The sequence below is a fragment of the Chrysemys picta genome, chromosome 22 (genome assembly GCF_011386835.1).
Source record: "Chrysemys picta bellii isolate R12L10 chromosome 22, ASM1138683v2, whole genome shotgun sequence".
NCBI classification, from domain to species: domain Eukaryota; kingdom Metazoa; phylum Chordata; order Testudines; family Emydidae; genus Chrysemys; species Chrysemys picta.
In genome coordinates this window covers 8,221,731-8,291,701 of record NC_088812.1, presented here as the reverse complement: position 1 = coordinate 8,291,701, position 69,971 = coordinate 8,221,731, and the positions used below count along the sequence as shown (strand labels likewise).

At 54.2% G+C, this 69,971-nt stretch overlaps 1 protein-coding gene and 1 pseudogene across 2 annotated transcripts; one reads left to right on the top strand and one right to left on the bottom strand.

The window, feature by feature from the left end:
* Nucleotides 1-15,903: 15,903 nt before the first annotated feature.
* LOC101943008 (proto-oncogene vav-like) lies at nt 15,904-40,293 on the bottom strand. 2 transcript variants are annotated; one of them, XM_065576571.1, is made up of 9 exons: nt 40,121-40,293; nt 38,752-38,880; nt 38,474-38,572; nt 32,761-32,819; nt 31,689-31,754; nt 29,681-29,789; nt 29,106-29,198; nt 24,516-24,632; nt 15,904-16,710 (listed from the first exon to the last, which is right to left on the bottom strand). In XM_065576571.1, the coding sequence occupies exons 2-9, from the start codon at nt 38,812-38,814 to the stop codon at nt 16,669-16,671; spliced, it is 648 nt and encodes a 215-aa protein (XP_065432643.1). In that variant the 5' UTR covers nt 38,815-38,880; nt 40,121-40,293; the 3' UTR covers nt 15,904-16,668. The 2 variants fall into 2 exon arrangements, with proteins under 2 accessions (XP_065432643.1, XP_065432642.1); XM_065576570.1 differs by having other exon boundaries at nt 15,917-16,710; nt 29,106-29,201.
* Nucleotides 40,294-48,295: 8,002 nt separating this feature from the next.
* Nucleotides 48,296-62,844, top strand: LOC101942732 (cAMP-dependent protein kinase catalytic subunit alpha-like; annotated as a pseudogene).
* Nucleotides 62,845-69,971: the final 7,127 nt, after the last annotated feature.

The window sequence follows — 69,971 nt, the reverse complement described above, 5'->3', positions numbered from 1 at the left end:
TCTGACCTCATATGGAAGCTGTTCCAGCTCCCTAATCATTTTCATTGCCCTTCTCTGCATCTTTTCCAATTCTAATATATCCTTTTAGAGATTGGGCACCCAGAATTGCATGCCGTATTCAAGGTGCGGCCATACCCTGGCTCTATAGAGAGGCATAATGATATTTTCTGTTTCATTATCTAGCTCTTTCCTAGTGGTTTCTAACACTCTATTGGCTTTTTCGACAGCCGCTGCACGTTGAGCGGATGTTTTCAGAGAATTCTCCACCATGACTCCAAGATCCCTTTCTTGTGTAGTAACAGCTAGCTTAGACCCCACCAGTTTGTGTGTGTAGCTGGGATTATGTTTGCCAATGTGCATTACTCTGCACTTGTCACCACTGAATGTCATCTGCCATCTTGTTGCCCAGTCACCCAGTTTCCTGAGATCCTTTTGTATCTCTTTGCAGTCAGCTTTGGCCTTAACTATCTTGAGTAGTTTTGTATTGTCTTCAAATTTTGTCACCTCACTGTTCACCCCCTATTCGCACACCAGGAAATACTCTGTGATGCTGCCAGCTGGGAGTCACTTCCCTCGGGGCAGACTGGGAGCTGCATGGCTAGGGACATTTACCTAACCCCTATGGCCAGACCCTGTCTCCCTGCAGTGGTGGGACCCCAGAGAGATGTTTATGAGCCTGCTACTGTGGTGGCTCTTTTAGCTCAGGTGGTAGCAGCTCATCCCAGAGGTCCAGGGTTCAATCCCTGATCCCGACAACCGACCCGGTTATGCTATAGTTAAAACTAGCCTACGGAGAACAATCCTGCTCTGGGACAATGGACCAGATGGATCTAGCAGGGCTGTTCCCTCTTTGACACTGTGACTCATTCAGGGTCACCACTGCCCAGCGCAGGAGGCAGGGTGATGGGGCAGTGCCCTGACATTGCCCACGCAGGCTGCACCACGGGAGCACCTGAGTCACTGCGTGTATAAGACACCCCCTTATGGGGCAGGAAGCCCAGCGGGCGCTAACAACAGAGCACACGGGGCACCCACCCAGCCCACTACCCTTGGCCCCAGAGAGGGAGACGCCTGCATGACTGAGACATCCGAGGGGATCCAGAGCACATGCCTAACCTGCCTGGAGAACCTCAGCGGGACGAGGAGGACCCAGGAACACAGGCTGGGGTCTGTCCACTCCCCGCGGTGAGACAAGTCAGCTCCTTTGCTGGTTGATGAGGAACCTGCTGCTCCGTGTGTTGCTCATTCTCTGGGGGTGGCAGTCGGGTTCCTTCCCTTTTTGCTCCTTCGTGGTGCTGGGGGAAAGCTCAAAAAGCAGTTTTGTTTTTCCTCTTTTCAAAAACAGATCAGAAATGGGGGTCTCACCTACCCTGCCATCCCTGGAAGCCTGGGGGGACTGGGGAGCTGGCAGGACTGACAGCATCACACCCTGTGCAGGGGAAACCTCACTGCCTGGCAGGGGACATGATTATTTGCTGACAAAGTTTTAGAACCTATTTGATCCAATATCTGCTCCCAGTTACACCCGTGTAAATCCTGAGTCACACTATTGCCTTCACTCTAGATTTACACGGGTGTAACTGGGAGCAGAGTTTGGCCCTTTAGCTTCATCCTTTTCATTTTTGCGGATGCCCATTTAACTCAAATGCCTGAGACACAGCGGGGAGAAAAACTCTTTTAGCTAAAGATGCTACACACAGATCCCTGCCCCTTTAATTATTGTCAGGCTTGATCCAAAGTGCGTCCTGCTCAGTGCTGGGGGAGGGTAAGAGCCAGGGTGTGGCCAGGACAGGGTTATCAGAGCTATTTCCCTCCTTTCCAGATCCCCCCTCTCATGAACTGGCCACCTGTGAGCCCCCGGTGATAAAGCCACCAAATTGCACCTGACAGTCCTGGGCCTCCTCATCCGGGAGGGTCCAGCATGGGCTAGGAGCCCTGGTGAAGGGCTGGAGATGTTGTTAGACCAGGCCGCCTTTGCAACGTGCTCTGAAGAGCTTGAGATTATTACACGGGTGCAGGGATCTGAGGTGACATCCCCTCCTCTCCACATCCCGTTCTTTCCTGCCCCAAGGAGGCAAGACCCCCATCCCTTGTCTAGAGCCCAGATGGGCCATGGAGAGCCCCCCCTCCCCACACACACTGGGATTCCTGCTCCAATTCAACTACAGCAACAACAATAATGGACCAGACCGAGGCGCTGCCAACCCACCGGCTTGTCGAAGCGTGTCACATCAGCAGTGACGTCCCTGAGGCTGACACTGGGGGTCTGCTCACTTACACCGGTGGTCCCCAGCTCCACACCCGAGAGGAGCCTAATGGGTAAGATCAGGGCCGGGCAGGAAGGGAGGGGTAAGTGGGACCAGATCTTCTCTGAAAAATTAGACCTCGCTACATAGAATCATAGAATATCAGAGTTGGAAGGGACCTCAAGAGGTCATCTAGTCCAACCCCCTGCTCAAAGCAGGACCAATTCCCAGCTAAATCATCCCAGCCAGGGCTTTGTCAAGCCGGGCCTTAAAAACCTCCAAGGAAGGAGACTCCACCACCTCCCTAGGTAACGCATTCCAGTGTTTCACCACCCTCCTAGTGAAATAGTTTTTCCTGATATCCAACCTGGACCTCCCCCACTGCAACTTGAGACCATTGCTCCTTGTTCTGTCGTCTGCCACCACTGAGAACAGCCGAGCTCCATCCTCTTTGGAACCCCCCTTCAGGTAGTTGAAGGCTGCTATCAAATCCCCCCTCATTCTTCTCTTCTGGAGACTAAACAATCCCAGTTCCCTCAGCCTCTCCTCATAAGTCATGTGCTCCAGACCCCTAATCATTTTTGTTGCCCTCCGCTGGACTCTTTCCAATTTTTGCACATCCCTTCTTGTAGTGTGGGGCCCAAAACTGGACACAGTATTCCAGATGAGGCCTCACCAATGTCGAATAAAGGGGAACGATCACGTCCCTCGATCTGCTGGCAATGCCCCTACTTATACATCTCCACTTGTCCCCCCTGAGCGCTGCAGTTAGGTCAAGCTGACCCCCAAGGAGATGTTCTCTGGGCTCTTATTGTCCGTTCTGTGTCTTCCTCTCCTTAATGTCCCAGGCTGAGAACAGGGACAGAGCCCCCACGGGTGTGGGCAGGGGCTGAGCACCCAGCTGGGAGGGGGTGCTGCAGGATACCCCTCTGGTTTAGGGGTGCAGGGCTCTGGGGGAGGATCAGGCTGTAGATGAGACATGGGATTAGGGAGCAGGAGAGTCTGGCTCTGGGTTCAGCAGTGCAGGGAGCTATCCCAGCCCACAGGCAGCCAGGGACTCATGGGCAGAGCCAGGGTGGTCAGGAACCAGAGGCGGGAGTCAGAGCTGGAGTCAGTAGCCAGAGGATGTAAAACAAGGCGGGAGGGGAGGGACCGGACCGAGGCAGGTACTGGTACACCACTGCAAGTAGCCAGATTCACTGATACGCTCCCACAACTTCCCGGGCCGCCTCCTTCTTGCTTAAATAGCGCCTCGGAGCCAATGGGAGAGGCCGGACGCCACCTCCAATGGGGAGCCCCGTGGGCGGGGCCTCGGGCGCGCGAGGGTCCCGGCGGCGGCCCAAAGAGCCAGAGCCGTAGCAGGGGCGCGGGGGGCGAGTGCACGGGGAGGGCGCGCGCGCGCGCGGGATTGGCGGGAAACACGGCTCGGGGCCTGCTCCCCCTCCCCCCCGCTACAAACAGGCGAAGGGTCCCGTCTCCTCTCCTGCCCCGCCCCCCACGCAAGCCCCGTCAACGTGATCCCCCCCGGGCGGCCAGAAGCCGTTGGGGAGAGCGGGGCGCGTGCATGGGGCGGGGCGGGAAACAGGCGCTTGGGGCTGGCTGAGGAAGCGGCTGGGCGGGATCGGAGCTGCTCCCCCTCCCCCCCGCTACAAACAGGCGAAGCCGCCCCAGCCGGTCCCGTCTCCTCTCCTGCCCCGCCCCCCACGCAAGCCCCGTCACGTGATCCCCCCGGGCGGCCAGAAGCCGTTGGGAGAGCGGGGGCGCGTGCATGGGGCGGGGCGGGGAAACAGGCGCTTGGGGCTGGCTGAGGAAGCGGCTGGGCGGGATCGGAGCTGCTCCCCCTCCCCCCGCTACAAACAGGCGAAGCCGCCCCAGCCGGTCCCGTCTCCTCTCCTGCCCCGCCCCCCACGCAAGCCCCGTCACGTGACTCCCCCCGGGCGGCAAGAAGCCGTTGGGAGAGCGGGGCGCGGGGGCGCGTGGCGGGCTCGCCTCTGCCGCGCCCGGAGCTCCGGGGCCGGGCTGCGGGAGCCACGCTCGGCCGGGGTCCCGGTTCGCGGGGCACGTCCGCGGGTCGCTGGTTCCGGCTTCGCCCGGCCCCCGGGGCGGTGCTCGGCCTTGGCCCATAACCCGGCCCGGGCGGTGCCGCGGCCGCGGTTAGGGAGCGGGGGCTGCTGCTGCGGGGCTCGGCGCCCCTGCTCAGGGACCCCCGCGGGCCCTGCCGCTGAGGCGGGAAGAGACGATGAGCCTGGGGGAGGCCGCTACCTGGGGCTCCCCGCTCACTTCACAACGCCGGTGGCCAGCGATGTCTGCGGGGGAGCTGGGAGCTTGCGGGGGGCGCCCAGCCCCACTCATCTCCGCCTGGGCTACTTCAGATGCCCGAGGGCAGGTTACATGTTGATGCTGCTGGTTGGGATGTCAGAGGAGGGAGCGGCTCACAGGGCGTCTGCACAATCTGCAGGGAGTGACAGCCCAGATTGGTGCCACTTCTAGTGATGGCTTTTAAGAAAACACCCCCACTTCTTCCCTCGCTCAAAGCGGGGTGGGGGGTGGCAATCCACACTCATAGTGTAGCCTTGCAGCAGTGGGGAAATGGGGGACTCCCCATCTCCTGTGTTTGCATTGTCTCCTAGTGTGATGGGTCCCCCAGGGTGCAACCTGGAACTGGGACTGCTATGTCCTCTTAACTCGCCAGCCTGGGCTGTCTGTCACGATGCTTGACTAGTGACAGCAGCAAGCCTCACTCAGCCACCAGCACGCAAGATACAACCAGATACGTTATATGAATGCGGTGCAAGTCACTCATGAACTATACAGAGAGAAATACCAGCAAATGCCCCCACATCTTGCAGTCCAGAAATGTACCATTTTACACGGCTCAAGACTGTCTCAGTAATTAGTTCACCAATTCAGCAAAGGATAGTGGACATGCACCAGCTAATGTAATCTGAACAGATTCCTCAACCACTGTAGGCAAACTCACTGGTAAAGATAAAACATTCAAATAAGTTTATCCGCTACAGAAAGATAGACTTTAAATGATTCTACGTGGTAGGCATATAGGACAAAGATGGTAACAGAAGAAATAAAAGCAAAAATTCAGTCTGAATTCTAAACTTCATCAGACTAAACAAGATTTGAATCAAACAACTTTTCTCACCACATTGGATGGTGCAGTCATATAGTTCTTAATACACAGGATGAATTTCCTTCTCAGCCTGGGACCAATCTCCTTAGTTTGAAGTCTTTGTCTTTCCAGCGATCTTGTTGTTGGTCAGTTGCTCACAGTGGTCACTTAATGCCTCTTTGGGTATGGGTCACCTCTTTTGTTGTCACTGGCGAGCAAGCAGTCAGCATCTCCCAAACTCTCAATATATTTCAACAACAACAATATAGCAAAATCTCATAACTTCATTCACAATAACATACATCATTTGACAGAACAATGAATTTCAGCAGATCATGACCTTTCATATGGACCCTTACAAGGCATGCCTTGTATGGAATCTCATACCCATATACACTTGATGACTATGGGGGTTACAGTGCGCTACTTTGAGGTACAGTGCATCACACCTAGCTTCTTGGAGAAGGTAGCTGTGGTGGCTCAGGCCCTTCTTTTCTTCCCAGCTGGCCATAGTGGTAGGGACAGCAGCGGTTGGGGTAGTAACTGACAATAATATGACCTGGTCTGCTCTGGTGGTGGATGTTGGTATGTGTGCAGCATTTTGGAGCAAGCAGGAGCGAGGCTCCCAGCCCAGAATGATACACTCGGGCAAGCAGGACTGATGGTTCTGCTCTAGAAATAGCTGTATAGACAACACTGTAAAACAAACTGTTACTTTCTCCATACAATGATTTACTCTGAGTTAATACAATCAAATCACTTCCACACCCACCAGTTGCAGCAAACTGCTTGGAAAAACTACCATGAAGATTTTTCTCTTCAGGCGAAGCCCTTCTAAGCAACAATCCATCTTTTTCTTGCTTTACAGAAGCATTGCTCTGTGGAGCCACAACAAACTCCCTCTGTGTTTTACTTACATCCAGAATCATCTCTGGCACGTTAAGAGGATTTTCACATAACCCTCTTTAAGGCAAGCTGCTAACCTCCATGTGTGACGGGTTCGGTCACAGAAACCCCCTTAAGACTGTCACTAGATGTGCTGGGATACCAGCGAGAACAAACCCCCCTGCCAGAGAACGCTTCCCTCCACGCTTGTCTTGCTGAGTAAGACTGACTCCAGTCAATTACAGTCTTGCTGACTCCAGTCAATTACAGCACAGACCAAACGGTTGGGCCACGCCCCCCTGCAGTGCACAGAAACTGAGATCCACTCAGCTCAGGGGCTTCTTAGTTAACAGAGACTTTCCCAGCACCCAGTATTCAGCCTTTCTGGGAGCCTAAACCCCAAATGAATTCATTTTACTCTGTATAAAGCTTATACAGGGTAAACTCATAAATTGTCCGCCCTCTATTACACCGATAGAGAGATGTGCATAGCGGTTTGCTCCCCCAGGTGTTAGTCACTAACTCTGGGTTCAAGAATAAGCAAAAAATGATTTATTAAGTATAAAAAGTAGGATTTAAGTGGTTCCAAGTAATAACAGACAGAACAAAGTCAGTTACTGAGCAAAATGAAACAAAACATGCAAGTCTAAGCCTAATACATTAAGAAACTGCATACAGGCAAATCTCACTCTTAGAGATGTCCAATAAGCTTCTTTCACAGACTGGACTCCTTCCTAGTCTGGGTCCAGCAAATCACTCACACCCCGGTAGTTCCTGTCCTTTGTTCCAGTCCCTTTCAGGCATCACTTAGGGGTGGAGAGGCCATCTCTTAAGCCAGCTGAAGACAAAATGGAGAGGCTTCCAGGGCCTTTTATTCTTTCTTGTGGGCAGAAACCCCTTTGTTCTCCTGTGCAAAGTCGCAGCAACAAGATGGAGTTTGTAGCCAGCTGGACAAGTCATACATCCATGAATGATTCAGCTTTTTGCAGGCTGACGCCATTGTTTACATGCTAGTTTGAATGTTCCCAGGAAAGCTCAGATGTGGATTAGCGTCTCCCAAAGTCCATTGTCAGTTAAGTGTTTCTTGATTGGGCAATTACTGAGAATAGTCCTTTTTCAAGAAGCTGACCAAATGCTTCACTGAGGCTACTTAGAATCAAACATATTGAGATACAAGTACATAGCCAATATTCATAACTTCAAAACAAAAATGACAGACAGCATAATCATAACTAGCAAACTACAACCTTTCCATAGACACCCCACTTGACCTCCTCTGTACAAAACCTGGTGCAATCATAGGACCCTGGTTGCAACAATGATCTATACAGTCACAGTTCATGTCAATAATGTCACACCATGGTTAAAGGGTTAGAAGCACTTTCTCTCTGCAGGGTTCCTCACTGGCAATATGCAGGTTACCACACACAAGAACCACCTGTGGGACCACTGACACATCCTGATCCAGCTTGAGCTGAGAGGCACCTTCTGTTTGCTCCACAGACAAAGGACTCGAGGTGTACACTCCTTCTCCAGCAGGAACGCTGCTATTTGCAACAGGCAAACAATTTGAGATTTTCTTTCCCTTCTCCCAGCACACATGGCTGTTCATAGACAAATACTGGGAGAGTGGGGCTGCTTCCTTAACAGGCAGGTTGCCATTCCCCACAGGTGAACAACTGGAGACATTTTCTCCCTCAACAGATACACTGCTGGTTTCCACAAGCTGTGGTCATCACACTAAGCTACTTTAAGCAAAAAATTTCTACTTTTTGTTCAGGCTCACTTTTACAAACTTCACTTGCCAGCAATCCATCCCCCACCAAAAATCTACCCTTCCCTTCCTCAGTTAGGGCTTTAACCTGGTTAAACACAGAAAAGTGCTTAGTGTCACCCCTCCCCCCCCCCTTCACAAATCTCCCAGTTAGTTACAGATAACAGAAGATTCACATTCACACTCTCTCTGGGACTGGGTTATGACATTACCCTGATTAATAATGACATGACAAATATGTGTAAACAACATTGTTATGAATGGAACAGAATCGATCTTCTCTCTGCTGTAGAGAGGAGCTGGGCTTCTAGGCTTACACAGTTTCTGCTGTTCTTTCATCATTTTGATTTGCAGTTTAAATCTGGCAAGTTCTGTCTCAGCTTGCAGCAGCTCCCTTCACCTCCTGTGAGATTCTTTGTCTCTCTCTTTAGTTCGCTTGGTTCTCTCCTCAGCTTCTTTTTCTAGCTGGGCCAAAACTTGCTTCTCTTGCATTCGAAGTTCTGTCAAACTCTCACACTGATGACACTGGCTCTCTCTCAGGGCTTTGCCTTTTTGATTGGGGATCACAGTCATTGTGACTAACTTTAACCTTTAACACAGTCAGGATCAAATTTCAAATTTGGAATAGCATGGGGTTCTAATCCAAACCTGAACGATCTGCTTCTGTGGATGCTGCCCAAACTATGCCATTGTGATCCCTAGTGCCAGGGGGGAGCTCTCACTTGAAATGCCAATGTCAGGGCAGGCTGCAAAAGGGAGAGCAGATTCTCCCAAAGACTGGTGGTTAACACTGATGTTAAACTCTCCAACCAGTCACAAACTGTGCTTCTGATTCCCCATACTGGGTATGAAAAGAAACAAAAAAGGGAAAGAAAGAAAGAAATCACACAGCCACCATTATTGCATTCCAGTTCTCTGGTTCCCGATCAGCATCTAGGCCCAGTACAGTCAGAAGTGAATTAAAAAACTCTGCTCACATATACAAAATGTTCTTCTGACCCCAAGGGGTCAGCCATGTTACCAGGTCAGTATAGGTTTGGATCCTACCCAAAAGACCACGCTGCCAGCCAATCCTTTAGCATCTAAAAGTAAAGGTTTATTATAAAGAACAAAGAAAGAACGAGAAGAGGGATGTTAAATGGTAAAGCCGTCACATACATAAATAGACTTCAAAGTCCATAGATCAGGTTCCTAGCAGTATTGCTGAGGTTGCTGGCTTGAAAGTCCCTCTAGAACAGTGGTTCTCAAACTATTTTTTTTCACAGACCACTTGAAAGTTGCTGAGGTTCTCGGCAGACCACTTAATGATCTTTCCAAATGTTGTTTGTACCGTTAGCTAACTATTGTAAAATGCTTTGGATAAAAGTGCTATATATATATATATAAATCCACCTTAATAGTAATTAATTTGTTTTGTTCTACAAATAAAAGCACACAACTCGTATTAAAATATCAGTAGTCTTACCTTTCTAATATGATGGATGTGTGGACCACCTGAATGGAGCTCGGTCTGTGGACCACAGTTTGAGAACCTCTGCTCTAGAACACATCCACAGCTTGGATGAGTCATTCAGAGCTTCAGTTTGTAGAAAAGTTACTCCAGAGGTAAGAAGCCAGGATGGGCAGGGATGAAACACCACATTCTGCATGTCCCTAGCCTTTGTTTGCCAAAAGCTGAGCGTGAACAACAGGGGATGAATCACGTGATGATTGTCTGTTTTGTTCATTCCCTCTGAAGCACCTGGCATTGACTACTTTTGGAAGGTCACTGGGCTAGATGGACCATTGGTCAGACCCAGTATGGCCATTCTGATGTTCTTATATCTAACCCAGATGTATCTGTCCCCCACTGTAACCCACTAGACCCCACTTCCCTCCCAGAGATGGGATAGACTCCAGGAGTCCTCATTGGGTCTCCCTCTCTGCAGAGTTAGTAACAAAGTAAGAATATACATTACAATTTTAACCAGTGTCCCTTAAGTGACTTGCCACAAGATGTCAGAACACGTTAGTATTAGTGCTCAGTGGGTCTAATATTTATTTCATTTTTTTTCTTTAGATAGGAATTAGATACAGCACTCCTGGCAGCTAATTGTTAAGTTATTTGCCAAAAAACTAGGGTTTTCAGGTGCCTAAGTAGTCCATGGAATCATGGATAAATTGTCCCCCCCCTCAAAATAAAAATCTGAAATGGTGCCCTGTCAGGGTTCCTTCCCCACTCTGAACTTTAGGGTACAGATGTGGGGACCTGCATGAGAACCTCTAAACTGAATTACCAGCTTAGATCTGCTTTTGCTTCCACCACCTAAATAGTTTGAGTGATTTGGGAAACTCTGTCTTCCCCCCCAAAACCTTTCCCTCCCTGGGTAGCCTTTAGAGACTTCTTCACCAATTTCCTGGTGAACACCAATCCAAACCCTTGGATCTTAACACAAGGAGAATTTAACCATCCCCCCTCCTTTCCCCCACCAATTCCTGGTGAGTCCAGATCCAATCCCCTTGGATCTTAAAACAAGGAAAAATCAATCAGGTTCTTAAAAAGAAGGCTTTTAATTAAAGAAAGAAAGGTAAAAATCATCTCTGTAAAATCAGGATGGAAAATAACTTTACAGGGTAATCAGATTCAAAGAGCCCAGAGGAACCCCCTCTAGCCTTAAGTTCAAAGTTACAGCAAACAGAGGTAAACCCTCTAGCAAAAGGAACATTTACAAGTTGAGAAAACAAAGATAAACCTAACACGCCTTGCCTGGCTGTTATTTACAAGTTTGAAATATGAGAGACTTGTTCAGAAGATTTGGAGAGCATGGATTGATGTCTGGTCCCTCTTAGTCCCAAGAGCGAACAACCCCCAAAACAAAGAGCACAAACAAAAGCCTCCCCGCACGAAGATTTGAAAGTATCTTGTCCCCTTATTGGTCCTTTGGGTCAGATGTCAGCCAGGTTACCTGAGCTTCTTAACCCTTTACAGGGAAAAGGATTTTGGTGTCTCTGGCCAGGAGGGATTTTATAGTATTGTACACAGGAGGGCTGTTACCCTTCCCTTTATAGTTATGACATGCTCCTAAGTCCACAGTACCCTGTCGTGCTCCCCCACAAGAGCCTCATTAACAGGCAACTCTGCAAGTAACCCCCATGCCTCTCTATTTCCTTGGCCACATGTATTGTGTTCTTTTTCTGGTGGCTAGTCCAGAAATAGAGGACAAGAGCTCACTACTGCTACCCCCTGAGGGATTTGTTGGGTCGAGCTCAGCTGATAGAAGCATGCAATAGCAACAGAATCTGCGACTTCAAGCTCCTAGAGCGACCTCTTACCTTTAGAGACCTGCCCTTTCATCATACACAGCTGTTTTAAAGTTTAGTGTGATAGGAAAGAGACCCATTTTAAACCCTTCTTCACTACACAAGACAAAGCACACAGTATTCATCATTAACTATTTATTTCTACTCTCCTGGCTCCCAAACTGCTTTTCCTCCCTATAGCTGCCAGCCACCTTCGAGTTCTCCCTCTTCTCTCCCCGGCCGTGCTCACTTGATTGCAGCCGTTCAGCTGACGGTCCACTTCTGCTCTTTCACTTCCATTCTTCACTTCTTTGGGTGGCTGCATTTGCCACTGAGCAGCCTGATGGAAATACCTGAGTCCTCTGTCTAGGCACATAGGCCCAGCAGCTAAATCCAAAGCCCTATTGAGAGCAGTGGGAGGTTAGTCTGGACTGTCAGGAGTGGCGGCTTGGCCAATGGGGACTCCAGGCATTGCAGCTGCTGCCACCTACATGGTGAATCCTCCAACCCATCACCAAACGGCTCTTCCGCATTCTGCAAGCTGGCCTCACTGGCTGACCATCGAGGAGAACAGAAACCTTTTTTTAAAGCAGGAGAGTCTCTTCAATGCTGCACTCTTTGCACGGCGCCCAGAGGGTCACAGTGAAACATGACTGGGCAGCCCCTAGGAGTCTCTTCAGGAGCTCCCTGCTCAGTCACTTGGCACCCACTAGCAGTGGCCTCTGATAGTGGCATTGCAGAGGCAGGCTCAGCAGACGGTCCCTTCTATGGCTTCCTGATTAGGAGGGAGTTAGCTCTTGTCATTTAAGGCCTGGCTGTCAGAGTCAGGGCTCCTGGGTTCTCGGACTTTGGAAGTGGGTGTGGTCTAGTGGTTGGAGCTGGTCTGGTCTCAGTACTGTGCTTCCGTCCTGCTTCTGTCAGTGATGCTGTGGGTGACCTTAACCAGTCTCTTTCCATTCCTGTGCCCCAGCTAACAGGAATAATACTGACCCGCCTCAGAGGGGCTGGCAGGGATCACCACTGTCATGACTCAAGTTGTTTCAAGGGCATTGTTGAGTTGTGTTCTTGGTAGCGAAGGGTCATATTCAGTCCCCATGGAGTCTCTATGTGGCCATGGTTTTACTCACCTGGCATTAGAGGCGGTTTAGCCCATTCCTGGCCATGCATGGTGCATCTGCTCTGGCCTTCTCTGGCGCACAGCTCCATCACACACAAAGACATGACCCACCAAGGACAATCCATCAGCTCCAGGATGCATGGTGAGCCCTAATCAGACCATAGAAAGACAGGGTGGTGTCCTCCAGTGGAAACTGCTGGAGCTTCAGCCTCTGCCCCCACCTACACCCGCATACCAAGGGCTTCAAAAGGGTTGCTGATCCTCGGCAAAGAAAGTAGCTCAGTTGAGGCCAGGGTGGGTGGAATTCCTGCCGGGACTGATTCCAAGAGAAGAGGACATTTCTCCTTTGCTCTAGGGAGATTGCCATAGGAAAAGCAGCTGGGGTGGGGGCAGTACAAGCACTACCCCTCAGCCCTTGACTAGCAGGCAACCAGGACTCTGGGAGCTCAGGGACTAGCGTGTCTTGCTAGCAGCACCCCCCCATTCGTCCGTCCCCCCCCCCCCCCCCCCCCCCCCCCCCCCCCCCCCCCCCCGGGTGCTGGGCCTCAGGCCTAGGAAACATTAAATTTGGGGTCGGGAAGGAATTTTCCTCCAGGGTAGATTGGCAGAGGCCCTGGAGGTTTTTCGCCTTCCTCCGCAGCATGGGGCAGGGGTCGCTTGCTAGAGGATTCTGAGCGACTAGAAGTCTTTAAATAATGATTTGGGGAGTTCAACAGCTAAGTCAAGGGAGAGAATTCTTCCAGGAGTGGGTGGGTCAGGTTTTGTGGCCCACATCATGCGGGAGGTCAGACTAGATGATCATAATGGTCCCTTCTGACCTTAGAGTCTATGAGTCTATGAGTCTAAACCCCTGCACAGCTGGAAGCGGGAGGGGTTGGTTCCCATGGAGCTGGGGGAATTTATGCTGGGCTGTGGCTCTGCCGAGGTTAGTGGGGTGCTCCAGAGAGTTCGGGCTCAGCCGGAGCTGTAGGCTGTCCCCCAGGTCTCCTGGCTGCCTATCTGTGGGTGCGCACCTTGGGGGCAGGCCTGCCCCTCACCCTGGTGCTGGGGCTGACGTTCCTCTCTATCCTCCACCCCCACCCCCCAACAGGACGTCAGCCTTCACTTCATGCTGTGGGGCTGCCTACACGTCTACCAGCGCATGATTGACAAGGCGGAGGATGTGTGCCTCTTTCTGCCGCAGCCTGGGGAGATGGTGGGCCAGCTGGCTGTGTTGGCCGGGAATTTCCCCAAGGTCACATCAGAATTTTGGTGGCAAGCTGGGAGCAGAACCCACATTTCCTCGCTGCAGGTGTTGGATTGAGAGCAGCCCGGGTGCTCTGGGGATGGGGGCGTCCCAGCCCAGGGTGGGTGCCAGCTGGGGCTGTCAGACTCCGCCGCTCATTGCATGTGCTCTCCCAGCCTAGGTGGTAGGGGACGCTCTCCCTTGGGGAGACACTGGCTCAGCTGGCTGGCTCATTGCATGCACTCTCCCAGCCAATGTGGTAGGGGACGCTCTAGTTCTAGGGCTGGAGGAACCCAGCCCTGGGGAACCTAGGTCCTGCAGGGTAGCTCCATTGGGAGGGGACTTGCAGAAGGAAGTAGAGCTCCATATGAACCCACAAGTGACACAAGCAGCACATTGATAGAATTACAGACCCCCCTCCCCCAGAAGAGTAACCCTAATCAATGAGCCTACCCCAAAGTAACGGGCATATCTGGTAACAGCATGCAAAAAGCCTTTTTCCTTCCTCAGGAAAGTTGGATCCCATGTTGGTTAATGTTGCTGGGAGATTGCTTTAGGTGAAAAAATGCTGTAATCATTTATTTTAGCCTGTTAATGTTAAATTTAGACTCTAAGAAGCATGTTATGATTTTCATTTTATATGTAACCAGTTCTGTTTCCATTAGCCTGACTCAGTACCTCTTAAATCTTAATCTTTGATAATAAATTTAGGATTGTTCCACTATACATATATCTCATTGCTGCGATGTTATAAAAGGTCTGATCCTGAGCTGTACCAATAAGCTGTTTGGATTCTGTTCCCTGGTAATTTCTGTGAGTGTCCTGTGACAGTAACCCGATGCTACTGGGGGACACTTTCAGAGGGGCTTGGGGGCTGCGGTGCAACTACTGTTACCATGCAAGGCAGAGCAAGGGCTGGCAGAGCTCTGTGGAGATTGGTAGGATGGCTAACAGACCGGTGATGTTATGCTTGACTGGATATCAGCTCCCTGAGAAAATCTTCCTCTCGCCAGATGGGTAAGAAGGTGACTCAGAGCCTGGGCACCCCAAGAAAGCTGCACACATACCCCTGTAACCTGCTTTCCCTCCTCCAGGGGCCTCTTTATCTTAGCCAAACCTCAAATATGTTCAAACCGTGTTCAAATATGTTAAGGACTGTTACAAAGAGGACTCTGATCAACTGTTCTCCATGTGCACTAGAAGTGGGAGAAGTAGGAATCAGCTTTCCAACTATAAAGATAGATAAGCTCTGGAATAGCCTCAAAGGGAGGTTGTGGAATCCCCATCATTGGAGGTTTTTAAGAACCCATTAGACAAAGAGCTGTCAGGGACGGTCTAAGTATAGTGCCAGACGGCATCTTTCTAGGACCCTTCCAGCCCTACATTTCTAGGATTCTCTGAACTGTGGAGTTTAACTGGTGAGCCCCACAGCGAACTGACCCTGCAGCGTTCACCCAGCTCTAGTCCAATATGAATTATTAACAAAATGGTCCCTGATACGGAGAAGTCACAAGACCAGTGAGCACAGCAGGACATACCCTATCAGAGATACCCAATGACAGTCGTTCCCTTGTAGTGCAGTGGGGGAAGCCAGGGAATCCAATGGTTCCTCTCGGATAAAGTCTTGCAGTACACAAACAGGGATTTGGCTTAGAAAAGCAGAGATGCCTTCCCTCACATACTATTACAGGCACCTATCCTAAGTCTGTAAGTAAACAGACGCAGTTCACAGATAGCCTTCTGACCCAGGAATAGACTAGACAGGAGGGAGGATAACTCACCAGAACACAGTTCATTCCACTTACAACCCAGAATTCATCAGCAACACTGAATTCCCAGAAAAACAAAGATGAGAATATGATTAAGAACCAGACCCCAGATCACTAACTACAGGGATTAGATCTAGCTTTGTGGGTGTCACGGACTCACAGTTCGTGCCCACCCGTGGCCCTGTGCAGTCCGTAGGGGTGGGGGGGGGGGAACCCCTTTCAGTGAGACAGCCCTTCTCGGGGGTTCAGTCTCTCTCGGGGTTAGGCCCCTCCACCTCCTGGAGCCGCACCTCTCTGAGCCTTAGCACGTCTGTCTCTCGCCGTGGGCCCTCTCAGGGAGTCCACTCGCTCTGGACCCCCCCTGAAGGGGATGACGCAACCCTGTTCTCTAGACCGGAGTGACTCTCAGCCAGCGTAAAACAGGAGGGGTTTATTGAGCATTGAACACAACACAGGAAACACTCAGGGCCTCAGGCCTGACCTCCTCAGCCCAGTACATCCCAGTCTCCTTGCATCCAGGTGGGCTCTGCCTGCCCCTCCTCTCCAGCCCAGAGTCCCCCCTGCTTCCCAGCTGCATCTGAGATCACCGGCCCCAAGTCCCCCTCTGTCCATTGTCTTCTCTCCAGGTAAACAGGGTCGTCTGGGCCTCCTTTCCTCTCTGCCCTCCTCTGGCTGGAACTGGTTGGTTGGGTCATGGGGTCCTCTCTTCACAGCCCATTGTCCTCCCACTGGCTAGAACCGGCTGTGACTCCTGAGCTGGGTCTCTGGGTCATCAGGTCAGCGGTCGCTGGGGTGTCCATCCTCCAGGCTATCGGCTGGGGTCCCAAGTTCCCTCTCCGGTCCTCTGTAACAACAAACTCCCTCTCCCCTCACCTCGTTAAACCAGTAACACTCAGGGGCACTGAGTCCCACTCCTTCTGCATGCAAATCATTGGAAAACCACAAAAATATAAGAAAATTCCCCCATTTCGTCACAGTGGGGATCCTGGAAGAGTGGTTAGAAACCTCAGAGAGGCACTGAACTGAGGTCTTCTTCCATCTCTGCAGAGAAAGGGTAAGGGAGGAAGCCCCCACATCATGGTTACAGTGGACATGCAGGAAGCCCAAATTTCTCTGGAAGAAGAAATCAGGCCTCTGAGCAATTGAAACAGATTCTTCAAACAGTTTAGTGTGTGTGTACAGTCAATGTGTGTACAGTGTGTACAGTCAATCCAATGTGTGTACAGTCAATCCAAAATCTGGAGCTGGGTTATTTACATATGACGTTGTTTGTGAGATACTTGGCCAGCACCTGAAAAAGAAATGTGAAGAGTCATGAGTATTTGTCCAGTGCCCCTTAATACACATAAACAGAGTGGAGAATACTAGGGAATACCAATATGATAACATGGACCGGGAATAAGCTGCTGGATATGGTATAGAAAGCAAACACCAACACAGGAAACACTACAAGATTAGGGGAACCCATATTACTTAATATAGTCGCTCTTGAATGAGCAGAATGGGTCAATTCAGCAGGGGTCTCTATTGATTTCCTTCCAATATTCAACTCTTACAGGAACATTGTCTCCCCATTGAGAGCTATAAGCAATAACATCCCAGACTCCCTCTGCCTTTCGCCCTCCTCTGCTAACTTCTGCCTGGTAATCCTCACAGGCCCTGAACCCAGGGGGACAGTAAACTGGAGAACGAGGTGGTGATGGAGACTAGAAGCCTGACCATTCAGTGACCTTTTTCTATGAGGTGAAGGATCATAGTAGCTAACTTTGGAGGATGAGTTCTATCTGCTGAGCGCCTTCTCTGAAGGGCAGAGCATCCTTATCTCCCAATAACATCAGTGGGAGTTTGAGAACACTCAGCAACTCATAGGATTGGGCAAAGAAATACAAAGGCCTTGGGTGGCTAAAGTTAAGCACTAAAAGCTGCAGTTAGATGCCTAAATACTCATTATAGCCACCTGCAGCCGTGCTGATTAAATCTCTATCAGCATTGTGGTGTTTAAAATAGATATTTGAAAACCAAGGGGAATGATGTTTAAAGGCATATTTGTCCTTCGGTTGACATCAGACAACTTTATGCCAGGTGACTGGATTTTCCAAACCTGGATACCTAAACTTTGACTCCTAACAATCACATGTAGGTGCATAAATAGGGGTGGGGTCAGTTGTAAAATCACCTTTTTGCTGCCCTATGTTGCAGTGGAGCAGGACAAAGTAGCCATAAAGCTGCCCTAAGAGGCAGCTAGGATTTCCCCAGCATGTGCAAATCCCTAACACAGAGAACTATCATATATAGTGTACTGCCAGTGTAGCTGGCTGAATGTCACCAATTCCTAGCTTCCCACCCAAGTATATGGGGTGTGAGCTGGAAACAGAAGATGGCACACACAGTGTGCGTTGCGCTACAGCAATCTCCAGTGCAGCAATGGCTGTTTCAAGACAGCATAATTTAGAACAACCCAGAGTCTAGAGCTCAGGTGTATTTGAGGATCTGGGCCAGTACTTGGCTGTTACTACAGTAATGACCCCGGAGCAAACAGTATCATGTACATGCTTATCACTGAGCTTGTCCAGAGGCTACATGTCCATCAGAATGACTAGATGTCCTGATGTGTAATAAAAACACTTTGAGTAATAAAAATCAACCCAGGCTACTTTACAGGGCCTCATCCTTCTCTCACTTACAGCATCTGAGCAGTAGTACAACGGCTAATACGGCCCAGTATTATAGTTGCCTCTGTCTTCTTCCAATTTTGGGTAGCGGGAGTGAGTAGTATAAAGGCCCTACTGTCAATCAAACATTAACCCCACACCTTAACCCAATAAGCCCTGCCCACCGGTCATTGGAAGTCCCACCCCATGGGGGTATTACTTCTGGGGTCAAGGTGGACACATGACCAGAAGCAAGGTGTGTCATGTGACCCCTCTAAGAACTCCTACCACTGCCCTCTACCAATCAGGAGGGGTTTCAGCCACTGGGGACCACCCCAAGAGGAGATTTGACCAATTGGGAGGAATTCTGGGGTGGGGTGACCAGTCCAGAAGTGCTTCGTGTGACCCTTCTAAGAACTCCTCCCACCACCCTCTACCAATCGCGATGGGTTTCAGCTGCAGAGGATTGCTCCGAAAGGAGATTTGACCAAAATAGGGCAGGTTCTGGGATGGGGTGAACCACCCAGAAGAGGGTCGTGTGACCCCTCTAAGAACTCCTCCCAATGCCCTCTGCCAATCAGAATGCAGCATCATCACCCCATAAGTCCCAGCGCTGGGCAGAGGAGGCCATCTCTTACCAAGAAGACGTGTTTTAGAAATCGTGGAAAGGCTGAGAGGAAACATGGACTCCTTTGCCAACCCCGTGAGAACTTTGAACTTTGTTTTAACCCCGAGGACCTTTGGACTTGTGTGGAGAAAATGTTACAGCAGCGACAGTTCTGAACAGGATGAGGGAGCAGCCGAGGGGATTCCTTTGGCCCAGCCATTGATGGATCTGCCAGAAGCCAAACCCGAAGCCCAACCGCTCATGAGACACCCCGATGAGCATGGTAACCTCTCGTCGTCCACCACCCTGGAGGAGGAAGGGGACACTGAACCCGGGGATCCCCACATCTTTCAGCATGAGTCTCTCCAGCTTCCGCTACAGAAGCGGCTTCATTGCAGCTCTAACCAACCCACCGTCTCTGTGGCTCAGGCACAGAACGGGGGACACGTAACACACTCTGAGCACCCCAGCCCCCTCCTGGATGGAATCAGAACTGGGTCAACTGTGTGTGTGTCATCATAGGCCCTATACTGCCAACAGCAAATGGCGTTTCTGCCGCTTCGCAGGTGTCAGAGCCAGAGGATGACCTATGGCAATAATAGTATCCTCTAGCGCTTTTCAGCTCAAAGCACTTTGCAAAGGAAGCGAGGTTTGTTATCCCCATTTTACAGAGGGGAAAACTGAGGCACGGGGCGGCAACATGATTTGCCCACAGTCACCGGCAAAGCTAGCGCTAGAACACACATCTCCCAGTTCAGTGGTCTAACCACTAGACCACACTGCCTCATACTATCAGACTTTTATGGCCCCAAATATCACAATATCTGAGCGCACCTGACTCTCTTTAATCTGTATTTATCCTCACACAATCCTGGGAGATAAGGCAGTACTTTGATCCCCATCTGATAGCTAGGAGAGCAGATGCGCAGGGAGATCTGCCCAAGGCCACGCTGGAAGCCTGTAGCAAAGCAGGGCCTTGCACCCAGCTGGTCAGTAAGTGCTCTAACCATTGCACCATCCCATCCCCGAGTCTCAGATCTGAAGCACCAGGGGTCTAACTTTGCGCCTCCACCCCTGTCACCGTGAAGCCCCCGTCCCCCATGACGTGCAGCAGCATCACAGTACACGGCCAGTACGTGACACACGCACCCAACCATTCAGCTCTGTGAAAGCCAGAGAAAGCTGCCGGCCCCAGCTCCTCTTCCACGCCCCAGCAGAACAGAAACTGAGCGAGCAGCCCAACCTCGACAGGATGCGAGATCTAAAAGAAAAACCACACACGGGCTGCAGCGCCAGAGACACAGCAGGCGCGTCTTGCGTGCAGTGAGAACGCGGCCTTCGCAGATCCACAGATTTTGGGGCTAGACGAGACCATTCGAGCATCAAATCGAAGCTCCCGTAGAGCTCAGGCTGGAGAATTTCCCCCCGTCACCCCCCATCTTGAGCCCAACCACTTGCGTTTGGCTAAAACATCTTCCAGAAAGGCTGTATCTGAAAACCTCAAGAGATGGAGAATCCACCACTTCCCTGGGGAGTTTCTGTCAATGATGACCCCACACACACGGTTTAAAATTGGTGCCTTGTTTCTCATTTGAATGAGTCTGGCTTTTCCCTTCCAGCCGCTGGTTTTTGCTGACCCTTTCTTCATTTGACTAAAGAGCCCTTTAATAGACGGTATTTTTCTTCTGCATCTGTATGTTGTCTACACTGTACATTCTGGTATGTCTACACTGCAGTCAAAGACCCATGGCACGGCCGTGGCTGGCCCAGGTCAGCTGACTTGGGATTGCAGGGCTGTCAAATTGCAGTGTAGATGTTTGAGCTCGGGTTGGGGGTGGGTCTCCGAGCCCAGGGTCCAGCTTGAGTGTCTACACTGCTGTTTCTAGCCCCGCAGCCCGACTCAGCTGGGCCAGACTCTGAGCCTTGCTGCCCTGGGTTTTATAATCGCAGTGTAGACGTACCCCAAGCCTGGGCGCTGATTCAGGTTTGAGCCCAAGCCCCCCTTTCGTCTACACACAGATCAGTCTGATTCGGGTCAGCAAGCACTCCGCACCTAGACCCCTTTTAGGGGGTCAGAACCCTGCAGTGACTTGGGTCCAAGCCCTGTCATTTTACAATGTGGACGCAGCTCAAGCCACAGATCCGAGTCGGAAAGCCAGCGTCGTGCAGTGCGAGCCGGGTCCAGCAACTGGCTTACCATGCAGTGTGGACAGTCAAGCTGGGAAACACTGAGTCCATGAGCCTGGGTCTCACAGACCTGGCCTTCATGTGCAATGTAGACATACCCAGTGGGGTCAGGAGGGCTAGCAAGTCAGCTCTTCTTGGAGAAAGGTGGACACTCCCTAAAGCAACGTTTCTCAAATGTGGCCACCATGGCCGCATGTGGCCACCAGCAGCTTTACGTGCAGCCATGACACTCTCCTGGGCGGGGGGCAAAGCATCACGCTCCCCCCCTTTGTTGCTCCTGGATGCGCTGCCCTGCACAGCCTCTGGAGAGAGGTGGGGCACAACACTGCAGGAGCAAGGTGAGTTCTTATCCACGTTGCGGGGAGGGGGTTGGGCGTCAGGCTCCAGCGGTGGGACTCCAGGATCAATGCGGCCCCGGGCTCCGACCGCAGGGCAGCGGGTACTGAGCCTCCCGGCTCTGGCCACGCGACCCTGGCCTCCAGTTGCAGGGCTTCAGCCTCCGGCCCCTGGTTTCAGCTGGGTGGCAACAGGTGCTGGCCCCTTGTTCCAGTCCCAGACTCCAGCCGCACAGTGGCAGGCGCTGGCCACAGGCACCGACCCCCAGCCCCAACCGCACAGCACTGGCTTCCAACTGCGGGACTCTGGGCACAGGGCAGCAGGTGCCGACCCCCAGCTCCAGAGCTTCAGTCGACCTCTGGCCCCCACTTCCGCCGGTGCAGTGGTGGGCGCTGGCCCCGGGCTCCCGCCACGCGGCCCTAGCCCCTGGCACTGATCCCCTTCCCCAGCTGCACGGCAGCAGATGCCAACCCACAGCTCCAGCCATGTGGCCCCAGCCCCTGGCGCTGATCCCTTGCCCTAGGCGCCGACCCACAGCTCTGTTCCAGGGCTCTGGCCACGCGGTGGTGGGAGCTGGCTCCGGGTGCTGCTAACCCCTGGCCCTGGCCATGCAGCAGTGAGCGCTGGCTCCAGCCACGCAGCGGCGGGCGCTGAATCCTGACTCCAGCTACACACCCCTGGGCTCCAGCACCCAGCTCCAGGCTCTGGTCACACGACAGTGGGGCTCATCATCCCTTCCCCCCCACACACCTCCCCCGGACCCGGCTGCCTTCCTGGCTTCGCATCCATTCCCCCATTGCCCCAGGCCCCCACTGCCTCCCCTTTCAATCCCCCCTCCCCATGCAGAGCTTAATGGGTCCTGCGGCTTGCTGAGAAAAGTGATATTAACAAACATGCAAGTATCACTTTTCACAGCAGACTTACTAGCTATCTGTGAAAAGTGACAGTTGTATGTTTGTTAATATCACTTACCACTTTCCATAGCCTCCCCGGTGGCTACTAAGTGTGCGGTGATATTAACAAATATACAAGGATCACTTTTCACAGCAAGCCCCAGGACCCATTAAGCCCTGGATGAGGGGCCAAAGCGGGAGGCAGCATTATTTTTGCTATTGAGTCTGCCAAAAACCCGTACAAATATAAATGACAGTGATCTGGATGTGACTGTGTGCATATTGAATTGTTTTTCCTAAAGTTAATTAAGTATTTTAGGGAAAAAGTGTCAGTGAAGCCAGCAGTGAGAGTTGGTGGCCACACTCTGATGCCACCAAACAATTGTTGTGAGAACCCCTACCCTAAAGGGAGCAGATTTATTGTCCAACAAATACGTACTCAAAGCACTTTACAACCGTGAGCCATTAACTCCATTTTTTAGTTGGGGAAACTGAGGCACAGAGCAATTGTAAAAAGCAACAGAGGGTCCTGTGGCACCTTTAAGACTAACAGAAGTATTGGGCGCATAAGCTTTCGTGGGTAAGAACCTCACTTCTTCAGATGCAAGAGCAATTGTAGCATCTTCAAGGTCTCACAATAGCAGAGTCAGGAATAGAACCCACATCTCATGAGGGTTAGTCCACTGCTCTAGCCACTAGATCGTACTGCTCTGGGAGGCCAGCGGCTCTCCTTGAAGACTCCTTGAATGTCCCAGGCTTGCAATGGCCTTGGCTGCAATGATAAATTCAGTATGGCCAGCCCCAAGCATTCAAAAATCGGGAACCGGGCTCCAGAACAGTCACCATCACGAGATTTAAAAACAATAATAATACTCCATTTGGGGGGGGGGGATTCCAGATCTTTTGTTTATCATTTTAATAGTATTTTTTCAGAAAAGGGGAAAAGTTCAATAAAAAGTTGGACAATCATTTTGAAAAAAAAATGTCAATAACAATTTTGGTAAAAATGTTCACCCCCAAATTCATCAATATTTTCACTTTTTTTTTGTTTTTTTGCAAATATTGTCCCCCTAACTCACTAGTATTTCTTGAAGATTTTCATTAATATTTTCCCCAAAATCTTTGTGCATTTTCCCAAATCTCCCCCTCTCCCCCCCAAAAAATAACTAAAAGTGTCCTGAATATTTTCACTAATATTGCCACACAATTTTCCACCAGTATCGCCACCCAAAAGTTCACTAATGTTTTCATACATAAAAACCACTAAAGTTTTCAAGAAAACCTTCACTAATATTTTCATGACAATTTTCAGCACTGTCGCACAATTGGTCACTAAAGTTTCCACCAACATTTTCACACACAAAAAGTCACCCCCCAAAAAATCACAAATATTTTTGTGCAAATGGGTCTGTTTCGATCCCTCTTGATATTTTTCACCAAATCGGTTCACGGCTTCTCAAACCACGCTATTTAACCACTCATTACGGCACCTGCTAAGTGCTAGCGGTGACTCATTGAGGCTGGGGTTAGGGGGCAGGGGAGCTGGGTTTGGGAGGAGTCTGACTCTTTCTGAAACTATTTGAGAAACCTCAGGTGTAAAAAGAAACTGAAAAAACCAAAACCAGGTTCCATTTCTCTGGTGTGGGTGGATGGGGGAGAGGCAAGAATGGAGCACTGGGTCTCACTATGGCACGCTAAACACACAAAGTGCCCCTATATTCAGATATGGGCAATGGTTATACTGTACACTGTCTAAACAGCAATTAGAGCAAGGAGTGGAGCGGATGGGAGTCAGGACTCCTGGGTTCTATCTACAGCTCTTGGAGAGGGGTGGGGGCTAGTGTTCGGAGCAGGGAGCCAGGGCTCTTGAGTTCTTTCTCCAGATCTGGGAGGGGAGGGCAGTGGGGTCTAGTGGTTAGAGCAGGGAGGCTGGGAGTCAGGACTCCTGGGTTCTATTGCCAGCTCTGGGAAGGGAGTGGTGTCTAGTGGTTATGGGGGGGGCGGCACTGGGAGCCAGGTCTTGTGGGTTCATCACCAGCTCTGAGAGTGAGTGTGGTTCAGTGGTTAGAGAGGGACACTAGGTGCAAGGATTCTTGGCTTTACAGCTGATGCTCTGTGCGGCCCTTCGTCAAGACACTTCCCCTCTTTGAGCCTCGATTTCCCCACACACCATCTCAGAGTCGAGAACAAGATTGGGGAGCCATTCCCTGCTCTGCCACCGACTCCCTGGGGGAACCATGGGCAAGTCATTTAGCCGCCCTGTGCCTCCGTTTCCCCCACCTTAACATGAGGATATTAGCACTTCCCTACCATGCAGTGGGGTTGTGAGAAAAAATGTATTAAAGACCGTGAGTTGCCCAGATGCCACAATGACAGGCACCAAATAGAAACCAATCAATAATCCGACCAATCAAAGGCTGACCTTCCCGAAATCCCGCACGTCGAAGAGATCGAAGACTTCAAAGAGTTCGTCCTTGCGCAGGCCGAACTTATCGCAGCAGGTGGAGAGGAAGGTGCAGATGTTCTTGAGACACAGGAACTGAAAAGGAAACAGGAGTTGATGCTTAATCTGCGAGCTCACTGGGACAAGGACTTCCCTTTTATGGCCGCGTGTCTGTGGTAGCCCCATAGGGCCCTGATCCCTGACGGGGGGCCCAGGGGCGGCTGCGTTACATATGCATGATAATAAATTAGGGGCGGCAGGCCTTTTCCTCACCAGTGCCTCCTCTGTGCTGGGACTGGTGGCCACCAGTAAAGCATCGTATCCCACCATTCAATCCCCAGGACAATAGCCTGCTATGGGCCAGCCCCTCATCCGCTTGATCCCTTGGTTCAGTCCCTGTCTTGGCAGCCTCTGCGCGGGGTTTGTTAGGGGGAGAGCAGATCTCAAGAGAGGGGGATCTGGGAATGGTGACAGGGCAGTCCCAGGAGACAGGAAGTCGGAGGGTCAGACAGAAGGTCTGGCTAGACTTGCCTGGAGACTTGCCTGGCTTAAGAAGGGTCAGTGGAGCTCTGGGGAAGGAAACCTACAAGGCTGAAGAGAGTTCAGCTTGGCTTCCCGAGTCCCAGCAACTTCCCACATAGATAGAGGGTGGTGGGCTCCGGAGGGGTGGGATGCCTCAGAGAAGGTGCGGGACCCCGAAAGCCATTCCAGCCACCCAAGCAGCAAAGGTTGGTGCTGGGAGATGACACTGGACACAGCCAGGTCATGGCACAATATTTGCAAATGAAGAAGCAGCTTAAGACAGAGTGACACAGATAAGGTGAGATGAGCCGTTTCTGTGCATAAACCTGTTTCTTTAATGCTTCCAGCTCCATGTCGGATTAGATTTAGTGTTCTTAGTTGTAATAAATATAAGGCTTTATTTTCACTAACTCTAAGCCTATGGCCTGGTCTACACTAAACGCTTAGGTCGACCCAGCTACGTAGCGCAGGGGTGTTAAAAATCCACCCCCCTGAATGGCATAGTTAAGCTGACCTAACTCCTAATGTCGACGGCACTAGTTCGATGGAGGAATTCATCTGGCGTCTTGTATAAAACAGATCATAAAACTTCCCCAGAGTAATTCCTAGAGCAGATCTTCTAGGAGAAACATCCTCATTCCCAGAGACTTGGGCCCAGACCATCAGAGGTATTTGAGCTCCAAACTTTCCCTGAAATCAATAGGAATTGGGTGCCAAAATACCTTTCAGAAGCTGTGCCTCGGGGACTGCCTGGGGCAGCGAAAAGGCTAGGGGGGCTATCAACCCCTTCCCAATCCCTGCATTCTGAGGCCCTGCCTGGCCACTGGGGTCAAACTCATCCTCACTGGTCCCCTCTGTGGGGAGATTCTCAGGGGGGCTGTTTCCACCCGTTTTAAGGCCCCTCTGTGCTGCGCCAGTGTAGCTACACCGGTGGCTTAAAATCCCACCATAGATAAGGCCCAAGTCTGAGCCCTGTTTTATTCACCACCACTGAAATAGACTGAGATGTGTCTCCAAAGCACTGTGAGGTCTCAGTGGTTAGATGCAACCCGTGAGACTTTCAAAACTGGCCTAAGATTTGTGTCTTCTAGTTGCTCCCAGAAGAGATGGCTCAGACTCCTGGCCTGCGCGTGCTCTGAATGCAAAACCCATGTGGTGCTGCTGAAACAGCTAAGCTTCAGACCTTCATTGTAGCTGGTCGAAGCTACCCAGGGGGGATCTACTTTTGGAAGGCCTGAAGGCTGAACCGAAGCCGGGCTGGATACAGGTTTTCCCGTCTTGTGAAAAAAAATTGAGATTCCAAACAATTTGCGTGTGCCGAATTGGGTGAAAACTCAAAAATCTTGGCAATGTTAAGGAATGAATTTCCAAATTTTTTCTCTCTGCGGGCTGATCAAAATGTTTCATTTCAACTTCCACCATCTTGTAAATTTCAAAACAAAAAAGGTGTTTTGAGCCAGGAAACCAGAATCATCTAGAAAATGTCAAAATCAAGCGTCTGGAGAACATAAACATTTTTCAAACATTTTGTTGAGCCAAGGAATTCGTCAAAGCCAACCCTTTCCCGCAAAAACTTTCGAGGGATTGGCATTTTGACAAAAAAGTCTCATCCAAAAATTCCTGAAAAATCCATTAGAGTAATCGAAACAGTTCTTTGTGACGATTTCAAAATGTTTCATTTCCATTAAATTTTTTTAAACTCTAATCATCTTAAATTTTGAAACCAAAAGTCATTTTGAGCTGGAAAAAAATGGAATTTTCCATTTCGAAGCATTTTGAGAATTTCAAAACCATTCCCCCCCCCCCCCCCCAACATTTTGTCCGACTGAGAAATTTGTCAGTACTGATCCTTTCCCATGGAAAGTTACGACTGGCCTTTTCTGACAAAAAATAAAAAGCTTAACTGAAAATTCCTACCCAGTTTTACGTTGAACCTTCCCACGTGGATACCACCAAGCAGAACAGGGCACCATCACTTGAAGAATGGACAGTGGCAAAGGGACATATCCTCTTCCATTTGCCGACCTCAAATCCCTCAGGGGACCCTCCATCTTGACCTCAGTCTTCGGCACTGCAACCTCCTTGATCATCTGCCCCACTATCCTGGTGTCCCCAACCCCTAAACAACATGTGTCGCACCAGCCCCGCCCCGGGCATCCTGTCTCCCTCTCCAGGCCACGCCCTCTCCCATGGCGGTTAGGCCGTTTCACACTTTAACCACAATTGTCCCCTTCCTGCCAACTTTCTCTCCCACGCCGGCTCTGTCAGCAAGCTGGCTCCATCTTACCTGGAGTGGCAGTCTGGGCTAGTGGGTAGGGCACCAAGCTCAGTAAACATGCGTTCCATTCCCAGCTCTAATCGCGTCTCCTTGCCGTGCCTCAGTTTCCCCTCCCACCTTTAGACTATAAACCCTTTGGGGCAGGTGTTGCCTCCTGTGTGCACAACACCCCCACAGTGAAGCCCTGATCTTGGTCAGCGTCTCTAGATGTTACTGTAATATTCATAAAGCTTCATGAACCTGCTTTCCCATCTTATAATCTTGGGAGTCATCCTCAACCTTCTGGGTCTCCTTGCATTGCTGTCCCCTTCAAAAGTTTGCCAGAAGCAGCCCACTTTCCTGTGGGGTACAGGAATAGGGGTGGTATGCCTTTAAATACTGAGAGAGCCCTCTGACGGTGCACATTATGTTCCGTGTTTTAGAAGCCATCAGAAACCAGCCAGAGCAAGCGGCGTGGCCGGAGCTGGGCCTTACGTGTTTGTATATATGCAGTGAACACAATAGGTGATTTGGTTATGCCCACACGGTTCCTTCATCGTCTGTTTTGTGTAAAGAGCAGAAGGCACAACACATGGTCTGGGAGCTCATCCTCCGAGATTCAGCGGAGAATGGAGCTGAGGTCGGCTGAAAACCTGGCCACCTATTCTGGTGCCTAAGTGGGAGCCCAGATCTTTGGAAATCCGGCTCCAGTTTGACTAGGAGCTCAACACAGGTCACCAGTGGATGGCCTGGTGTCATGCAGGAGAGCAGACAAGACGATCTAATGGTCCCTCCTCATCTGAAAATCGATGGTGATGGATTTCATTCCCTCGCCCTCTGCCAGTGAATTGGAGACCTAGATGTAAAGATTCCAGACCACCACGGCCAACGACGCCTCCAAACATCTGCTTCTGCTGTTCATCCCCACTGAGGCGGAGGGTCACGCGCTGGCTGTTGCAGAATGGGACCTATGACACATACTTGGACAGATCTTACATTTCAGCCATGATGCAACAGGCTTTTTAAAGCCTCAACGCGGCTGCCATGAGACCAGGCTGGGAATTTTGATAGGGTCTCCATCCATCCTCCCTGCAGCCCAGGCAGAAAGCTGTCAGGGTCATCAGATCAGGAGAGAAGATCTACGGGTGGATTGTCTTTGCAGCTATGCAGCTGCAGTGGTTCATCACATCAGCTCCACTTCTATGGCTGTTCCTTGAATAGCCTTTATCCCAAAGACACAAAAGCCTCCAGAAATGATCCTGGCAGTACAGATTCATAAAATAGCCTTTTTGCTGTTCTAGGCAAATGGTCCAGGTTTAAGGTTTGCATAACAAATCATGTGTGTGTGTGTGTGTGTATGGCATTGTTAAAGGGGGAAAAAAATAAGCATTATGGGACTGAACCTGCAGCGTCTGGAGCTAAAAGTTGGTGGTTTTGTTGCTTGACCTCTAGGCGGTAGAATCTTTTATACGGCTACATATGGTGCAGCCACTAAAGGGCTAGTAAGGGCTATACAGTCTGTAGTCACCGCCTGCACCCCAAGTAGCACCACGGCGACCTTTGGCCCCATGCCGCCATTGGCTCTGACCCTCTTTCATGCCTTTTCAAGGGTGTCCTCCCAGCTCCTGCTGCCCACGGCAGCCCTCCCATTAAGGGGGCAGGGGAAGCCAAACTGAGATGAGCCCCTTGTTCACACCTCTGCCTATGTCACCGGGGGAACGGTCCGCACCCCCAGCTGGCCGAGTGGCCAGCAGAGATGGCAGGACTGGTGGGCCGCCCACCTTCCGTACCTGGTAGATGGATTCTAGTGTGTCTGTGTATTTCTCCTCCGTCTGTCTGATTTCTTGAAGGCAGCAGTTCCGCTTATCCAGCTCTGTCATCTTCTGCTGCAGGAAGACACAGTGCAGATACTTGACATTCAGTAACCTTTACCCCGGGGGCCAGATGCCCAGCTGGAGACCCCATGACCCTCCCCAAGCTAGTAATCGAACCCAGGGGTCCAGACTCAAAGCCCCCTCTACTCTAACCACTAGACTCCAGCTCTCTTCCCAAGCTGGGAACAAAGCCCAAGAGTGCTGACTCCCTCTCCTCTATCCACTAGACCCTACTCCCCTTCCAGGAGTCATGACTGCCATCCCCTCCTCCTCTAACCTCTACATCCTACTCCTCTACCAGAGCTGGGAACAGAACCCAGGAGTCCTGACTCCCAGCCCCTGGCTTTGACCACTAGCTCACACTCCCCTCCCCAGAGAATGGAACCCAGGAGTCCTAGGATATCGCCACATGCCGAATACCTCGAGCCACCTTCGGGGTACAGCCCACTCCAGCAGCAGGGTCTCAGCAACGCATCCTTCCTCTTACTTACTGGCATGACAACCGGCTCCGACCTCATCAGGTCTTCGTAGATTTCATCTCCTTCCGCCTCCTCATTCTCCACGCAGTCGTACAGGTCGTCATCTTCCTCCACCGTGTCACTGGGGAGTTGAGAGCGAGAAGGCAGCTCAGTGCCCTGGACCGGGTCTGACCCCTTAGCTTGCAGAACAGTCCAGATGTTCAAACTCAAGGGCCAAAATTCAATATTTAGGCACCTAAATAAGTGGTCTGATTCTCAGAAGTGATGAGCTCCCCCAAGGGTTCCTCGGCACCCTCTGATTAATATCTGCACAGACCCCGACTGAGATCAGGGCCCCATTGTGCTAGGCACTGCACAGACCCCGACTGAGATCAGGGCCCCATTGTGCCAGGCGCTGCACAGACCTGGATTGAGATCAGGGCCCCGTTGTGCCAGGCGCTGCACAGACGTGGACTGAGATCAGGGCCCCGTTGTGCCAGGCGCTGCACAGACCTGGACTAAGATTGTGCCAGATGCTGCTAGGGTTGCCAGGTGTCTGGATTTTGACCAGAACACCTGGTCAAAAAGGACTCTGGCGACTCCAGTCAGCACCACTGACTGGGCCGTTAAAAGTCCAGTTGGCGGGGCTGGCAGGCTCCTTACCTTGCTCCCCAGCCCCTAGATGTAGAGTCAGCCAGTGTAGTGCCCCCACCCCAAGCGCTGGCTCTGCTGATCCCATTGGCCAGGAACCGTGGCCAATGGGAGCTGCGGGAGCAGTACCTGCAGACAGGGGCAGTGTGCAAAGCCGCCTGGCCGCACCTCCGCCTAGGAGCCGAGGGACATATTGCCGCTTCCGGGAGTTGCCTGAGGTGAGCACCTCCCGGAGCCTGTACTCCTCACCCCCTCCTGCACCCCAATCCCCTGTCCTAGCCCTGAGCCCCCTCCTGCACACCAAACCCCTCATTCCTGGCCCCACCCCAGAGCCCACACTCCCAGCCAGAGTCCGCACCCTCTCCTGCACCCCACCCTCCAGCCCAGAGCCCCCTCCTGCACTCTGAACCCCTCATTTCTGGCCTCACCCTGGAGCCCGCACCCCCAGCCCACAGCCTGTACTCCCTCCCCCACCCCAACCCCCAACCTGGAGCCCCATCCCACACTCCGAAGCCCTCGTCCCCAGCTGTACCCCCAGCCGAAGCCCTCACTCCCTCCCACACCCCAACCCCCTGCCCCAGCCCGGTGAAGATGAGTGTGAGTGAGTGAAGGTGGGGGACAGCAAGCAACAGAGGGGGAGGGAAATGCAGTGAGTGGGGGCGGGGCCTCAGAGACGGGGCAGGGCCTTGGGGAAGGGGTGGGGCAAGGGTGTTCGGGTTTGTGCGATTAGAAAGTTGGCAACCCTCTGCACAGACCCTGACTGAGATCACGGCCCCCATTGTGCCGGGCGCTGCACGGACCCCGACTGAGATCAGGGCCTGTTGTCCTGGGCACTGCACGGACCCCAAAAAAGATGGGAGCCCACATTGTGCCGGACACCTCACAGACTCCAAGCCAGATCAGGGCCCCCATTATTCCAGGCACTGCACAGACCCCAACCAAGATTGGGGCCCCCCTTGTGCTGGGCCAGTGTTTAATTTGTGCCAGGGCTGAGCCCCGGCACCTCTGGGCTTGGCAGTTCGTAGCCCCGGCACCTCCGGGCTTGGCAGTTCGTAGCCCTGGCACCTCCGGGCCTGGCAATTCAGAGCCCCGGCACCTCCAGACTTGCCACATCAGTTATGAATGTAAAAAAGTGGCTTGAGCCCCGGCACCTTTTTCATGACAAATTAAGCACCGTGTTGGACACTGCACAGACACATAATGAGAGAGTCCCCGCCCCGAAGAGTTTGCAATATAAACAGGCAAGCCAAAGTCAAGAGCCTAGTCTCCGTTTTACAGAGGCAGAGGCGCCCAGTGGAAAAGCAGGGAACAGGACCCTTTTGAGGGCCAAGCCAATGCTCTCTCCAGGTCACCCCCTATGGCTTTTGGTGGAGACACAGAGGGCACTTACTCAATCTGATCCGAAAGGTCACCATAAACGTCGTTGTCCGCGACGCTGTCCTCGGTGGGGAAGGGCCTGAAAGAGGACAGAGCCGGCTCGTGATCAGGTTATAACGAGGGCAAGCCTCGTTCGCGAACGTCTCCTCTCCAGGAGGGTTCGTCTCTCTGGCCTTTTCTCCTCTCCGTTTTACCCTTGCTGCCCCATGTCCCAGCGGCACAGGGCTGCCTGCATCCCTGCCCCTGTCATGGAGCTGATCAGCCAGAAGGGGTCACTCAAGAAGCTGTCCGTGGGCAAACTTGGACAGATGTCACAGTCAACCAAGATGGCCATTTGCTAACCACATGACCACCACAGCTGATAACTTCTAATTGAGGGGAAGGTCTGGGAGGCACGACTAGGCCCTCAGATAGGGTTTGATGGGGAACGGTTTTCCTGTCCTGCAAATATAAGAGTTGAACATTTTTCCCATATCGAATTGGGGGCAAAAAGCTAGTCCTGCATTGAGAAAAGTAATTTTTTTTTCCATTTCAGGTGCATTGAAATGTTTCATTTCAATCATTTCAAATGTGCTGTTTAGACCGGCCAATTTATTCTCTTTTTTTTTTAACTTTTTTTTTTTTTACCGGTCTAATTAGCTTCGATCTCCCAACGAAAAGTTGTTTCCAACTGGAGAACCGGGATTTTTCCATTTTGAAAATGTCCAAACAACACATTCTGACCATCTCAAAACTTTCTTCCGAGTCAGGAAGAATTTGGCCAACTTTCACAGTCAGTTTTGGTGTCAAGGAATCAGCATTTTCCGATGAAAAAATGATTTATTGGAAAATTCCTACCCTCGATATCACCCAGTGTGGGACTCTGAATCCCTGGGTGGTGGATTCTAGACCCATGTAGGCTGCCTGATTAGGACCATAAACTAGGATCCTTCTCAGCAAGGAGAGGCCACGTGATATTAATGAACTACCAGGCTTATTAATCCAACCACTAGCACATTCCAAAGAGAAATGAAGCCACCCCACATATGCATATTCAAATTCCTTGCTGTAGCACTCAACTGGGGTGCGTTGCCAACCTTACTTACATGATCTCTTTGGCTTGAGCTACCTGAGTCCATGAGAGAATCGACAAGGTCTCGATCACCTGGGAGGGGAGAGAGGGGCGTGTTACATCAGCGGACAAGATGGACAATTGCAAGGGTGGCAACAGAACCGTAGCGAGGGTGGATTGGACCCACAGAACCCGGATGGGAACTCCCTGAGTCTCTGAGAATGCAGCGTTGCCCCGTGAGAACGTTAAACTGGGAGCAATGGAGAGTGATCCCCCATCCACTGAGCACAATGGAGACTCCCACTCCCATGGAATGCTCAGCACGGTTGCAAATATGGCCCCTCGGTGCTAAACCCCAGGGGTTTCCGTGCCCTGGGTTAAAATAAGAAGCAGCTGGGGATCTTCCCAGGATTTTCCCAGCCTCAAAGCCTGCTGGACCAGCTGACCTCAATCCCCAAATGTGCGGCTTTCCCAAAGTACAAAAAGAAAAAACCAGGAATGTCTCTGTCCAGGGAGCTTTTATTCCGGAGAGCAAGAAAGAACCAATGTAAAGTCTCCATGAAAGCGAGACGAACATGTACTCAGAGACGCAGGGTCTCTCACACACAAAGCCCCTCTGTAACACCCTGCATCTGGACTGCAACACGGAACAATAGCGGCCCATCAGCTGTCTCTGCAGACAGATAAGGAGAACACTCTACATTTAAAGTCACTGGACACAGATCTTCTTTCAGGCACCGTATAGCGCTACAAACACACACCAATTATCTGGGGGCTTTGGGTGCTCCCCATTAACCCAAGACATTCACATTCTTGGGCTTCTCTGCACGTGGTTTTAAGGACTTTGAGACCTTCGGGTTGAAAGGGGCAATATAAAGCTATGTTAAACTCCCCCCCCCCCATTGTTCTGGGCACTGCATGGACCCCCACCAAGATCATGACCTCACTGTGCTGGGCACTGCAGCGTCACTGTAAGAGACAGTCCCTGCCCTGAAGAGTTTATAATCTAAATAGACAAAGCGTGGGTGGGGAAATAGAGACCCGAGGGGGGAAGCGACTTGCCCCAGGTCACCCAGTAGTTCAGTGGCAGGAAATGCTCCCGACGTTGTCCCCGAACTCTGGGGCAGTTCTCCAGGCCCAGACGCGCAGCGGCAGAGTTCTATTTAGGGTTACTTGAATTGTGAGCTCTGTGGAACAAGGAACTTCTCTTTGCTCTGTGTTTGTACAGCACCTGGCACACCAGGTCTTGGTCCGTGACTGGGGCTCCCAGGCACGGCCATAATCATGATAAATAATAATAATTCTAGGCTCGATCCAGCAACACCGAGGTGACCCTAAGGGACAGGCCAGGGCAGCTAAAATGACTATTCCAGACCCAGAACGAGGTCGCTGTGCTGCAGTGTGACATGGGAGCCCTGCAGACGTTGCCCAGCGCGCTGATCCTGCCAAGCCAATGTTGCGGCGCTGACCGCCTGCCTTCTTCCCGAAGACAGAGCTGGAGCGTCAGGGCTGGCTGGGGAGCAAGGGAAGTGAGTATTTGGGGTGCGTATGGTGGGGCCTAACTCACTCCGGGGCTCTGGATGACTCTCCAAGATGGCTGCCTCATAAGCCAAAGCCCCAAGTGACTCCAATCGAGGGCTGCCAACCAGACAGTCCAGGTTTCAGCTGGTGTGTCATTTGACAAGCCCTGAAGTCCTGCTTTTTGATCGTGGGGAGGGGAGAGGTGGAGCAGGGGGGTTGCGGAAAGAGGCGGGAGCTCAGGGGTCCGGTTACCAGCCATTAGAAAGGTGGCACCCTACTCCAGTCAAGGCTAAAAGGGGGCCAGGGAGCAGGGGAGTGGCGGGTTATTGGGCACTCAGTGGTCCACAGGCATCTTAAAGCCTCTTAAAGGGGGCAGGGCAGGGATGATCCGAGATAGGCTCTGTGTGATATCTTGGGACATTTGATCTGTGGTGCAGGTTATGTCACCTCAGACTGGCCTGTCTGGGAGGAAGCACAAAACTCTCCACTTCCTTCTTGGCCAAGACTATTTGACACATTCTGGGGTGTGCGGGGGGAGCTTTTCCCTTTTCCCTGTTCAGCAGGGTTCATGGGAGGCAGCTCCGGGGAGGGTGTCACTGTCACACAAGTCACTGAGAGGCAGCAGCGGGGAGGTTGATGCACTAGCCGTGACCATGAGGCCTAGTGCATGGATGGGGGTGCTTCAGGGACGGGCGACGGGAATGATTAAGAGCCTGGAAGAACTCTCCTATGAAGAGAGATTGAAGCGAACAGGAGGCAAATATACGGATACAGAATAAGTGATTCATAGATTATAAAAACCAGAAGGGACATTGTGATCAAGTCGGACAACTAGAGAAAACAGAGGGGGAGCGTTTAGTTGCCCTGTTGGGCTACCAGCACAAGTGGCCCCTTTGAATGAAATTGAACAGTGGCAAAGGAAATGCTTTTTCCACATGATGGGTGATTAGCCGGTGGAACTCCTTGCCACAGGACACTGCCATGGCCAAGAATTTGCCAAGATTCAAAGGAGAATTGGCTGTTTACCTGGACAACAAGGAGATCCAGAGTTAGACCAGCAAATGTTAAATGTTTTGGAAGAGAGAGAAACTCATCAGGGCACAAAACAACCCCTCACTATTAGGGATGAAGAGAAGATTTTCCTGAGGGGAGATTATCCCACCTGAGCCTCTACAGCATGTAGTGCTGCCACTGTCTGAGGCAGAATATGGGACTAGATGGACTCTGAGAGTGACCGTTATTGTTATTTATTAGGAGTATTACGGTAGCTCCTAGGAGCCCCAATCTTGGCCTAGGACCCCATTGTGATATACACTGTACATTATTTATTAGGTGTATTACGGTAGTGCTAGAAGCCCCAGTCATAGATCAGGTGCTAATTGTGCTAGGTGCTGTACAAACATAGAACAAAGAGACAGTCCCTGCCCCCAAAGAACTTTTTCAGTCTGGCAGTTCCTATTTCATTTCCCCAAAGCCCGGTAAACTAGTAACTCTCGTCCCTAGGTGCTTATCTGACCCTCACCAGTGTCATGTCCGAGCACCTCACAATCTTTACTGCATTTACTCTCCCAACACCCCCTGGATGGCAGAGCAGGGCTGTTGTGCCCATTGTACAGATGGGAACTGAGGCACAGAGATTTGCCCAAGGTCACACAGAGAAGCCTGTATTTTAGCTCAAAATCAAGCTGTTACTATTTATACAAATTCTCGCTATGCTTTTGGGGTGGTACATAATTATCGTTTACTTTAAAAGTACAGGGGTTTCCTTACATCCATCGGTTCCCCTATTAAGAACAGTTTGTATGTATCTGCTCTTTTGAATGCCCTTTTATTGCCCAAAGCTATCGCTGTTGTTAAATGTACAGCTCACCAAACGCCTCATAATAAAGTTATACGTGGAAATACTTTGGCTAATTCAACAGACAAAACTGCGGCCCTTTCTACCCCTCAGGCTGCATATAATTATGTTTTAATGCAACAACCTCCACTAGGTTCCCTTAAAAATCTTGCCAAGATCCAGGAGATGACACCAAAGCTAAAAAACATCCTTGGAGTATTGCTGGCTGCATTTTACATCCTGATCGCCTTTGGCACTTCCCGAATGGCTGCCTGGTTGCGCCCAGGATGCTTTTACCCTATCTTGCTCGGGTGTACCACGAAGTAGCGCACATAAGCAAAGGGGGAATGGTTGCAGCAGTTAAACAAAACTGGTTTGCACCAGATCACCTTCTTCTCCCCACCCCCTCTTGCAAGGAGCTCAGATGCGGGGGCAGATCTGGGACGAAGTGACTCTAATTTCTAGGATCATCTGAGCCTTTCGTTAAGGATTGAGCAGGGTGTGTGGGGGAAGCTTCGTTCCTAGTGAAGTGTGTTCTGGGTACATGTGGGGAGGCCTTGGGGCCCTCGAGGGGAGCTGGTCTGCAATCTGCAGGGTTTGATGCATGTTGGAGGAGGCTGGGGTGTGGGGAGGTCTGCGCAGCTTGCATCGTCCCTGTTCTGGGGTTAAATGGGGACCTTCCCCAGCTCTCGATGGGACGTCTGTATGTAATGGAAAACCCGCTGGGCTCACTGCTCGGCTGTGTGCTGGGGGATGGGGAGGGTGCTCTGGCTCAGACCTGTCGAGGGGCTGTCTCTGCGACAGCGTTCATTTGGCCAAGCTCGAGAGCGAGCAGCCCCGCTGCAGTCGAACACGCGAGTTTCTGCATCCCCGCTCGTGTGCGTCATGAGGACTCCTGGGAGTACCTCCCGTAGCTCTTAGAGCTGCAGTAAACTGAGCCGCTGGATGGATTTTCCCAGTGACTTGTGGGAGAACTCGTCCGTCCTCTCTGGCCACCTGGAGGGGAGGGGGGAATCGTGGGACGCCGTTGGAGGACTAGTGGCACTCGAGGGAGGTTGGCCTGTGTCTACCCTACAGAGCAGTTGTCTTAGCAGCTGACGAGTTGGGCTAACTTGCTCTGTAGCCCATAGCCTCTCTCGGGCCAGCCGACTTGTGGGTGGACTGAGGCGACTCGAGTTAAGGGCTGCACCTGAGTTAACCGTGCAGTGAAGACCAGCCCTGAGCATGTATCTAAGCTCTCCCCATCTTGGGAAGTGGGCTGTAGTCCACGAAAGCTTATGCTCTAATAAATTTGTTAGTCTCTAAGGTGCCACAAGTCCTCCTGTTCTTCTTTTTGCGGATACAGACCAACACGGCTGCTACTCTGAAACCATTGATTTCAACAAAGTTCTCCCACATTTACACCTGCGGATTCAGCTGCGAGGGATTTATTTTACGCTGTCGTAGGAGAATTGACTGGCTTAGCGAGACAGCCTGTGTAACAGAAGCCCCACTGCTGGCCCCACTGCTACTGTGTCACCCGAGAGCTACACGGCAAGCAGCAGTGGTGATATTTCTATTGTAGAAGGTTCTGCAGACAAGCGACCAGAGATCAAAACTATTTAACCCGAGAACGATGAGGGGCCTCAAGAAAACGACTCTGCCAGCACTGCCTGTCACTAACACGCCCATCACCCTGGCCTCCAGGCTCCCGCAGGGGCTGCGATTTATCCTGCAGCCTCCTCTGAGCTGATGACTCTTCGTCGCTACAACCCATTAACCTCAGGCTGACAGACAGGAGACAGGTCTCCCTTCAGAGCCAGCCCCTCTTTAATCAGGCCAGCCACAGGGGGGGCTGTGGAGCTCGAAGGCACAACCATCTTTGCTCTCCCCCCTAAACACAGGGTGTAGCTCACAGGTTCAGAGAAGAGGGTCCAAGCCCCATCGCCGGGGCTTGAATTTTAGCTTTCACAGAAACTCCATTGTGATGGTTTCAAAGTCTCCACAAAACCAATTTTGCGTGAAGTTAGGACTTCCTCTGAGATTCCCCCGCAAGCCAGAGCTCATGCCGGAGGGCCAGCACAAGGGAACTGGAAACTGAAACTGACTAGAAACAAAAGCAAAACTGACCAGGTTTTTAGGAGTATCACTGTTCAAAACCAGAACAGAAGAGACTGAAAAAGGGGAATGATCCAATCTGATTTTTCTTAGTCCCAAACCTGATCCCAGACGTCACGCCAGGAATGTTTGTTCTCAGGATACAAGAGACGCAGACTGTACCCTTCGACCCCTTCAGCACAGCTTTGGTTTTAAATAGGAAACTAATCGAGGGGATTGTGGGAGTCGGGGGGGTGGAGGGAGGAGACACACAGCGCAGGGCTGGGCTGGCTGGCAAGCAAAGGACACCTACCTTGAAGGAATACTCCAGCTTGACCAGTAATGGAAACGTGATGGCCTGGAGGATCCATTTGTTATTCAATGGGTGCTCAATTTGTTTGAGCTTCACTACCTGGGAGAGAAAAGGAAATCGCAACATCAAATCTTCCTCTGCTGGCGCAGCACCCTCTGCACCTCCCGCACACTCCCCTCTCCTGCATCCCCACGCAGGGTTCATCCCCAAATCCCTCCCCCGCACTGGAGATTCCACGGCCCCAGGGCAGATCTCCGCAGCAGCCCCCGGCATCTCACCTTCTTTTTATCCATGATCTTCATGGCATAGTGATTCCCGGTCTCTTTGTGTTTCACCAGCATCACCCTCCCAAAGAAGCCCGTGCCCAGGGTCTTGATTCGATCAAACTGATCCAAACTGGCCGTGTTCTGGAAGGGGGGAAAACAAACCTGATGTGGGGCCAGACTGGTCCTGGGGGCATCAGGAAGGAACCTGCCCGGGATAGTAGGATTTGCACTGCAAGACTGGATGGGTCTTTAATGACCATGAGGGGGTCAGAGCTTCGGTTTTTATAGCTCACCAGAAAGACAGCCCCTCCAGGGCCAGCACTGACTGTGACAGGAGAGTGCCTCTAACTGAACCCCCCACTCTCTGCAGCACCGCACCCCCTAGCACCGCACCCCCTAGCACCGCACCCCCTAGCACAGCACAGTGTTCTTGAGAACACTGATATGAAGTACATGTCAGATTTCACCACCAGAGGGCGCCAAAGGAAACCGCTACATTTTGAATGAGACACAGACAAGGGATTCCCTGCTCCTTGTGCAGAACCAAAATCCAGTTCCAGACAGGCGACCTGCCCAGCTCCATTCAGTGGGGGCTGGTGGCTTAGAGGTGGGGGAGGAGATGGGAGTCAGGACTCCTGGGTTCTGGCCCTCGGTCTGTACGGAGGGGGATGAAGTGTAGTGGTCAGAGGGTAGAAGACTGGGAGTCAAAAGATCTCTTCCTACTCTGCCACCAACTTCCTATACCTTTGACCAAGTCCCTTTCCCCTCTGGGCCTCAGTTTCCCCATGTGTGCCATGGAGTTAATGACACAGGGTGTGCGGGAGGACTAGCAAAGTGACAGTGCTGCAGAAGCACCCCAGGCGGGATTTCCAGTGGGGACAGACCCAGGGCTGACCCCAAAAGCTTTTCCGGCACGTACAAACTGGGGTACTGTGCTCAAGTGCAGGCAGCAAATGGAGGTCCTTTGAAGAGAGTCCTGTTAACACAATCCCCCGAGAGCCAATCTGGAGCTGGGCCGGACGACCACGCTGGGGCCTTGGGAGGAGGAGGGGGAGGGGGAGACAGGCTAGATCACAAAAAGTCCCACATGGCTAGTATCCCCCCACCCAGCAGAGAGGAGTTGAACCTACAGATTTCTTGGCCCTCCAGTTACCAGAGGGCAGACTGTGGGGGGGGGGGGGGGAGGGGGAAGAGGAACATGGTCCACTCAGCTCTGCCCTCCAGGAGCAAAAATAACCCCAGACCCTCAGCGGAGGCAGTGTGCCAAGGTGGCTCAGTGATGGGGAAAGAAATCCAGGGGGTGATTGCAGAGTAATCAGCCTGGGGCTGCAGGGGCCTTGATTGGGGGGGTGAGGGGTGATCTGGGCTGGGGGCACAGTACCTGGGCGGGGTTCTCCCATTTCTTGAGGAAGTCTACTTTGACTTTGGCTAGGAACTCCTCCACTGTAAGGGAAAGAGAAAGGGAGCAGCGTGAGGAGTCACAAGGGGTCGGGCATCCAGCCTGGTGGACAGAGCTCCCCTTTCAGCCCCCCCAACTCCCTGCTCAGCGAAGAGGCATGCAGTAACAAAGGGGGCGGGGATTTTAAGTGCATCAGCAAATGGCAGTGCCTGATTGGCTACAAACGGCAGCTCAACTGGGGATTGGCTAGAGAGATGTCCATGCGGAGGCGTTCCCGAAACACTCTCACCCCCAGGCCTGCCCCTGAACTAAAAGGTCAAAATGAAGGCCAAGCATTCCAGCTGACCTGCTACCAGGTCGGCTCTCGGATGACCAGCGCGCAAAGAGTTTGACTTCTCAGCCTCATTTAGGGACGGCACTTTTTTTTAATATCTCCAAAATCCTCCCAGGACGGCACAAATAAAGCAGGGAGAACAGCACTGCCCCTTCCACACAGATGCGGTGAAGGTAACTGTACTCACATGTGAGGTGTGCAGATACTACAGTAATTAGGACCATATCAACACCCTACACAGAAGCACCCCAGATACTTTCTCTATCCCATTCATAGAACGTCACCCGTGGGATTAGTCACAGGTATTTTGATGGTGCTCCTTCAACCAGAGGCCAAGACCCTGCTGAATGAAGGGTAGGTCTCTCTCTCTCTCACACACACACCCCTCTGAACGGAAAGGTGATCCCGGTAGCTCCACAACGCACAGAACCACTGCTCGGCTACAGTGCAGCCAAGGCAGGAAAAGGCAGCAGAGCTCCTAACGCCAGTTAAAGGGATGGGAGGGTGGGTCTCAATCAAGCTCCCCTGATCTGACCCTCCGCCACGCCATCCGGGGTTATTTTGTGGCTAAGGTGGAGGAACGGGAATCAGGACTCCGGGGTCTCTCTCCAGTTCTGAGAAGGAGGTCTGGTGGTCATAGTAGGAAGGGTTGGGAGCCAGGACGCCTGGGTTCTTTCCCCAGCTCTGAGAAGGGGATGAGGTCTAGAGGGGAGAGGCTGGAGTCAGGCTCTCTGGGTTGTATCCGTGCCTCAATTCCCCATCAGGAAAAGGCAAATGATACTTCCTTTTTCTCAACCTTTTGCCCGTCTTGGTCTATTCAGGCTGCAAGCTCCTGGCGTAGGGTAGTTTGCAGTAGCGGAAAGAATCAAAAGCCAATTGGTTTTAAGTTTCCCGGATATGGTGACATTTGCTCACCAGAACAAACTGTTTCAGGATCTTGCAAAGTTGATGGATATTGGAGGAAGATTCCTAGCATCAAGTGCAGACTGTGAGCGTGGCTTTAGCTTAATGAACACTCTAACAAACAAACTACGGAATCGTTTACAAGTAGATCATTTGGATATGCTGATGTGTATTAAGAGTTACCAGCTGGATGGAGGACTGATAGATCTGGACAGAGTTTAATTGAATGGGCAAATGAAAAAGATCACAGGGAAAAACAGTAAGGTTAGTTTAGTAGTCTTTGATATGTTGACCAATAAGGAAATTAAAATGCATTTGTAATTCCATATCTTATTCTTGGCTGATAATCACCTACTGATATTTTTTAGGAAAATTTTAAATTTAAAACACAAACTCTTGTTTTTCTTTTTTTACTTATGATGTCTCTATCTGAAAACCCACATAAATGGACACAATGGCATACTTATTCAATTGTCTTTCTTATATGCTTATCAAAATCTTTTCGGACATGTGTATAGAATGAAAAGTGAAAGCGGACACCAATGGGCAGAAGCCTATGGACTGATAATGATCATGATTAATATGTGCTTGATCTATGCTCGTGATTGTCTATAAAAGGATCATAAAGTGTAATGCTTAAAACTAACTTCTGCTTCATGAAGAATGGTTAATTTCCTTTTTCTAAGTATTTAAAAATGACATTTATGAAATCACATGGTGTAAAACTATGATTATTACAAATTGCAAATTAAAACTTTTTAAATGTATAAGCATTTTACTCGCTTGGGCGCATTTGCCTCATGGCGCACAAATTTGAACTCTGCTTCAAAAATTTGCACAGAAGAAATTTTTGGCGCACATGGCCTGTCAAAAACTAGAGGGAACATTGCCCAGTACCTTCTAACGCAGCCCCCCCCCTTGATCCCCCACATTCACCGTCTCCCCCCCCTTGAGCCCCAAACTCTCTTCATCCCTCGGACCCCGATCCCAGACCTCCCATTCCCGCCCCCCCCAGGGTGCCGCGCTCCCCCCACTCACTGCCCCCCTCCGCCAGAGTCCCGATCCTCCCTTCAGGCCCCGCGCTCTCCCCTTCCCCCCACTCCCTGCTCCCCGATCCCCCCAGCTCACTGGTCTCTGGCTCGCCGCCCTCCTTGGACATGGCCCCGTTGCCCATCGCTGCTCCCTCCGGCGCGCGCTGCCCTGAGGTAACTCGGAGACCGTTATCGCCTCACCTCACCTCACCTCCCCTCCCCCCGCGGCGGCGGTTCCTCGAGCTCCGCGAGCCGCCCGCGTGCGCCTGCCGCTGCCGCGCGCCCAGCCGGCCAATCAGCGCGCGTCACCCGCCTGCCTCCGCCAATCCCCACCTCCTCCCCACAACGCCCCACCAATCCCCGCACTTCGCGCCAGGACCAAGGCCGGTGTGCCGGGGGGGGAGGGGGGTGGACTGAGGGCTGTGGAAACAGGCAGACAGCCGGGGCCGGGGCCCAATGCCTGGGGGCGGCTTGTGGCAAACCCGCCCCCAGCAATGGAGCCAGGCTCCCGCCGGAGCTTCGGCTGGGGTCGCGGGGCGGGTCCGGCCTGGAGCCGGTCGGCGGCCGGAGCCGAGCCGGACCCGTGCCGCGGGGGCCGGGCCCGAGCCGCCCCTGACAGCTTGTCAGCCCGGCCAGTGAGTGTCACTCGGCTGAAGGCAGAAATCATGAAATTCATTGTTTGAAAAAGCCCCGGCTGTGAAATTGACCCAAACCGACGTGTATTTGGCCGGGCCCCGCTCACACTGCAACTGCCCCCCGCCCCCAGCACACACAGCCCAGAGGCCGTGAAATGGCCACGGGGCAACACCCCCCCGCGTGGGCAGCAGGTGGTGGGCACCAGCCGGGTCTGGCGGTGGGGCAGGGAGAGGGGCTGGGGGAGGCAAAGTGGAAGCCGAGGGCCATGGCGGGGGCGGAGGGGTGACGCCTCCATCCTCAGCGCTAAGGGGAGGGAAATTATCGACATCTCCGCACACACCCATCCCTGCCTCCCTCCCCCACACACACCTCCATCCATCTCCACACAGCCCACCTCAGCCTCCCCAAATCCCGCCCCACACACCCATCCCACAGTCCCATTGCCCATGCCCACACGTGCCCATCCCTCCCCACACACCCATCCCTCCCTCCCTCCACCCATGTCTCCATCCACCTCCACACCCCACCTCTGCCTCCCCAAATCCCCCCACACACACCCATCCCACAGTCCCACTGCCCATGCCCACACGTGCCCATCCCTCCCCACACACCCATCCCTCCCTCCCTCCACCCATGTCTCCATCTACCTCCACACACCCCACCTCAGCCTCCCCAAATCCCCCCCCACACACCCATCCCTCCCTCCCTCCACCCATGTCTCCATCCACCTCCACACACCCCATTCCTGCCTCACCGAATCCCCACACACCCATCTCACAATCCCACTGCCCACACCTCCCCATCCCTCCCTCCCCACACACCATCCCCCAAGTACCCATCCCCACACTAACAACCCCACATCCATCCATCCCTTTCCCCCATGCCGACCATCTACTAATTCCCCCCCTCGGCCTGGTGTGTGTGTTTCTCTGGTTAGTGCCACATGAGCAGGTGGTTCTGAGGACTCCTTACTGGCCTGGGGTCAGATGAACAGGCAGCGATTGCTGGCATGTCAGGAGCCGCGGCTGGCCGGGCTGACCAGGACCCTGGGGCAGGGGATCACTGCGGGGCGTCCAGCTGAATGGCCATTCTGTGTGGGGCAGGGACTCCCAACATGACTGCTGCAGGCTAGGACATAGGGAGCCCCCTGGTGGGACATGGGGCAGCACAGGCTGGGGAGCCCCTGGGAACCACAGGAGTCTGAAGAAGTGAGGTTCTTACCCACGAAAGCTTATGCTCCCAATACTTCTGTTAGTCTTAAAGGTGCCACAAGACCCTCTGTTGCTTTTTAAGGAGTCTGTCTGTGACTGGCAGCCTCGAGGGAGAAGCTCCTTTGGATTCATCACAGCCCAGGCCCACCTCAACTCTGCCACCAGGGCCACTCCTGGAGACCCGACAGTGCCCCGTGTTGGGAGAGGCCAGGCTGGAATAGCTGGGAGCTCCCCCTCAGGCAGTGCTCCTGCCCTGCTCCCTAGGGCACTGTGTGAAGTCAGGGAACTGGATCCAAGGCCTTCCACCCCTCAATCCCGACGCACAGCCCCCCGCACCCCTCCCTCCACAGCTCTGCTGGTGCCCCTCAATCCCGACACACAGCCCCCCACTCCCCTCCCTCCACAGCTCTGCCGGTGCCCCTCAATCCCGACGCACAGCCCCCCACTCCTCTCCCTCCACAGCTCTGCCGGTGCCCCTCAATCCCGACGCACAGCCCCCCACTCCTCTCCCTCCACAGCTCTGCCGGTGCCCCTCAATCCCGACGCACAGCCCCCCACTCCCCTCCCTCCACAGCTCTGCCGGTGCCCCTTAATCCCGACGCGCAGCCCCCCGCTCCCCTCCCTCCACAGCTCTGCCGGTGCCCCTCAATCCCAACACACAGCCCCCCACTCCTCTCCCTCCACAGCTCTGCCGGTGCCCCTCAATCCCGACGCACAGCCCCCCGCTCCCCTCCCTCCACAGCTCTGCCGGTGCCCCTCAATCCCGACGCACAGTCCCCCGCTCCCCTCCCTCCACAGCTCTGCCGGTGCCCCTCAATCCCGACGCACAGCCCCCCGCTCCCCTCCCTCCACAGCTCTGCCGGTGCCCCTCAATCCCGACGCACAGCCCCCCGCTCCTCTCCCTCCACAGCTCTGCCAGTGCCCCTCAATCCCGACACACAGCCCCCCACTCCTCTCCCTCCACAGTTCTGCCGGTGCCCCTCAATCCCGACACACAGCCCCCCGCTCCCCTCCCTCCACAGCTCTGCCACTGCCCCTCAATCCCGACGCACAGCCCCCCGCTCCCCTCCCTCCACAGCTCTGCCGGTGCCCCTCAATCCCGACACACAGCCCCCCGCTCCCCTCCCTCCACAGCTCTGCCGGTGCCCCTCAATCCCGACGCACAGCCCCCCGCTCCCCTCCCTCCACAGCTCTGCCGGTGCCCCTCAATCCCGACACACAGCCCCCCACTCCTCTCCCTCCACAGCTCTGCCACTGCCCCTCAATCCCGACGCACAGCCCCCCACTCCTCTCCCTCCACAGCTCTGCCGGTGCCCCTCAATCCCGACGCGCAGCCACCTGCTGTTCCCCATTAGCAGTGTCCCACGCTGTGGCAGGGGAGCGGGCAGGTTTCGGGGGCGCTAGGCGCTGTTCAGCGGGGGTGGCTGTGCTATAATTACAGTGTAATGGTGTCTAATGAAGATGAGATCGTTAATTGCAGGTGGTGGAGTCTGGGAGGCTGGAGACAGCACGTGCCATCCCCATTGGGAGCCAATGGCCCATGGAACCAGAGCCAAGCCAGCCCCCACAACCCCCCCTCACCCACCGGTTCCAAGAGCCCAGTGGGACCCAGAGCCCTTGAGCTGGGCTCTGGCTTCACAGCCCCACTCCCAGCATGCTTCTCTGGCAAGCATTCAGGGCACCTTTACAGGGGTAATTTCCGGAGTCCCCACCCCCAGCTCTGCCGGTGCCCCTCAATCCCGACCTGCAGCCCCCTGCTAGCCCACCCCTGCCTCCCCCCCCCAGTTCTGTCAGTGCCCCTCAATCCCGACCTGCAGCCCCCTGCCCCCTCCCCCCAGCTGTGTCAGTGCCCCTCAATCCCGACCTGCTAGCCCAGCCCTGCCCCCCACTGCCCAGCTCTGCCGGTGCCTCTCAATCCCAACTTGCAGCCCCCTTCTAGCCCTGTCCTGTCCCCACCCAGCGCTGCTAGTGCCCCTCTGTTGGCAATGGGGGGAGTTACCCAGTCTGGACCCTGCACCCCAACCCAGAACCACCCCCAATACTGTCCCCCACCCCAGGCACAGTCCAATTACTCTCTCGCCCCTCCCATGATTCCTCACCCCCACCTGTCCCCAGTGGTCCCCTCCTTCCACCCCCTCCCCCCAGAAGATCTCCCCTCAACCCAGCACAACCCCTCCCTGGGCCCCTCCCAATGGACCCCCCTCCCCTGCTTGGATCTCTGCCCCACCCAGGCAGTACCGGGTTTACCATGGCACCAGTGGCTCCATGGCGCCAGGCCCACACTCAGGCGGGGCCCTGGTGTCTGGATTGTGGCCCCCCCTCCCCTTCCTGAGGCCCCCCCTCCGCTCTACCCCCTCCCCTGACCCCTGACCGCTGGGCGTGACTGGGCTGGGCGAGTTTTCTGGGGTCACCCTGCTTCCCAGCATAGCTCCAGCTCCGGCTATGGGCTCTCCCCATCTTGGAGCAGTTGCTTTCAGCTGGGCAAACTGGGCCATATTGGGCATAGATCAAAGATGCTTGCATTGAGCAACAGGGCAAGGGCAGTGGGTGCTTGTCTCCTCCCCTTTGGCTGCCTGAGGGTGCAGCTGAGCTGGGAGTCGCTCTGCCTGGGGTGGCAATTGGACAATCTGCCCCCTGGGTGTGGTGCAGGATTAGTATGGAAACAGCTACCCACCCTACTCTGGCTCTGCTGGGATGAATCAGGGTCCGTGTGAGCCTTGAGGCGGTTGCTGGCATTGGGCAAACTGAGCCACCAGGGCCTCTGACCTCTCGGGACATGCCTGAGTGAGTCCCGGGAGGGATCAAACCGGCGACACCTCCCTTTTGCTTGCACTGCACCTTCCCCCTGCACCCTCTCACTTCCACGCTGTGAGCTGCTGACCTGGGTCCCCTGTAACAGGGGATGGGAGGGAGTGGGCCTAGGAATTTAGGACAGGAAGTGAAGATGAAGGAATCCCAGTTGAATTGTGGTGGGTATTTCAGGGAGGCAGAATAGAATCACGCCAGGGTTCAACTCTGACTCTTGAGTGACGAGGAAAGGTGGAGGAGATCTCTGGAGAGGCAGCCGGAGCAGAAAATCCCAAAAAGGGTTAAGGGAAAACGGGGCTTTTGCAGACCTCAGGAGTAAAATAGGTCCGTAGCAGAGGTGCATTAAGGCTCGTTGATGGATAGGGAGAAGAAATGAGGGGATACAAATGTCTGGGCAATAAGGAAGTGCGTTAGATTTCTATCTAAGGTCCTTATCTGGCTCCGGTTATTATAGTATCCGAGAGCCTCACAACTGGTAAGATATTTATCCTCCAACTCTCCTGGTGAGGCAAGGAAGTGCTATCATCCCCTTCTGTAGCATGGAGAAATTGGTGCACAGACTAAGTGTCTTGCCCAAGGTTAGTCTGGGGCAGAGCAGGGAATTGAGCCAGGATCTCCCAAGTCCCAGGCTAGCGCTCTAACCATTGCACCAGGCTCCCTCTATGACGCGAAATATCTGGTTAAATAAAACATGAGGGGTAGGTGGATGCTAGCGAGAGAAATCGGCCGGCTTGGGTGAAACGCTCGGTTCTTGGAGGGAGTTTGGTTGAAAGGCAGGGGAAGAATGCCAGCCTGGCACGGATCTTCCTGAGGCAGAGAGCAGCGATCGCCCTCTGGCAAACCCGCATCACGTGAGATTGCTGCTGCCGTCTCTCTGACAGCAATGGCCCGTCCATCGGTACGACAAACACAAACACACCGTCTGGAGGGGAGGGGAAAGGATTTTTTGACCCCACATGCTGCCCCTGCCCCGAACTGCAGCCCGTGAGGTATGTGTGGCTTCGAAGTGGTGACTGCTTGCCCCCTCGTATCGCTCTGATTTTCCTGTGCTTTAAATCTGTTGCCCTCGCAGCCCTATGCAGGGGCAGATCCCCTGTCCTTGGACCTCCAGCCCTCATGGGGCTAAGCCCTTACCCCCACCCCCCATTGGCTCCCCTGGCCTGCCCACGCCCGTCTATGGAATCCCAGAGGGCTCAGATCCTGGGTGGCCCCCACCCTGGCTGAGAGCGAGTGCCTCTCTTGCCCCCTGCAGTGCCAGGCACAGGGCCCGGGTGGATTGGCCCTGCCGAGGAGCCGTAGGCCGAGCGCAGAGGAGGCCATAGGCTGGGCCAGCAAGATGGAGGCCGGAGGTGAGCCGGGCTGGGGGCGAAGGTCCTGGCGGGATGGGGAATGGGACACATATGAGGACTCCGGGCCTATCCCCTCTAGGGGGTGCTGGATATTCCCCCGCCCCGGGCCCTGTTCTGCCCCATAGGATATGGGTCACTTCCCTCACTCGTACCCCGTGGTGGCAGGGCAGGGTCTGTTTTTATATGCCTGTGCTGGGCTGTGTTCTAGTGGAGAAGGCTGGTCAGAAGAGGGCACATAGCGCTAGGAGCAGGAGATGGGGAAGTTCAAGATGATCATTAGATCCTGCGCCAGGCAGTTCCACCGTCTTGGACGGGTCCCCAAAGAATTTCTGTCTCTCTCACAGACGAGCTTCACCTGGGTTGTAGAAAGTGCCATGGGACTGGAGGAGTGGGGCTGTCAGCCACAATCCCCATCCCAGAGCTTTCGGCTCTAGGGGCCCTGGGTCCAGGCCTTGAAGCGAAAGAATGGGACTCTAAGATGAGACAGGCCAAAAAAGGGAACAAATTATTGGTGTTGGGCCAAGTGAATTAGAGGCTGGTGGTGCAGAGAAGATTCCTCCATTGCTGTCTGGGGCTGCCCCCAGTTCATGTAATTGATTAGCAGAGACTCACAAGTCTTCCACGACCTCCAGAAGAAGGCAGAATGGCTGATCTCCCCTCCCAAGGCATTGATCTGGTGTGGATGCTGCCAGGGAAGTACAGTGGGGGAGGGGTGTCGCAGGTCAGGGCAACTGCCCCTGTATTTGCCACTCATGGTCCAGCCAGGGAAACCACTTTAGGCTTCTGGCTCCCAGTCATCACCTCTCTTGGGCGGATACCTGCGTCTCTCTCCTCCCTGCCCGGAGGATTTCCAGGATGCACAGCTCCCTGCCTACACTGTGAGTTCCCCAGCAATTCAGACCCCCTCAGCCGGCCTGCTTTGCCCTCCTTCCTCCGAGGCTACAAACAGCCCAGTCTCCCACGGGTATAAGGTACCACACAGCTGTTAGCAAGCACATGGATTCTTAAGGTAAAAGCATTGCAGGGAAACCCTCTTAAAACCCAGCAGAGAACCTACACACCTGCTAATAAGCTTTCCAGAGATCACCCTGCTTCCAATCAGGTAACTCACAGGCAGTGGGTTTCTCCTGGGGGAGCAGCTTCCAGCGGCTGAGGTTTTGCATAAACAGAGGCGTTACATTTGCATATCCCTCCCCCTAGAGATTTCCTGGGAAACGTACTTAACTTTAAAAGGCCCAATAGTTTCAGATGGTCCCTCAAAGCCCATAACGCTTCCCTAGGTTTCCGTTGTAGACGTCACATACAGTCCCACAATAATACATAACCGCCTGCCTTTGTAATGCAATGAACTCCTAAGCTACTTAAACTTAGTTCTGTAAGGTATGGCCAGGATTGTGCAGGAAATCATCTTATCTGTCCTGTGTCCATGCAAGGATCCCCCTCCCTCCCACCCACCCGGGGCTGGACTTGATGGCGGGAGACTGTGGCTGGTGAGCCAAGCCTGTTTCTATAAATAATCCGGAGAGAGTAGGAGACGAAGTGAAAGTCGGTCAGACAGACTGAGCCGCGGCTCCTGCGTGCAGCTGGGGGAAGCAGATGTGAATTCAGCTCCCCTCTGTGGGGCTCCACGGGTGATGGGGTGTGGGGACGAGAGGGTGAAGGGGGTGTGGGCGGGGGTAGTTAGCCAGCAAATAGCTGATCCCTAGAACCCTTTCAGGGCTGCCCTGCCCCATCCTATGGGATCAGGGGAATCACCATAATCTTGGTCTCCTTCCCTCCAGCAGTGGATCAGTCACATCTGTAGCATGTTGTCCTGCTTCGCTGGTGCATTTCAGGCCCTTGCCTGGCCTATTTCTCAGCCCTTTCTTTAAGGCAGGGACCGGACTGGAGCACCATGGTGCCGGGGTTTCCACAGAAGTGTTGCTATTTAGTGGGGGGCTGGGAGCTAGGGCCCTGCGGTTCTCTCCCCAGCTCTGGGACGGGAGTGGGTTGTAGTGGTGAGAGTGGGGCGGCAGGGAGTTGACTCCTGGGTTGTGCATCCGTGACCCCAAGAACTGCAGCACCCAGATCTGGATCTAGGCTTTTAGCTTGTCCCCTCCCTGGCGTCTGAGCACCAGTGATCCCTGGGGGAGGAAATTAACTTTATACACCTCCGGTGTGGGGGAGACTTGCCTGTGATGGTGGGGGTCGGGGTAAGCTCTGGGTTCAAAGCCACCCCCTGCTGCTGCTCTGTGCTTGGCCTCCCTGCTGCAGGCATTCAAATCCGTGGGCTAAATCTATTAAGAGCTGTGGGACTTGTCCCTGTCGGGAGCAGCGGGAGGCAGCGAAGATACAAGGGGCTCTCGGTGCTAAATATCCCTCCAGATGCTGCAGATTCCTCCAATCCCCATCCCTCCTCCCGTGGTTCTGGGATCTGGCAGCAAGGACAGGGAGCCCGGCTGGCGAAGGAAGGATCACCTGGCTGGATGCCGGAGAGCCGGGCACTTGCTGTTCCCCGGGTGCTGCTGTGGAGGCTGCGGCTGGTCGTTTTAACACCTTTGTGGGCAAAGCCCAACTGGAATTTGCGACTTTCACGGCTTTTGTGTGTGTGTGTGTGTGTGTGTGTGTGTGTGTGTGTTTGGAGTACCCCCTGTGGGCTGTTGGTGTCATTGGTGCGTGCTGCCTGCATGGTTGAGAGAAGGCTACACCTCTGCCCTTTGAGCTAAGGGCGAATCTCCTCCCCCTTCACCCCCTTTGCTGGCAGCAGTAGTAGATCCCGTATCCTCCCATTAGGGCAACATGATCCACGCTTCTTAACGTCATTTGACTGGAGGGTTGTACGAGTGTCTCCTTGTGGGGTGCAAGTTGTGTGTTGCGGGGCGTGGAACAGGCACCCCCGACTGCCATGTTCAGCGGGGGCAGGGGGTTTGAGGCACAAGTGCGCCCCTTTGGTAGGTGCTGGGAGCTGCATTAGCCCTCCCTGACGGGGCTGTTCAGTGTGTCCAGGGACAGGCCCGGGGGTGGGGGTGTTGCAGGAGCGCCGCTGTGTGGACCTCTCTCTAGCCAATCCCCAGCTGAGCCGCCCTTTGTGGCCAATCAGGCACTGCCATCCCGCTGATATGCTTAAAATCCCTGCCCCCTTTTGTGACTGCATGCCTCTTCGCTGAGCAGGGGGGTGGGGGGGCTGAAAGGGGAGCTCTGTCCACCAGGCTGGGTGCCCCACCCCTCCTGGCTCTTCACGCTGCTCCCTTTCTGTTTCCCTTACAGGGAAGGAGTTCCTAGCCAAAGCCAAAGAAGACTTCCTCAAGAAATGGGAGAACCCCGCCCAGGTACTGTGCCCCCAGCCCAGATCACCTTCTCCCTGCCACGCCCACCCCCCAATCAAGGCCTCTGCAGCCCTTGGCTGATTACTCTGCAATCACCCCCTGGATCTCTTTCCCCATCACTGAGCCACTTTGCCACACTGCCTCCGCTGAGGGTCTGGGGTTATTTTTGCTCCTGGGGGGCGGGACTCAGTGCTCTTCTTCCCCCCCACCCCAATCCCCAATCTGCTGTCTGGTAATTGGAGGGCCAAGAATAATGGAGGTTCAACTCCTATCTGCTGGGGGAGGGGAACACTAACCATGTGGGTCTCTTCCTGATCCAGCCTGTCTCCCCCTCCCCCATTCTCCTCCCAAGGCTCCAGCGTGGTCGTCCAGCATAGCACCAGATTGGCTCCCAGGGGGGTTGTGCTAACAGTAGGGTTACCATACGTCCGGATTTTCCCGGACATGTCCGGCTTTTGGGGGCTCAAATCCCCGTCCGGGGGGAAATCCCCAAAAGCCGGGCATGTCCGGGAAAATCGGGAGGGAGGGAGGGCTCGGCCGGGGCTGGTGCGGGGCCGGGCCGGGGTCGCAGTGCCGGGCCGGGCTGGGCGCGGGGCCCGGCGGGGAGCAGGGGGCGCGGTGCCGGGCCGCTGGGGGGTGCGCCGGGCCGGGCCGCTGGGGAGTCCGCGGAGCCGCAGGGGTGCGCCGGGCCGGGAGCCGCGGGGGTGCGCCGGTCCGGGGGGCCGGTCCGGGGCCGCGGGTGCGCCGGGCCGCGGGGGTGCGCCGGTCCGGGGGGCCGGTCCGGGGCCGGGGGGTGCGCCGGTCCGGGAGCCGGTCCGGGGCCGCGGGGCCGGGGGGTGCGCCGGGCCGGGCCGCTGGGGGGTCCGCGGAGCCGCGGGAGTGAGCCGGGCCGGGGCCGGGGGGTGCGCCGGGCCGGGCCGCTGGGGGGTCCGCGGAGCCGCGGGAGTGAGCCGGTCCGGGGCCGCGGGGTGCGCCGGGCCGGGCCGCTGGGGGGTCCGCGGAGCCGCGGGGGTGAGCCGGGCCGGGGCCGGGGGGTGCGCCGGTCCGGGGCCGCGGGGTGCGCCGGGCCGGGCCGGGCCGCTGGGGGGTCCGCGGAGCCGCGCCGGGCCGGGAGCCGCGGGGGTGCGCCGGGCCGGGGGGCCGGGCCGGGGCCGCGGGTGCGCCGGGCCGCGGAGCCGCGGGGGTGCGCCGGTCCGGGGGGCCGGTCCGGGGCCGCGGGGCCGGGGGGTGCGCCGGGCCGCGGAGCCGGTCCGGGGCCGGGGAGCCGCGGGGGTGCGCGGGGCCGGGGCCGCGGGGGTGCGCCGGGCCGGGGGGCCGGTCCGCGGTCGCGGAGCCGCGGGTGTGCGCCGGGCCGGGAGCCCCGGGATGCGCTGAGGCGGGGGCGGTCCGGGAGCCGGTCCGGGGTCGCGGGGCCGGGGGTGCGCCGGGGGCCGGCAGGCAGTGCTGGGCGGGCCGGGGGTGGTCGGCCGGGGCTGGCACCCCAGGCTGTTGCCGCAGGGGGGGCCAGCGTGGGCCGCACCTCCTCCCCCCATCCCCCCCCTTACCTGCTTCAGGCTTCCCGCGAATTAAATGTTCGCGGGAAGCAGGGGAGGGGGCGGAGACTTTGGGGAGGGGGCGGAGTTGGGGCGGGGGTGTGGGCGGGGCTGGGGCGGGGCCGGGGCCGGTGGAGTGTCCTCCATTTGGAGGCACAAAATATGGTAACCCTAGCTAACAGGGATCCTGTTCAAAAGGCCTCCATTTGCTGTCTCTCCCCACTGGAAATCCCGCTTGGGGTGGTTCTGGATAATTCCTGAGGGAGAGCTGCTGGTCCCTCTGCAGCACTGTCACTTTGCTAGTCCTCCCGCACACCCTGTGTCATTAATGCTATGGCACAGATGGGGAAACTGAGGCCCAGAGGGGAAAGGGACTTGGTCAAGGGTATAGGAAGTTGGTGGCGGAACTAGGAAGCGATCTTTTGACTCCTAGTATCCTGCCGTCTGACCACTACACTTCACTCCCTCTCCTCACAGACCAAGGGCTAGAACCCAGGAGTCCTGATTCCCATCATCTCCCCCGCCTCTAAGCCACCAACCCCCACTGAATGGAGCTGGGCGGGTCGCCTGTCTGGAACTATATTTTGGTTGTGCCCAAGGAGCAGGGAATCCTTTGTCTGTGTCTCATTCAAAATGTAGTGATTACCTTTGTCGCCCTCTGGTGGTGAAATGTGACATCTACTTCTTCATATCAATTATCAGGGGGTAGCTGTGTTAGTCTGTATCCACAAAACCAACAAGGAGTCCGGTGGCACCTTAAAGACTAACAGGTTTATTTGGGCATAAGCTTTCGTGGATAAAAAAACTTCACTTCTTCAGATGCATGGAGTGAAAGTTACAGATGCAGGCATTATATAATGACACATGAAGAGCACGGATTACCTCACAAGTGGAGAACCAGTGTTGACAGGGCCAATTCTTCATATCAATGTTCTCAAGAACAACCCCAGTGCGGTGCTAGGGGGTGCTGTGCTGCAGGCAGTGGGGGGCTTTGACCCCCTCATGGTCAAGACTCCAGTCTTGCAATGCAGATCCCACTGTCCCAGGCAGGTTCCTTCCTGATGCCCCCAGGACCAGTCTGGCACCCTATCAGGTTTGTTTTCCCCCTTCCAGAACACGGCCAGTTTGGATCAGTTTGATCGAATCAAGACCCTGGGCACAGGCTCATTTGGGAGGGTGATGCTGGTGAAACACAAAGAGACCGGGAATCACTATGCCATGAAGATCCTGGATAAACAGAAGGTGAGATGCCAGGGGCTGCCGCGGAGATCTGGCCTGGGGCCGTGGAATCCCCAGTTCGAGGGAGGGATTTGGAGCTGAACCCTGCGTGGGGATGCAGGAGAGGGGAGTGCATGGGAGGCGCAGGGGGTGCTGCGCCAACAGAGGAAGATCTGATGTTGCTATTTCCTTTTCTCTCCCAGGTAGTGAAGCTCAAACAAATTGAGCATACCCTCAATGAAAAACGGATACTCCAGGCCGTCAACTTTCCATTACTCGTCAAACTGGAGTATTCTTTCAAAGTAGGTGTCCTTGACTTGCCAGCCCGGCCCTGGTCTGTATCTCCCCCCCGACTCCCACAATCCCCTTGATTCGTTTCCTATTTAAAACCAAAGCTGTGCTGAAGGGGTGGAAGGGCACAGTCAGCGTCTCTTGTATCTTGAGAACAAACGTTCCTGGCGTGACGTCTGGGATCAGGTTTGGAGCTAAGAAAAATCAGTTTGGATCATTCCACTTTTTCAGTCTTTTCTGTTCTGCTTTTGACTCCAGGTTTTGAACAGTGATACTCCCCCCCAGTCAATTTTGCTTTTGTTCCTAGTCAGTTTCAGTTTCCAGCTCCCTTGTGCTGCCCTCGGGCATGAGGTCTGGCTTGCGGGGGAGTCTCAGAGGAAGTCCTAACTTCATGCGCATTTGGCTTTGTAGAGACTTTGAAACCATCTCGTGGGATCGTTTCCTCCTGATGGGAGTTTCTCTGAAAGCTAAAATTCAGGCCCCAGCGTTGGGGCTTGGACCCTCTTCTCTAAACCTGGAGTTTGAGGCCTGTGAGCTACACCCTGTGTGTAGGGGGGAGAGCAAAGATAGTTGTGCCTTTGAGCTCCACAGCCCCCCCTGTGGCCGGCCTGATTAAAGAGGGGCTGGCTCTGAAGGGAGACCTGTCTCCTGTCTGTCAGCCTGAGGTTAGTGGGTTGTAGCGACGAAGAGTCGTCAGCTCAGAGGAGGCTGCAGGATAAATCGCAGCCCCTGTGGGAGCCCGGAGGCCAGGGTGATGGGCGTGTTAGTGACAGGCAGTGCTGGCAGAGTCGTTTTCTTGAGGCCCCTCATCGTTCTAGGGGTAAATAGTTTTGATTTCTGGCCCCTTGTCCGCAGAAGCTGCTACAATGGAAATGTCACCCCTGCTCCGTGCCGGCTGCCTGGGGCTGGGCTGCGTAGCTCTCGGGTGACACAGTAGCAGTGGGGCCAGCGGCTTCTGCTACACAGTCTGTCTCGCTGAGCCAATCGATTCTCCTACGACAGCGTAAAATAAATCCCTCGCAGCTGAATCCGCAGGTGTAAATGTGGGAGAACTTTGTTGAAATCAATGTGACTGCTCTGGATTTACCCCGCTGAGCTAGGAGTCTGGCCTGGTACGTGCTGACTGGGCCCCATCAAGGTACCACTAGGGTGTTGGGGCCTGTTTAGTTGGTAGAGGGTCAGGAAGGCCCATGTCACGCAGACCAGAACTGCCTGAGCAGGGAGACCAAGGATGGGCTGAACTGCCAAGGCTGAGCTCCCTTCGTCCACTTAGAGACAGCAGGGTTCAGGCTTCATTCCCCTTCCGCGCTAGGGCACCCACCTTTACCCTGCTCCTGGGGCTCAAGGCGTAACCCTCTTAATTTAGGCACCTAGCCTCACCCTTCATGGGCTCAGGGCGTCACCTCACATTCTGCGGGTTTGCAGGGTCTTTTCCCAGTGAAAGAGCCTCGCACAGAAATATCCTTAACCTCTGTTTATTAACAGTTACTGTCACAGACTCACAGTTCGTGCCCACTCTTGGTCCCGTGCAGTCCCTGGTGGGAACCTCCTTCAGTGTGACAGCCCTTCTCAGGGGTCCACTTTGTCTCGGGGGTTAAGCCCCTCCACCTCCTGGAACTGCACCTCTCTGCGCCTTAGCACACCTGTCTCTCGCCGTGGGCCCCCTCAGGGAGTCCACTTGCTCTGGACCCCCAGGACCTCCACTCCCAGAGAGAATAATGCAACCTTGTTCTCTAGACCGGAGCCACTCAGCCAGCGTTAAACAGGAGGCTTTATTGAGCATCTGAACACAGTACAGGAAACTCTCAGAGCCCTCGGGCCTGCCCTCCCTCGGCACAGCACATCCAAGTCTCGCCTGCATCCAGGTTGGCTCCGCTTGCTCTCCCTCTCCAGCCCAGAGCCCTCCAGCTTCCCAGCTGGGCATGCCAAGTTCCATCCCCGATCCTCTGTAACAACAAACTCCCTCTCCCATCACCTTGTTAAACCAGTAACACCCAGGGAAACTGTGTCCCACCCCCTCTGCATGCAAACCATTGAAAAAACCAAGAAAACCCCCACTTCGTCACAGTTACCAGAACAGAATACACACGCTACTCATACAATGCCCATCACTCCCAGTAAGCAGATGAACTTTCCCTGCTGGCCAGTCAGGATCAGCTCGTCCTGGGACTCCAGGTTCTGCATGGTGTCATTGGCAGGGTGTTGAGGTCTGGCAGCGCTGATGCTGGGCTGTGTCCTGGAGTTGGTTCCCCAGAACTTCCTTTTGAACCCAGTTTATATAGTGAAACTTGAGTCCTGCTTAGCTCTACCTTAACCAATCGTTTTACTGAAGTGTTACAAAATAATTCTCTCACCAATCCTATCGTAGTGTGAAACAATTCTTTACCCAGTCGTATACCACCACCTTCGCTGATGTACACCTGGCAAAATTAGTTATGTACCAGAAACAATCAAAGAAGCCGACAGATAAACAATAGAGAAATGGGGGCCAGCAAGGGGAAACAATCAAGACGTAGGGATTTCACAGCCACACTGCTGCTAAGTGATTCCTTTGAGCATCCTAAGATCTGTTTCTTTGCCTGGTGATGCTGGGCACTTGTGAGGACAGGAGCCTTCTTACCAGCCCGGTATTCCATTGTTCTGATATAATTTAGATGGAATGTGAGAATGTGACTTTCTGCTTCTTGGCTCCTGCTCTCCTAATCTGGCTGCAGAAAAAGGCCTCCGAGCGTACAGCATGGGGTGCTCAGCCCATGCCCCACCTGGACCCTCTATCCAGGGCTAGCTGGAAATTCACCCTGGGCTCGAGGGCAGGGGCAGTGGTCTCCGCTGGTGCATGCGCTGGTGCTTCATGCTCATGTTCTCACCACCAAGCCGGGTAAGGTCTCACTAGCGGAATGGCTTTGTAGGGCTCAGTGGAGTTACTTCGGAGGCTGCTCTTTGACTTTGCAACCGCAGAGGAGGATGAAGCCAGCCTGGTCAATTTCACACTCTGCTTTTGAGAAGTTTCACTTCCTGCTTCTGCTCCTTTGGGGTGTCCGACCTGGCGGCAGATTGGGTTTCCCCTTTGATCGTAGGCGTCACAGCTGGGAAATCCCTCTTGGGCCTACCCATCCCTGCCCCTAGACCAGAGGTGTGGGGAGCGGTTGAATTTTCTAGGGCTCTAGCACTAAATACTCCAAGCAAATAAAGCTCGCGCCCTCTCATTAGTGAGTCTGTTCCCCAGCCGCGCCTGTGCAGCAACTCCCACTGCAGGTGTGTGCCTGGGACCAGACAGCGGGTGCACTGCATTGGGTGCTATGTGGAAGCCCGGCCAGTGCATCAGGTTCCTTGGAGACGTGTGGGTTAGCGCCCTGAAAGGGATGGGGCTAATAAAGGAACAGGGGTGTGGGGAGCAGATTCATCCTGGTGTCGCAGGCGCTGACGGGGGGCCCCCTTGCACTCCGTTGCTGCTACATTTCCTTCTAGGATAACTCCAATTTGTATATGGTGATGGAATACATCCCGGGCGGGGAGATGTTCTCCCACCTACGGCGGATCGGGAGGTTCAGGTAAGCGTTGCCATGGGAGCCGATGTTGGGGACAGTGTCTCTACTGGTTAGAGCTGCGTGGCGGTTAGACTCCTGGGTTGTCTTCCTGGCTCAGGGAGGACAGTGGGATCTAGCACTTAGAGCAGAGGGACTGGGAGTTGGGACTCCTGGGTCCTATTCCTGCCTCCGCCATTCACTCCTTGTGGGAAGGGGGGAGAATCACTCTGTGCCTCAGTTTCCACAGCTGTGAATTTGGGATTTAGTTCAGTAGAGAACTAGACCTTTTATCCACTAGCAACGTCTGCAGCGATGCTGACTTTGATCCTCATGCTGGAGGGCGTGACCTGATCCCCAGCTGGGCTGGTCAGGAAGGGATTCCCCATGGGGAGGGCTGCTGAGGTCTTCTGCCAGCATTAGCCACAGTCAGTGGCAGGGATGCCAGGGCTAGATGGTGCCAGGCTGGATGGAGCTGGGGGTCCATGGGTGTGTGTGTTGGGGCTAGGGGGGAGATGCTGGTCTGAGGGGCTTGCCCTGGGTTGCCAGGCTGGATGGAGTCAGGGGTCTAGCAATGATGGGTGGGATGTGTGTGCTAGGGCTAGTGGTCTGGCTAGGGCAGATGGGACCAGTAGCGTAGCTAGCGGTGGAGCGGGGGCAGCGGCTGCTCCTGCACTGAGCACAAGTGGCGCCTTGTCAATTTCCTGGCGCCTTTGTACTCACCCGGGGGAGCGATAAAAAAAAAAAGGTGCCACCCGCTGCGGCGCTTTTATTTTACTCACTCGGCGGCACTCTGGGTCTTCGGCTGTGGGACCTTCAGTGCCGCCGAAAACAGCCGGAGCGAGTGACTGGCCTGCCGCCAAAGACCTGGAGAGCCGCCGGGTGAGTAAAAGCACCGCAGTGGTTTTTTTTTGCTCCCTCTGTTCCCTCCACCTGTCTACGCCACTGGATGGGGCCACGAAACCTATAAGCGTTGGGGCATCTTGCCTGGGGTTGCCAGGGTAGATGGAGTCAGGGATCTATAAGGAAGGTGGGGGTGGCAGGGGGCCGACGGTGCTGGGCTGGCTGAGAGGGGGCGGATCTGGCCCGGGATGCCCACGTTCTTCTCCCACCTCATTGCAGTGAACCTCACGCCCGGTTCTACGCTGCTCAGATCGTCCTGACCTTTGAGTATCTGCACTCGCTGGATGTCATCTACCGAGACCTGAAGCCAGAGAATCTCCTGATAGACCAGCAGGGCTATGTCGAGGTGAGGCTGCCCCCCCACCCCCCGCCCCAAATTCCCTTCCCCATCCCAGCGCTGGCTCCTAGCTCCTGCAGTGAACTCCTCCCTGCCCAAGTCTCTCTCTGCTGCCATCCCCTTCCCAAAGCCAAGACACCCCCAGAAATATAACACGGCCAGAATACATCAATCATCTGCTCCCTCCCCTTCCCCTCCTGCTGTCACAGCCTCCAGGCTGATCCAGCTTCTCCCCTCTGTGTGTTTTGGCTCCAGGTGACGGATTTTGGTTTTGCCAAGCGGGTGAAAGGCCGAACCTGGACTCTGTGTGGGACCCCGGAATACCTTGCCCCTGAGATCATCCTCAGAAAGGTGAGCTGGGGAGGGCCTGTCTGCTTCCTGATCTCTAGCTGATCCCTGGTCACCAGGTGGTTCCTCCCGCCCCCCAAACGTTCGGTGCGTGACCCTGGCCTGCTTTCCCTGGGCAGGGTTATAACAAGGCTGTGGACTGGTGGGCCCTCGGCGTCCTCATCTACGAGATGGCAGCTGGTTACCCCCCATTCTTTTCGTCTCTGGCAAGGTATTTGGGCTGGGGGAGGGGACACTTGTGTGATTTTTTGGGGGGGGGTGTTTTGCCAGCTAAAGCGGAGAGCCAAGTCTCCGCGAATGATCAGAGAGATGCTCACACGCTGCGCCCCCAACATGCTCATGCCCTCCTGTGCTCCCCCAATCCCCAACATGTGGGCATCCTTCTTGTTATGAACCCCATTCCCCCTGCACCCCAACAGATAGACCCTCCCTTGCCATGTACCCCTGTTCTCCAACACATGGACTCCATCCCCCACCCCACCATCATTGTGCTCCCTGTAACTCTCATGTGGACTCCTGGAACAGGTGTCTTTGGTTTTCTTATACACTGTTGTGAGTTGCAAAACCCTCCACAACCCTGTTACGTTCATAAAATCATAGAATATCAGGGTTGGAAGGGACCTCAGGAGGTCATCTAGTCCAACTCCCTGCTCAAAGCAGGACCAATTCCCAACTAAATCATCCCGGCCAGGGCTTTCTCAAACCTGACCTTAAAAACCTCTAAGGAAGGACATTCCACCACCTCCCTAGGTAACCCATTCCAGTGCTTCGCCACCCTCCTAGTGAAAAAGATTTTCCGAAATCCAACCTAAACCTCCCCCACTGCAACTTGAGACCATTACTCCTTGTTCTGTCATCAGGTACCACTGAGAACAGTCTAGATCCTCTTTGGAACCCCCTTTCAGGTAGTTGAAAGCAGCTATCAAATCCCCCCTTATTCTTCTCTTCTGCAGACTAAACAATCCCAGTTCCCTCAGCCTCTCCTCATAAGTCATGTGCTCCAGCCCCCTAATCATTTTTGTTGCCCTCTTTTGTTGCAAGACTAAACATTCCTTAAACACATCAGTCATCTCCAGACACTGGTAGAGCACTCATCGCCATAGTAACCAAGAGCCCATAATATTCAACTGCCCACTCCAGCACCTTCTCATCAAGGAGCTCGAAAAACTCGTGTTGGACACGGTCAGCTTTAAACCTAGTGGGGAACTCAACAGACCTGGGTTCTGTTCCCGGTTCTCCTACCAGCCTGCTGAATGACCGTGGGCAAGTCACGTCGCCCCGTGCCTCAGTTTCCCCTTATGTAAAATGAGGATAGTGATGCGGCAGCCCTGCTTTGAGATCTGTGGAGGAAAAATGCTCAATAAGAGCTGGGGGGAGGCTGCTAATTAACCATTTCAGCTCCTGTGTCAGTCCTCAGTAGCGCTCCCACTTCTCATCCACTCATTGTCCTGGAGTGTTTTTAAAGGGCTTGTTATTTATTATTAGGTGTATTACAATAGTGCCTACAAGCCGCAGTCATGGGTCAGGACCCCTCTGTGCTAGGGGCTGTACATTATTAGGTGTATCTATGACTCCAGCCACGAGGGCAGGGCAGGGCAGGTAAAAGCCAGACCTCTGTCTCTCCTCCCCACCCCAGGTCCGGTTCCCGTCTCACTTCAGCTCGGACCTGAAGGACCTGCTCCGGAACCTGCTGCAGGTGGACCTCACCAAACGCTTTGGCAACCTCAAGAACGGGGTCAATGACATCAAGAACCACAAGTGGTTTGCTACCACCGACTGGATCGCCATCTACCAGAGGAAGGTAGGAGGGCGAGGGCGGCGGGCAGAGGAGAGCCTGGATAACTTCCACATGCATGCAGCCTTCATCAGCAGGAATTGAACCTGGGATCATCAGTGCCCAGGCCTCTAGGAGCACATTGGTTACTGGGACTCTGTAGCAGGGTGTTGTGGCTGGGTCCCACCACTAGGGGGAGATATTATGCTCACCCAGCATTGGTTTAAAGTAGGGAGCCCTCAGTCACCTGTTTGTAACATGGTGTCAAAAGCATGGTCCTGTCCCCACCCCCTGAGGATAACAGCCTACTACTGCTGCTGCCAGCTAATGGCGTTATTCTTCTAGCTCAGGTGGGAGAGGGCAGTGCTGAAGGTCCTGATTAAAGCTCTTACAGGGATCCAAGGGGCTCATGGCCCCCTGCCCTTCCCTGATTGCAAAGTGAGAGGAGGGAGTTCTGGCTAGATAAAAGGGGACTTGAGGAGGCGCTGATTCTGCATCCCTCACCTGGTTGCTAAGGGGCCCGATCCTGTATCCCTTAAGAGTGCTGAGGGCCCTGATTCTGTGAGGTCATGGGCTCCCCCTTCCATGATTGCAAAGTGTGAGGGTTTCTGGCTGGATTTGGGGGAGGGTAGCTGATCCTTGCCTGCCTTGTTACAAAGTTGGGGCCTGATCGTGCGCCCCTAGCAGACCCAGGAGTGGGGGTGGGTATACAAATGTTGATCCCTCACCTCGTCCCCCTCCCCTTCCTTTGCAGGTGGAAGCTCCTTTTATACCAAAGTGCGAAGGCCCCAGTGACACAAGTAACTTCGACGACTACGAGGAAGAGGAGATCCGGGTCTCGGTCACTGAGAAGTGCGCCAAGGAGTTTGCTGAGTTCTAGGGCCAGCGCCCCCCGGGAGGGGGCGCGCGGTGCAGGTGGGGGCGGGGTTGGATTTTGGTTTAATAGATAAATTATATATTTTATAAATACATGAGCACTGTCAGGAGCGGAGGGGGGAGACCTGTGGCTAGCCCTCCCCCCAAAATCCCCCTTTCCCACAAAGAAGCTTGAGAGTCCCATCTAGAGGGTGGGGATATGATCCGCCCCCTCCTCCCCCCGGGAAAGACGTCTGTGTCCTCCGACAAAACCTGTTTCACTGGAAAACAGAAAACAACCCTCCCCCCCAGCCTCCACTTCCTCTTTAACAGTGTGCTTAGGGTTACCATATTTCAGCAAGAAAAAAAGAGGACGGGAGGAGCCCCGCCCTAGCCCCGCCCCTGCCCCTCCCACTTCCCACCCCCCCAGAACCCCCAACCCTCCCCCCGTTCCTTGTCCCCTGACTGCCCCCTCCTGGGACCCCTGCCCCTAACTGCCCCCCAGGACTCCACTCCCTATCTAAGCCTCCCTGCCTCTTGTCCCCTGACTGCCCCAACCCTTATCCACACCCCCACCCCCAGACAGACCCCTGGGACTCCCTCGCCCCATCCAACCACTCCCCACCCCCTGACAGCCCCCCCCAGAACTCCCAACCCATCTAAACCCCTCTGCTCCCTGTCCCCTGACTGCTCCGATCCATCTCCCCACTCCTGCCCCCTGACAGCCCCCCCAGAACTCCCAACCCATCTAAACCCCTCTGCTCCCTGTCCCCTGACTGCTCCGATCCCTCTCCCCACTCCTGCCCCCTGACAGCCCCCCCAGAACTCCCAACCCATCTAAACCCCTCTGCTCCCTGTCCCCTGACTGCTCCGATCCCTCTCCCCACTCCTGCCCCCTGACAGCTCCCCCCCAGAACTCCCAAACACTCCCCCCCTGCTCCTTGTCCCCTGACTGCCCCCTCCTGGGACCCCTGCTCCTAACTGCCCTCCAGAACCCCACCCCCTACCTAAGACTCCCTGTTCCTTGTCCCCTAACTGCCCCCTCCTAAGACCCCCCCCCAACTGCCCCCCAGGACCCTACCCCCTACCTGTACCCTGACTGCCCAAAACTTTCTCCACTCCCCTCCAAAAGCCCCCCCCCCGTTTCTTGACTGCCCCCTCCAGAACCTCCCTGTCCCTTCTCCTGCCCCCCCTTACCCTGCTGCTCAGAACAGAGTGTTGGGCTCTGTGCAGCCGAGCCGGACACGTGGCTGAGCTCCCCAGCACAACAAAACCCGGTCCCTGGCCCTGCACAACAAAACCCGGTCTGGCCCTGCACAGTGCTGCCGGACTGGGCTGCAAGGGAGCTGCCGGCTCAGAATGCAGGGCGGATCCGGCTCCTCTACAGCTGCTCCTGAGTCCAGCCCGGGACTTCCCTGCAGCCCTCCCAGCCGCTCGCTCTGCTCTGCCGTGGGGAAATCCCGGACATTGTGAGTGCTTTACAAATTCCCCCCGGACGCTATTTTTAGCACACAAAAGGAGGACATGTCCGGTAAATCCGGACGAATGGTAACCCTAAGTGTGCTTTTTTGTAACATATTTGAAATAATTATCAATAAAATTTTGTTTAAAAAAAAAATCAGACTGGCGTGTGGGCTGTTCGGCTCCAGGGGACAGTTGTTGTTGCTGTGATGAGCCAGGAGCTGTTCCTCTCCCCGGAAGCCCAAGGAGTTCAGAGATGTGGCGGGGGGGAGGGGTGGTGGCAGCTGCCATTAGTGGTACCTGAACTCGCCTGGAGTTGGAAGCCCAAAGGGATGAGTGTCTGCGCTTAAATGGGGAGGTGGCGTCTGGTCGATGGATAAACGGGCATCGCAGGCAGCAGTGGAGAGGTTATTTTATCTCTGTGTCTGGTGGGGAGGCGATAGCTGCTGGAATGCCATGGCCAGGTGGTGCCCACAATTCGAGAAGGAAGGTGAAAAATTGGAGAGCGGCAGAGAGTTGCCGTGAGAACGATTAAATTGGGGGGAACCCTGCCTTATGCTGAGACACAAGGAGCTTCTTAAAGCGAAGGTTAAGGGGTGCCGTGATCCCTGTCTCGAAGTACCTAGGGGAATAACTGTGATAATGAGCTAGTCCCTCAAGCAGACAGGTCTAAGGAGAGCCCGTGGCTGGAAGCTGAAACTAGGAACATTCAGACTGGAAAAAAGGGCAGATTTTTAACTGGGGTGTAATTAGCCATTGGAACAATTCACCAAGCATTGTGGTGGATTCTTCATCACTGACGCTGTTTAAATCGAGATAGAGGTTTTTCTAAACGATCTGCTCCAATTCCAACAGGAGTTGATTCAGGGAAGTCCTGTGGCCTGTGTTATGCAGGTCAGACGAGGCGCTCGCAGTGGTCCTGTCTGAATCGATAATCTAGCCATTTCTGAGGCCGGGGCTGGGGAGGTGAACAGCCAGGCCGACCCCGGTGTGCAGCAATGTAGTGCACTAGCAGCGGGGGGATTGCCAGAAGCAGAATACTTCCATCTAAATGTGGCTATGTGCACACCTTCCTTATTGCAGGGATCAGGTAATGAGATGCCAGCTAATTCCTCTGAATGAAAGGCAGTTTATCAGGAATAAAGTGTAAGTGATGAGCCCTTCTGTACAGCCCCTTGCACAAGGGGGTTCCAAGTGCGATCGGGCTGGAAACCAATTGTGTTTTGTTAAGGAATTGGAGGGTTTCAAATTTGTTCCCATTCTACATTGGAGTGAGTCAGAGCAGGACCTTGAACCTGGGTCTTCCACAGCAGAGGTGAGTGTCCAAAACACTGGGTTACTGGTGGGGGGGGTCTCATTTTGACCTGAGAAACCTTTCATTGAAACCAATCTGTCCTTGAAAAGTTTTGTTGTCTATAAATCTGCATTTTCTGGCGATAAAACTCCTGCCCAGCTCTGCCTCTGGCCGCCACTGCCTGTACAAAGAAGCACGGCTGCAATTTTTTAAAGTAACCTTCATATTGTTACTCGTAGCAACCTTTGTGCTTTGGGCACAAGGCTGACACTATTTGTGTGTGGGGATTCAAAATCATGCGAGTTTGATTAAAAAGCAATCAGGGCTTGTCTGCATGGGGAAATTTGACTGGAGTCGCTATGTGCTACTGTAGCTCTTTCAGTTAATTTCCACAAGGGGAAAATCCTTCCCCGTCTCGCCCTCTTCACTGCAGAGAAAAGCTTGAACCAGGTGACTTTTATAAGTCCCCATAGCAGGAAGTGAATAAAAACACCCTGCCAGGTAGTTATAAAATCTCATGATTTTTATGCCAATCTCAAGATTTGGTTTGAGGCCCATCATTATTTTTTACCAGTTGGGGTTGGCATCACTGCAGCTATGGGAGCAAGGCAAATAGCCTTCCTAGTTTGCCCAGTTTCCTCTTTGCAGCATTTTCTCTGGTCTCTGTTGCTGTCTGTCTATGGGCAGATCTCCCTGTTTGTCTGGTGTGGGTCTTGAATGAGTGGGGGGTCTAAAAAGGGAAACATGGATGTAATAATTGGCAGAGGATTCTGGGGTGGGGCGGGCATTGACCCTAAACTACTTTTAGTTCTTCTTCAAGTGCTTGCTCATATCAATTCCAATTAGGTTTGTGCGTGCAGCGTGCACGATCATCGGAAGATTTTTACCCTAGCAACACTCGGTGGGTCGGCTGAGGCGCCCCTGGAGTAGCGCACTTATGGTGCTGGATATATGCCCCTGCCGACCCAGCGCCCCCCCAGTTCCTTCTTACCGCCCGTGACGCTCATTGGAACTGTGGAGCGCAGATAGCTGTTCTCCACTCTCCCTAGCATTTGTTGTTCGTACGTGTTAAGAGTTCTCATCAGAACGGAGCAGGGCTCTAGACCGAAGCAGCTCCTCATGGAGGCGGCACGTAGCTCGGTCCCTTCCACTTCACAGGACCCGGCACTGTCATGGTCGGTGCGGAGTGCCCCCGCGGCACTGACTGGTCGGGCACCACGTTTGGACTCGTCGAAAGATGCGCGCCAGACCTCCATGGCGCCTCCACCACCATGGCGCCGATCCCTGTCTCCGAGTCAAAGGAAGAAACATCCCAAACAGGTGACGACCGCTTCCAGCTCGCCGGCGCCTCCCGCACCGCAGCCAGAGCCGCGTCCGTTGCCGGAGTGCGTGGGACAACTAGCGGCCCCGGCGCCGTCGACTCCAGCACCGCAAGGGCCGTCGAGTCCAGCGCCTGTGAGCTCCCTGGGGCACACTGTGGTTGAGCTAGGACTGCCTTCTACACCGGAGACCTTCTCAACAGCGCAGGACTTGATCACGCTAACGGAGCCGGTTTTCAGCAGCCCCCGGCACCACCGGTGCGGACGCTCCGATCAAAAGGGAAGCCATCCCTGATGCGACCGCCGTCACCCAGCGAAGCAGGATCCTGGTTGTGGTCCTGGCACCCATCTCGGCGCCGGTCGCAGTCCCAGCACTGATCTCATTCTCAGCACCGGTCGCACTCGCGCTGCCGCTCCAGCTCCCAGAGTTCTGAATCACGGTACGGCCTGTACCGATCTGACTCTCAGCACTGCTCCCAGTACTGGTCCTGGAGCCGGTCTCGTGGCCAATCTCGTCGGAGGTCTACATCGAGCTCTAGATCAGGCTCACGGTACCGCTATGACCGCAGGCACCGTTCGCCATCTCGGTACCGCTCCACATTATGCCACCGGTCCTCGGCACCGGTGCACCGCATGGCACCTAGGGACTCGGCACCCTCCCATACTGCACCGCCTTGGCCGTCCCGCTCCGCTTCTGCGTCATCACACTCTCAAGGTGGCTTCCATGCCCAGGACCAGGGCGAGGGCGATGCAGACCAGTGGCTGGAAGAAAGCCAGGACCCGGGCCAGGAACCCCCACAGTGGTCCTTTTGGACCCCTTGGGCATACCATCAAGCCCAAGGGGCTCCTTCAAGGACCTCTCGTTCCGTCCCTTTGGAGCCTCGAGTACCGGAGGCCACGTGTCTTGCCCCCACGGGGGATGCTGAGGTAACTGCTCCAGTACCATTGGGGGCCCACCTGGCTAACATGACGGACCTTAAACAGCCAGACCCTCCACAGGAGGACCTCACCCAGGATCCTTTAGTCCCAGGGGTATCTTCCTCGTCCTCACTGGATGGTCCTACAGTTATGGGTCCTCCCCCTATGGACCTCTGCACCCACCAGGAACTGCTCCGCAGAGTGGGGCGCAATATGAACCTCCAAGTGGAGGAAATGGTGGAGATAGAGGACCCTGTGGTGGACATTCTGTTGGCGGAGACATCGTCCTGAATGGACCTCCCCGTCATAAGGACTATACAGGCCACTGCCAAGACAATCTGGTAGTCTATTCCACCGACGGCCAAAGGCGTGGAAAGGAAGTACTTTGTTCCCTCTCAGAAATACAGGTTCCTTTACACCCCACCCCCAAACCGTGCTCCCTTGTCGTGGCTTCGGTCAACGAGAAGGAACGCTAGGACCAGCAGGCCCCTGCGCCTAAGTCAAAGGATGCTAGGCGCCTAGACTTGTTTGGACGCAAGGTGTACTCGGGGGGAGGCTTACAGCTCAGGGTGGCCAACCAACAGGCACTCCTGAGCCGTTATGACTATAATTCATGGGTGTCTGTGTCCAAATTCAAAGAGTTGGTCTCACAGGAGTCCAGGGAAGAGTTTGGAGCTCTAGTAGAGGAGGGCAAGAAGGTGCCAGAACCTCCTTACAAGCCTCTCTGGACGTGGTGGACTCGGCGGCTAGAACCCTGGCCTCGGGCAAAGCCATGCGCCGCATCTCATGGCTGCAGGTCTCTGGATTACCACCAGAGTTGCAACAGACTCTCCAGGACCTACCCTTCAAGGGCCAGGGTCTGTTCTCTGAAAAGACAGACTCAAGGCTGCAGAGTCTGAAGGACAACTGGGCCATCATGCATTCACTGCGCATGCATACGCCGGTAACGCAGAGAAGGTCCTTCAGGCCGCAGCCCCAGAGATTCTACCCTCCCCCTCGGCCAAGGCAGGACTTCTCGAGATGTGGGCGGGGTGGAAGGAGGAGACAATCTGGCCCTCAGAGGGGTCAGAATCAGGACCCCCCCAAACCATCGGTGGGGCCCAAGCAAAACTTTTGAAGGTGCGCCCGAGGACGGAGCACCAGTCTCCTTTCAGGATCCTTTACCCACCTTTCACCAACCGACTCTCCTATTTCCTCCCTGCGTGGTCCCACATAACATCGGACCGTTGGGTCCTACGCATGGTGGAAAGTGGATACTGACTCCAATTTGTTTTGTCCCCCCCTTCTCACCTTCCCTCCCCATCCGTCTTCAGGGACCCCTCTCATGAGCAACTCCTCCTGCAGGAAGTGCAGTCACTCCTGGCTATCGGGGCGATAGAAGAGGTTCCAAGAGAACTGCGGGGCAGGAGGTTTTACTCCCGTTACTTCCTAATCCCCAAGGCAAAAGGGGGGCTACGGCCCATTCTGGACCTGCGCGGACTCAACAAATTCATGGTGAAGTTGAAGTTCCACATGGTTTCCCTGGGGACCATTATTCCTTCCCTGGATCCTGGAGACTGGTACGCCGCCCTCGACATGAAGGACACGTACTTCCACATAGCGATTTACCCGCCACACAGGCATTTCCTCCGCTTTGTGGTCAACCATCAGCACTTCCAATTCACCGTCCTCCCTTTCGGCCTATCCACGGCCCCCAGGGTGTTTACAAAGTGCATGGCTGTTGTAGCTGCTTCCCTTCGTCGACAACGGATCCAAGTGTTCCCGTATCTCGACAACTGGCTCATTCGAGGTCGCTCCAGAGATCAGGTGCAGTCTCATGTTCAGACCACCATGACCATGTTCAATCGACTAGGCCTACTGCTCAACGTCACAAAATCTACTCTGGTACCAACCCAGAGGATAGAATTCATAGGAGCAGTCTTAGATTCTGGCCTAGCCCGGGCACTTCTGCCGGACGCGCGCTTCCAGTCCATAGCGAACATCGTCCGCGGCCTGCAAACCTTCCCACCCTGAACCGTGAAAACATGCCTATGCCTCCTGGGTCACATGGCATCTTGCACGTATGTGACCAGGCACGCCAGGCTACGACTATGCGCGCTGCAAGCCTGGCTATCGACAGTTTACCGACCAAGTCGGGACAGCTTGCACACGATAGTTACCATTCCGCCAAGAATATTAGCATCTCTAGACTGGCGGCTGGATCCCAAGGTAGTGTGCGAAGGGCTGCCATTTCATGCCCCACAGCCCTCCGTGTCCCTGGTCACGGACGTGTCATCCCTGGGATGGGGGGCCCACCTCGGGAATCTCCGCACACAGGGACTATGGTCGGCAGAGGAGTTATCCCTACACATCAACGTACGGGAGCTCAGAGCAGCGCGCCTAGCATGTCAAGCATTCCGACAGCGCATTCAAGGCCGTTGCATTGCAGTCTTCACAGACAACATAACGGCCATGTTTTATATCAACAAGCAAGGGGGAGCCC

What these genes read in the sequence shown, in the direction of transcription:
- LOC101943008 (XM_065576570.1), bottom strand. Translation starts at nt 38,814, where the DNA reads ATGCTGGTGAAACACAAAGAGACCGGGAATCACTATGCCATGAAGATC. An exon ending in GACCTTTCGGATCAGATTGA is followed by an intron (nt 29,790 to 31,688) that starts GTAAGTGCCCTC and finishes TCAACTCCCCAG; the next exon opens with TGACACGGTGGAGGAAGATG. An exon ending in ACGTGCGGGATTTCGGGAAG is followed by an intron (nt 16,711 to 24,515) that starts GTCAGCCTTTGA and finishes TTTCTTTTTCAG; the next exon opens with GTGCTGGCCAAGTATCTCAC.